The 72,089-nt window shown below is 34.9% G+C and overlaps 5 protein-coding genes across 5 annotated transcripts in view; 3 read left to right on the plus strand and 2 right to left on the minus strand.

The window, feature by feature from the left end:
• Positions 1–2,607: 2,607 nt before the first annotated feature.
• Positions 2,608–23,361, minus strand: LOC133323057 (transcription factor GAGA-like). Its single transcript, XM_061532015.1, has 5 exons — positions 23,050–23,361; positions 5,292–5,525; positions 5,000–5,222; positions 4,610–4,927; positions 2,608–3,278 (listed from the first exon to the last, which is right to left on the minus strand). The coding sequence occupies exons 1-5, from the start codon at positions 23,242–23,244 to the stop codon at positions 2,608–2,610; spliced, it is 1,641 nt and encodes a 546-aa protein (XP_061387999.1). The 5' UTR covers positions 23,245–23,361.
• A 13,368-nt stretch (positions 23,362–36,729) lies between these two features.
• Positions 36,730–39,912, minus strand: LOC133323055 (ubiquitin-like-conjugating enzyme ATG3). The gene is made up of 5 exons (XM_061532012.1): positions 39,837–39,912; positions 39,520–39,655; positions 39,270–39,460; positions 37,086–37,409; positions 36,730–37,011 (listed from the first exon to the last, which is right to left on the minus strand). The coding sequence occupies exons 1-5, from the start codon at positions 39,906–39,908 to the stop codon at positions 36,730–36,732; spliced, it is 1,005 nt and encodes a 334-aa protein (XP_061387996.1). The 5' UTR covers positions 39,909–39,912.
• A 3,001-nt stretch (positions 39,913–42,913) lies between these two features.
• On the plus strand, positions 42,914–53,877 carry LOC133323054 (kelch-like protein diablo). Its single transcript, XM_061532011.1, has 7 exons — positions 42,914–42,967; positions 48,496–49,269; positions 49,342–49,911; positions 49,987–50,108; positions 51,665–51,854; positions 51,919–52,106; positions 53,828–53,877. Exons 2-7 carry the CDS (start codon positions 48,550–48,552, stop codon positions 53,850–53,852), a joined length of 1,815 nt encoding a protein of 604 aa, XP_061387995.1. The 5' UTR covers positions 42,914–42,967; positions 48,496–48,549; the 3' UTR covers positions 53,853–53,877.
• A 12,207-nt stretch (positions 53,878–66,084) lies between these two features.
• LOC133323051 (major facilitator superfamily domain-containing protein 8) lies at positions 66,085–68,482 on the plus strand. Its single transcript, XM_061532010.1, has 6 exons — positions 66,085–66,267; positions 66,346–66,852; positions 67,244–67,395; positions 67,461–67,924; positions 67,989–68,374; positions 68,465–68,482. Exons 1-6 carry the CDS (start codon positions 66,085–66,087, stop codon positions 68,480–68,482), a joined length of 1,710 nt encoding a protein of 569 aa, XP_061387994.1.
• A 2,399-nt stretch (positions 68,483–70,881) lies between these two features.
• Positions 70,882–72,089, plus strand: part of LOC133323056 (polycomb protein Su(z)12) — a 7,465-nt gene continuing 6,257 nt past the window's right edge. Inside the window, exons 1-2 of the mRNA XM_061532013.1 lie at positions 70,882–71,143; positions 71,224–71,555. Of these exons, the coding sequence (XP_061387997.1) occupies positions 70,882–71,143; positions 71,224–71,555 (594 nt within the window). The remainder of the gene's footprint in view (positions 71,144–71,223; positions 71,556–72,089) is intronic.

Below are 72,089 nucleotides of genomic sequence, written 5' to 3' on the forward strand. Positions count from 1 at the left end.
TTTTCAAATTTATATTCTTAATTTTTTTAACATAAAATATTACGGTTGAGATTATAGGTATACGATTTTTTTCACAATAATAAAAAATAAAAAAAAAAAAAGTTGTAGAAAAAATGGGGTTTCACATTCAAGCATTTGTTCGTTCCGCATAATTCCACGGTATTCATAGATATTAGTTACGCAATATGTTCGGCAATATTACTAATAACATCATGAGAAAGAATTTTGTAGAACAAATTAAACCTCTAGCTCTTCAGTAAAAGGGAGTTTTGGGTCACTCATTGTCATGCAGCAATTTGTTCAAAAAATGCCTGAAGAAAAATTGATTTTTGAAAAATGATCAAAATCACCATGAAAATGAGCATATAGTGGAATGAAATTTTCTACAAAATTGTTCGCCACAAAATTCTGCCATGAGTCACTGAACATTTCAAAAACCTAACGTGGACCTAAATGCAAGAATAAGCTTGAAACGAAATGTAAAGTAGAACTGAAGGTATGGTTTTGCAATGTTTTTTTCTAAAAATGGCTTCAAACCCCTTAAAAATGGGGATTTAGGGGGCTAAGATGTTCCGCAAATTTGTTTCTCATAAAATTTCAGTACCAGTCTCTGAATATACCAAAACTCTCAATAGATGCTAACACCAATAAAGAAACCCGAATTATGGGGTGATTTTTTTCAAAAGGTTTAAAACATTGGGAAAACTTCATCATTGCGGTATGAAATATTCTACAAAATTGTTCGCCACAAAATTCTACTATGGGTCACTGAACATTTCAAAACCCTAACGTGGACCTAAATGCAAGAACGAACTTGAAACAAAATGTTAAGTAGAAATGAAGGTACATTTTTGTTACGTTTTTCAAAACGGGCTTCAAAACCCAAAAAATTGGGATTTAGGGGACTAAGATGTTCCGCAAATTTGTTCCTCATAAAATTTCAGTATCAGTCTCTGAATATACCAAAACCCTTAATAGAAGCTAACATCCTGAAAATGGGCAAAACAAAACGACAATTATAAAAAATGGGGACCTAAATTCAAGAATAAGATTGAAACAAAATGTAAAGTAGAACTGAAGGTATGGTTTTGCTATGTTTTTTCTAAAAATGGCTTCAAACCCCCAAAAATTGGGGATTTAGGGGGCTAAGATGTTCCGCAAATTTTTTCCTCATAAAATTTCTGTACCAGTCTCTGAATATACCAAAACTCTCAATAGAAGTTTACACCCAGAAAATGTGTAAAACAATGGTGACAAATATAAATAATGGGATTATTTTTGAAATAGGGCTAAATCATCGAGAAAACTTTATTTTGGCGGGATGAAATATTCTACAAAATTGTTCGCCACTAAATTTTACTTGGGGTCCCTGAACATTTCAAAACTCTAGCGTGGACCTAAAAGCAAGAACAAGCTTGAAAGAAAATGTTCCGTTAAATTGAAACTATGAGTTTGCTATGTTCTTCAAAAATTGCTGTTAACACCTTGAAAACGGAGTTTTATAGGGTGAAAATATTTTGTAAAATTGTTCCTCATAATATTCTACTAGGGGTGTATGAATATACCAAAACTCAAATCTGGACATAAGTATCGGAAAATGGGGTAAAGTAAATATGTAATGGAACAGAAAGTATGTTTTTGAAACGGTTTTCCAAAAATGCTCCTAGCACCTTGAAAACGGGGTTATCCGAGGTCAGTGTGTTCTGCAAAATGGTTCCTCATAAAATTCTACTAGGGGTCTGGGAATATATTAAAACTCAAATCCGAACTTGAGTACCAGAAAATGGAGGAAAGTAAATATGTAATGGAACAGAAAATATGTTTTTGAAAGGCTTTTTCAAAATTGGTCCTAACACCTTGAAAACGAGGTTTTTGGAGGTCAATGTGTTCTACAAAATTGTTCCTAATAAAATTCTACTAGGGGTCTGGGAATATATCAAATCTCAAAACTTGTCCTAAGTAACGGAAATTGCTCAAAACTAGCATCCATCTTTTGTAAAGTAGAAAAAAAAAAACTATAAAAAAAATGTTACCACAAGGTAGTACTTCTTTATAGAGAATTTTTCTACTATAGAAAAGATAATTTTTTCAAAGAAGGATTCTGAATTCGAAACCCCATTTGTTCTACAACTTTGTATTGTTTTCAAATTTAAAATAACCTATTTGTTTTATGCAATAATATTACAAAATAAAATTAGATAAATTTTAAATTACTTTTTTTCTATAAAATAATTTTATATACGTATATACAAAAATAATATAAAAAATAATAATAATAAATTTTAAAAAGAAAAATTAAAAAAAGAATTGTTTTTGTTGCCTCTCTACTAGAGTTGGCATTGTTAAAAGAATAGAAAAAGAAAAAGCAAACAAATTGCACTTTGAAAAGAAAAAATGCAATGGAAGATAAGATGTTAGATAAATAGATGAAGAAGAACAAGAGAGTGAGAATCAAAACAAATGATGTTATCAAGGAATGCATGATCATGATAAATGCTGAGCGGGGGAGTAGTTTAGTTTTGAGTTAGGCCAACAAATTAAAATTGAGGGAAGTGTGGATGGATGCGGGAGTGAGGTTGTGTGTGTGTGTGGGTGTGATAATTATGATTATTGCTGTTGATGTTGTTGCTGCTGCTGTTGTTGTTGTTGCTGCTGTTGCTGTTGTTGCTGCTGCTGATAAACTTCCTCGCTTACTATATGTATGACATTTTGCATTTGACCCTGATGATGATTCGCATTGGCCACCTGTTGAGCTGTTGCCGTACCCACAATACAACCACCAGCGGTTGTGGTAATTGTTGTTGCCCCACCATTATTACCAGCACCTGGCTCTTGTTTAAGTACGGGCAGTTGGGTTATTGTATTGCCCACAATAATCGGAGTACCGCCACTAGTTACCGCCGTTGATGTTGTATTCATGGGCATGGCATTACTCACAGCGGTGACCAAGGCATTAACACCGTTCGTATTGTTGCCGCCCATCGTTGTTGTTGTCGTCGTATTATCTAGCATAACACTGGCACCATCACCGGTGGTCATTGTCGTTGAACCTAACATTGTCGATGAATTGTTGCCGCCATCATCCCCGTCGGTTGTATCGAGATCGGCACCGGTGCCACTACCACCACCTGATAACTTACTTTTCTTTTCCTTTTTCACACCGGGTTTGGCAAAATGTCTGAGTTCCAAGTGACGACGTAGATTACGCGATTGACGTATGACGGCATAACAGATGGGACAGGTGGCCGGTTGTTCGGATTGTGATCGGGAACGGGGTTCTGCAAATGGGAAGATTAGAAACAAATTTGGATTAGAAAAAATGAATTTCAGTAAAGAAATAAATTATCTAAAATGTTATCTGAGTGTTAGATAATTCATAGATAACCAAATTTTATCTAAACGTCGTAAATATAGTATTTACGTTATCGAAATGATGTAGATAACCATTTAGTGTTATCTAAATCTAAAATAAATTATCTAAAATGTTATCTAAGTGTTAGATAATTCATCTAAAAGTTCCAAATAGCCCAGGTAAATAGTATAGATAACCAATTTGTTTTATCTATGTGTCGTAAATATAGTATTTACGTTATCTAAACCAATTAGTGTTATCTAAATGATGACATAACCAATTGGTGGTATCTACATTATGTAGATAACCTATTATTGTTATCTAAATGGTGTAGATAACCTATTTATGGTCTAAATAACGTAATTAGTTTATCTAAACAACAAAGATAATATATCTACGTTATCTAAACATGGTAGCTACACGTTATCTAAATAGCCTACATAATCTTCAAACGTTATCTAACCTGCAAAGATAACCTCTGCTATTTATCTAACTAACATAGATAATATCTAAAGAATGAAAATAACATATAGACATTATCTGATAAACTTAGATAACCTTGAGAAATTATCTATGTCACACAGATTATCTTTAAACGTTATATCGACATCAAAGAGATAACCTTTGTTAATTATCTAAGTAACGAAGATGACATATAAGGTACTAAGATGATTGATTTATGTTATCTAATGCATGTAAATAATTTTTAGAATTTATCTATGTAACATAGATAATCTGTAAACGTTATATAAATGGCATAGATAACCTCTCCCGTTTATCTAAGTAACATAGATAATATATGGAGAATGAAAATCACTAATATACATTATCTAATCAACTTAGATAACCTTTAAAAATTATCTATATCACACAGATTATCTTTAAACGTTATCTAGACACCAAAGATAACCTTTGTTAATTATCTGAGTTACAAAAATTACATCTATTGAACTAAGATGACATTTAAATGTTATCTAAACAATGCAGATAACCATTAAATGTCATCTAAGTGGTATAGATAACCCTCTACTTTATCTAAATTACAAATCGGCGTTATCTAACCGACCTAGATAAAATAATTTCGTTATCTAAACGACATACATGAAATCTGTACGTTATCTAACCATCATAGATAATTTATCTACATTATCTAAGAGTATCTACACTATCCAAACATGGCAGATAATTTATCTAACATTTGTTTTTTTAATTTTTTTCCACTTTTAAAGCTACTAAAAAAAATTCCGCTTCACTTACTCTCGCCACTCAAATTCTTGGTTCGTTTGCCAGTTTTGCCAGGTGTTGAAATACTTATTTCACTTGTGTTCGGATCCATAACAATTGTCTCAACCTTGGTAACTTCACTCTTGATAATCGGTGTTGAGGTGATCATTGAGCCATCGTTGCCATTTTCGATTTGTTGCTGCTGCTGTTGTTGTTGCTGTTGGACCTGTTGTTGCTGCTGCTGTTGTTGTTGTTGCTGTGTTGTCTGGACCGTGGTTGTGGTATGCGATGTCGTGGGTGTACTGATGATCGTGTCCATACCTTCAACTTTGGTAATTTTCGGGGCCGTGGCTAAAATTGGAAAAAATTAGAAATTAAAAAAAGAGGTTCACTAGATGAGAGGTTCGGCGAGTTCAGACTTACGTGACATTTTCTTAGTTCTGGGTTTACGTTTGCGTGCCGGCAAATATTGTTGTATAACATCCTTGGTCGCATCTGTGGTCACAATCGTTTGCTGTTGTCCGCCTTGTTGGGTTTGTGTCGTCGTCTGCAGAATTTGTCCAGCCTGATGAATGTCGTCAACAACTTGAGCGTGTACCGTTTGTTGGGGAGCCGTGGCAATGGTGGCAATCAATTGTTCTTGTTCCTAAAAAAAGAAATTACAAATTTCACTTGTTTTCCCTTGAATAATCATGTTTTGTGTTCCAAAACTTACATGGTGATGTTGGGGTATCATATGCTGCAACTGTATCGAATGCGTATAGTCATCTTTGGTCACGGTTTGTGGCGCCAGTCCTTGTATATTTAAACATTGTGCTGCCTGCAACAGTGATGGTAATTGGGCATGATCGACACTAACCTCACCACGATAGACAAATTCCAACAATGCCTCCAAATCATTGGCGTTGACACCGGCCAACATAACAACGGGATGTTTGCAGGGGGTGTTCTGCAAGAAAAGAAATAAAAATAAGAAAGAATTAAATTTTTTTGAATTGAAAATTAAAAGATTTTAAATAATAGTTTTTAAAAAATCCACGCCTATTGTAGAATTTCATAAATGTTTTTTTTTTAAATCCACACCAATTGTACAACTCCAAAAATAATTAAAAAAAAATCCGCGACTACTGTAGGACCCATTTTTTTCTACAAAAAGAGGTATTCATCCCTAGAAGACGAGTCCTTCTCAATTGAAAGAATAAAATATCCCTCTAAAAAAAGAGGAAGAAAATGAGATCGTCTCCTTCTCTAGAAGAAGAGGTCTTCTTCCTCTTTTCTAGAAGAAGATATCTTCTTTTCTAGAAGAAGAGATCTTCTTCCTCTTCTCTAGAAGAAGAGATCTTCTTCCTCTTCTCTAGAAGAAGAGATCTTCTTCCTTTTCCCTAGAAGAAGAGATCTTCTTCCTCTTCTCTAGAAGAAGAGGTCATGCTCTTCTCTAGAAGATAATGACTTTTCTAGAAAAATGTGTCATTTTCTTTGGATGAATAGGTTTCCTTCTACTCTGGAAGAAAAAGTCTTCCTCTACTCTACGTAGAAGAAGAGGTGTTCTTCTAACCTGGAAGAAGAGGTCTTCTATCTGATAAGAATCGGGAAATCTCTTGAGAAGACGGGTTCTTGAGAAAAAATAGGAATTTTTCTTCTAAAGACTTCTTTTAGATAGAAGAAAGATTTACTTCTATTTGTGCGATTATCCCGAGGAGATTTTTATTTTGATGAACTATTAATTTTCCCATATAGTCTAGTGGCAAGGATATCCCATCTATGGCCTATCGATTTCTATTGAAAATTTTGTGCGAGGCCATCTGTGGGCCATAGCTTTTCTAGATTTTCTGTAAAAAATTTTTGTGTGGCCCATCTATGGACCATAGATTTTCTATAGAAAATTTGGTGCGAGGCCCATCTATGGACCATAGGTTTTTTTTTAAATTATCCATCTTTTCCTAAAATAATTAAATTTATTTGAATTTTTCCCATATGTTCTAGTGACGAGGATATCTTTGCAAGTTCTTGGTCCTTGATATACGATATTTTTCATTAATTTAAATTATTTTCCTCTATTGAAGTATAGCTGGGAGGTTCAAGAAGATATTTTCCGTTTAAGCTCTAGTGACGTGGATTATCATACAGGTTTTTCTGCGATATTTTTCTTAGTTCTGTTTTGTGTTTTCTCAATAAGAAAATAAAATAAGACCAGAAGGTCCACGCGTTTTTTTTTTTTTTTTTTTTAAGTCGAATATATTTCCCATATGTTCTAGAGACAAGGATATCTTGCAAGTCGATGTTCTGATTGTTCTGTTCTGATATAATCTAAAAATAATAATATGTAATTCAACTTATTTTAAGACATAAAAATCTACTGGCCTTTGAAGCTCAAGGGAGCCTCTTTCGATCAACTTTTCTACGTATCTTTAAATTTATTTTCGTGTTGCCCATATGTTCTAGTTATGAGGATACCTTTCTAATTAGCTATCATAGGATCACGTGAGTATTTCGATCCAAATTTAATTTCAGCTTTCCCATATGTTCTAGTAACAAGAATATCTTGCAGGTCCAGTGGAGTTTCAGTTTCAATACATAAAAAAATACATATATCTTCCGTGAAGGTCTTTTTATGAATGAGAACATTGTTTTCCCGCCAAAAACCGATTGTAAACAAATCAAAGTACCCAAACACAAACGCTCATACTCCCACCGAGAGATATGCTGCGGCCGATGTTATCATTCGTGTCATATGGGTACCGGCATTTTTGTCCCATATTTTGTATAATTGTTTTTATTTTTTATTTTTTGTCTACTTAGCGCTACTCAGAGTCAGATTATTGTTACAGAGTAACTCTTTTGTCTGTGTCTAGTTTTTTTGGGGTGCGAGCAAAGAGTCAGATATATCTCAGCTGTATGTGAGTAGATTTTTTCTTGGTTGACAATGATTTACAAAAATAGCTGTTATTCCCAATAGCAATTAAAAATAATACAGAAAGAAATAAACACAAACGAGAGCAATGGGTCACACAACAAAAAAGAGATCAGGTCCACAAAAACGCGCACACATACAGCCCGCAGCAACAGCTCAGAGACCTTAGTCAAATGTAACCAGTAGTCAATATACTCCACACACATAGAGCAGCATATAGGAGGAGGCCCATAAATGCAATATAACAACACCTGCAGAGAAATTAATCCCCCTGGCCGCCTCTCATCATCATCAGATGCTTGCTCACAAGAATTTGTTGTTTTGGGTACTCAGCCGCCGCCAACTACTCCATACTATAAATCTGAGATAATTATTTTTTGTGTGTTTTCGGAGGGGAGATTTAGAGAATAATGCTCTGACTTTTCTGGGGGGTTTTACAAAAAAAAATCGGAATGAGAATTTAAATCAACCAACCTAACAATATTTCAAAAGGAGAAAGATGAGATTTAGAGGATAAAAAAAGGTGAATGGGGAGAGAGAGGGAGATATGTATATGGGAGTAGAGAAAGAGTTCTTAAAGAAAAGGGAGACTCTGTTTGGCTTGTTTTATTTCATCTAGAAAACCTGCCGATAGAATCGGAATTTTGTTTTAATGGGAGAGAAGAAGGCGAGAAGTAAAACTCCCAGCAACCATCCGCAACAAAACAATAAAGGCAATGACCACCACCAAGAGTAGCATACACATCGAACTAGAGAAAACAAGCTCTGAAGTAAAAAAGAAGAAGAGGATATGTTGAGAAGAGGTAATGAAAACCCCCTCCTCCTCGCCGGGCACTCACAAAAAAAGAGTCAAAGAAGAGTCCACAGTCCGCAATCCAAATTGAAAACCTCGTCACTCTTTCAGTCATTCCACACGTAGTTTATTTTATTTTTTCTTTCTGTTAGGGGTTAATAAACTCTGAGCGGAAGTGTGTAAAAACCACACAAAGTTTCTCCTCGTGAAATTTTAACGAGTTTCAGTTGAATCGAGTGTGTACGAGTGAGGTTATTTGTTAGCTGTGCGTCGCATTGGGTCCTCAATACTAATGAGAATTGGGAATGTGGTAGCGGGGCGGTTCGTTGCATTGTTCGGCGTTTGGCGCCTCTTTCTTAGTTGTTTATCAAAACATGAATTTCTCAAAACAACAAAAAAAATCCAAATGTTTGTTAGAGTAAATGAATAAAGGGCTCGATGCGGGATAGTTTAAAAAAGTTGGGAAAAAGGAACTGAATTGAAACTGGGAACTAAAGGAGAAAGAGAAAAAAAAATTCCATGGAGGATTTCATATAGTTCTATGGAAGCAGAATTCTGCGTATATATAAGAAGACACCTGCCTATATCATCAATTTATTTGAATTTCCCATATGTTCTAGTGACGAGGATATCTTTAAAACCTTTGGAATATTATCCTAGCATACTATCCCTGCTCTTCGTTAGTCCTGCAGTTCAAGAAAATTTTTAGCTGCAAACTTCTGCAGATCTCCTGTCAATATAAAATTTGTTATTAGCTTTGTAATATTTTAATGTACACATTTCCCAAATGTTCTGGTGGCGAGGATATCTTCAAATCATTTGGCTCGATATGGATACGATTTCATCTAGCTGGAGGCATAAGGATCCATGATATTTTTAATTAGTTTTTTCTCCAAGAAGACATCTTCAATGTAACTAGAAAAGTTCAATAGAAGAAATATTTTTTAAGGACGGTAGTCTATTCTACAGCATGAATCATTAATAGAATGAGGAATCTTCCAAAGAAGTCGGAATCTCCAATAATAGCAGAAGTTTTTAATTGAATAAATGTTCGAGAGAACCATAAAACTTTATTAGAAGAAATATTTTTCTAAGAAAAAAGCCTCTTGATTTTTTGAAAGAATCCTCTCTTTCCGAGGCCAACGACTTCTTCTTTAAGGGCAATATCTGGGTATTTTAGAATCAGAAATCTTTAATGGTAGTGTAAAACTCCAATAGAAAGCAAGATTCTCGATATAAGTATAGAAGAAATTTAAAAATTTTAAGGAGAAATATTTTTTATTAGCGATATTTTAATTTAATTCAATTTTTAGTGTAGAAATTTCCCATATGTTCTAGTGACGAGGATATCATATCTTACATGTCATTGGCCGGATCTGGTCTAGGTAGAATGTTAGCTGCATCTGCAAATATTTTTTTTATGTCATTCAATTATTTTTCTCTATGAAAATCTGGCTCAGGAGTTCAAAAGGTTATATTTACTTCGATATATAAGGCAAATGGGTCTCAAAAATCTACACGTTCTTCTTTAAAATTGGAAATTATTCGAAGATTTCATTCTCATATGTTCTAGTGCCGAGGATATTATATCTTGCAAATCATTGGCCTGGTCTAGCTCGAAGAATATTATCTGCATCTACAATATTGTTTTTATTATTTCATTCAATTTCTATGGAAATCTGGTTCAGGTATTCAAAAGGATAATTTTGCTTAGATCGGGTTTCAATTATATAGGAATATAGGAATATATGTAAAAAAAAATAGGTTAGCAAATGGGTCCCAAAAAATCTACACGTTCTTCTTTTTTATTGGAATTTATTTAAAGATTTCATTGCCATATGATCTAGTGACGAGGATATCTTTCAGATGTTCTCCTAACAAAAAAACACTAACCACAAATTATTACACCTCCTCTCGTTTTTGGTTCAACAACTTTTGTTTGCTTTGTAATTGGGGGAGGTGGGAGGAGGAGAAACAAATATATACACTTTCAAAACTGCAATTACATAAATAAATGTAAAACCGGTAGAGTTTTGTACGACACTCTTTCTTCTCTCCCAAATCAGCCAACCAGCCAAACAAACAATTCATCGACTGAGCAGCAGTGAAAGCAACAGCAGACATCAATTGAAGTGAGAGTTGATTGTTGTTTAATGGTAACTAACTACACTACTCCGTGGCATGCCACGACGAGTAATGGTACTCACACAATTAATATTTATCTCTCATTATTTTATGTTTATTTGGAAATTGTACTGGACTGGGAGCGAGCGATGGCAGGTTGCCACACAAAAAAAATGTGAAAGTTTTTATTAACTTGTAGAGTAGTCACATATTTATTGAGGCATAATAACGGCGAACATTTTTATAGGTATATGGCCAAAGTGAGAGTAGTAATATGCTCAACATCTTAGATAGGACAGACAGACTTCAAAACAAACACATTCTGAACATTCTACACTTTTGGTTGAAGCAAACAAAATAATGAAAAATCTCGTTACCACGACGAAGATGTCAACAAATCCTTCTCAGAGTATAGGGGGTGTTGATGGTGTCGTCCGTAATGATGACTCTTTGTTTTCCTGCAAACTAATAATAGAGCTACTAAGGTGACTGAGATACGACCAAAGTTTTGTGAGTACCACCAGAGAAAATACATCTTAACCTCACGTGTCTCAGGGACTCATTTTGGATTTCCAACAAAATGAGTTTAACAACAAACAGCCCATTTAAATTTCATGCACATTATTTCTTGACATTCTATAAAAAGAGTAGGTAATTCTCACTCTGCCCCCTCTCAAATCGAATGTACTACCAACGCCAACCAATATTATTGTCATCATCTCCTTCTCATAACAATCTATCTAAAAATTATTCTCTGTTTACAATTTTATTCTTCTTTTTTTTTTTTTGAGATTTCGAGAGTGTGATTGTGTTGGCCGGTCTTTAAAACGTCTCTGTTTACATTGAAATTTATTTGATTTTATGGTGTCAACAAAAGAGAAGTGCAATAAAATACGGATGTGCCAATGGGGACAAGCAAATGCATTTCCCTCCAATTTTAAATTTAATAAAATTTTGAATTTCAATACCCTAGAGGAAGCATATTTAGAGGACCTCGGGGAATGTTAGAATCAGAAATCATTGGAACCTAGAATCCTCAATATAACTTTAATAGAAGAAACATTTTCCAAGAAGGAAGCCTATTTTATAGATTAAAACCCTTTCATTTTTTGAAGCAAGGTCACTTTTTCTATGTTCGTAAACCTTTTCTTTTAAATGGGATATCTGAATATGGTGTAGAGTTCAGATTGAAGAGTTGTATTTTTCTTTAACTCCATATGCTGTCAGATATATGCCTGGGTTCTACTGAATCAAACTATTATTAAAATAATTTTTTCCATATTTTCTGTTGTAAAGAGGATATTTCTTGAAAGTCCTTGACCGGATTTGGCGGCCATTCTGTAGAGTTCAGATTGAAGAGTTGTAATTATATTTAATTCCATATGTTGTCAGATATATGCATCGGTTCTATTGAACCGAACCAGTATTAAAAATATTAACATTTCCCATATGTTCTAGTGACGAGGACGTTTCTTGCAAGTCTTTGATAGGATTTTGCGCCCATGGTGTTGAGTTCAGATTGAGGATTTATATTTATCTTAAATTCCATATCCTGTCAGAAATATGCATGGGTTCTTCTGACAATGATGAGATATCATTAATGATTATGGCCCGAATTTTTAAATAAATTTCCCATGTGTTCTAGGGACAAGAAAATATCTTCAAGGGCTGCAGCTACGAAATTTTTTAAATTAAATATTTAAAATTGCTGCAAAATATTGAATATGGTGCAAGATTTTTTTGGGAAGTCTTTTTTAAAACATGGATTTACATCGACAAAATTTTGAAAAAAAATCTATTTTCACCCTTCAAGTTCCTGGAGTGGACAATTACATTGGAATAAAAACGGCTAGAACTTGGGGGGGATTTTTATAGGCTGTTTCAAAACGCCGAACTATAATGAAAATGTCCTGCGCATTCCAAAATTGGAGAACGTAACCGCTTGATTTTTCAAATAAAATTCCCATATTTTCTAGTGCCGAGAATATCTTAAAGGGCTATATCTTAAATACATTTCTTAAATATATTCTTAAACTAATTCGGAAGTTCAAAAGGATAGTTAGTTCTATACTCCTGTATATCTTCAATTGATTGGACATTTGTCGTTAGTGGTGACACTTTTTATTTTACTTGATTTTTTTTTTTTTTTTGGTTTGAATTCCCATATGTTCTAGTGACGAGGATATATAGCAAGGCTTAGGGCTGATTTGAATATGATTTTATCTAACTGGGAGTATATGACTGCATATCTATACTATTTTTATTTCAAATGTCTTTCTCTACGGAAATCTAGCTCTGCAGTTCAAGAAGACTTTTTTATATTCCAATTTCGTTAAAGTCAACAGCCTTAGCTTTGTTTAAATTCACACTTTTTTGCAATGTTATATTTCATTTCATTTCATTTCATTTATTTCATACAATGTAATATAAAAAAGCCAGCATGGCCAATAACTTATATTAACTTATATATAAAAAAAAAATAAAAACCCAAACAAAGAATAAACTAAATAAATTAAAAATACATAACAGCAAAAAACAAAATTCTACATAATGAAATTTAATGCAAACCGCTAACATAACAGATTCCAAACAAGAACCCCAATCCACTGCACTCTACTTAACTGTTGCTAAGAAAAGTGGAGGGGAAAGGAAGCTTAAGGAACCATACATATAAATATACTATATATTCCTCTCGAGCCCAAGAGCAATATCAGAACCACAGACATTAAATTCCATATGTATAAATCTATAACATAAATGCTAACGAACTTAAATAAAAATGGCTCCCCAGCCAAAAATTAAAAAAAAAAAAGACAAAGTACCATTATGCAACCTGTAATCAGCGATTTCTTCAAAGCCAGCTTCATCAAATACGAGACAAATGCCCAAACAATTCCCTCCTATACGCAAAAGTGGAAGAGGTAAACTTACGAAGGCTCAAAGGGAGCTGATTCCACGATCTTACGACTCTAACTACAAATGATCTTTCACAAATTGCAGACGAAAACCTCGGATACAACAACTGAGGGTTCCGAGAGGATCTACACATCACAAACCTACTACACAGTGGTAAATCAACATTTCTCATAATTCTATAATAACACAAAAGGATACGATATTCAACATAAGTATAAAAGGATAGGCCAAGAAATTTAACAACAAATTGGGAAACATGATGACTACGACCCAAACCATATACATAACGAACAATGGAGTTAACAACCTTTTGGAGCCGATGCAAATGACCAGAATTAGAGCCCGAAATAACCTCCAAACAATAGTTAACCTGAGACATCAACAACGACATAGCTACCTTCACCCTAACACCAAGAGGCAAATATGCTTGGACACTATAAAGCCTCCTAAGCTGGAATCGCACACGGGACAACAGAAGATCAATGTGGGTCGAAAAACTAAGTTTGGCATCAATAATTACACCCAGGCACTTCATTTCACCAACAATATTAATAGTAAAGGAACTAACGCAAATATTAGGCATAGAACCGTCATAACAACAATTGAACAAAACAGCTTCAGTCTTATCCCAGTTTATATCAAGACCATTGGAAGAGATCCACATAGAGAGAGACTGCAACGTTGTGTTAGCAAGATTCTCCAACCTGGCGAGATCAGCACTCCTAAAGAATACATGTATGTCATCCGCATACAAGAAGAGACTACAATCACTAGCAGTAACAGAATCCATGATGTCATTAATGAACATAATAAAAAGTAATGGGCCCAGTACAGAACCCTGCGGGACTCCACACCGGATTAGACCAACATCAGATTGGACACCCTTGTGCACAACAAACTGGGATCTACACTCCAGATACGACGAAATTAGTCTACAGGCCGAAACGGAAAATCCAAATTTGACTCTAAGCTTGCGAATAAGCAGCGCGTGGTCAATTGAATCAAAGGCCTTAGACAAATCAAGACCAACAAGAAGACCAACATCAGAACCATCAAAAACATCACGAATAACATCAGTAAGGGATAATAAGTGTACCGTAGTACTGCAGCCACGCTGAAAACCATACTGAGAACTACTCAGGCAAAATTAGAAAATAAAATTTCCCATATGATCTAGTGACAAGGATATTAAGCCAAAAATGTATATTTCAATTCTGTAAATTTCCAAACAGAAATGCCTATAAATACAAAATGTCAGTTTAATGCGAATATAGAAAAGACCTATGCTTGAAGAAATTCCTACACTTTCATGTAGGAAAAAAATTCATATACAAAGAGATTTTTTTAATAAGCTTATAATGCTGATGATGGTAGCGGCGGTGAGGCACAAACAACACTGGCGAAATTGATTTTTGTTGCGCTTGGCCACATACCATATCTATTCATGAGAAACATATACACATCGGAGCTTAATAACGTGGGATGACTACAATTTTTTTTTATTCAGACCTCAATGTTTTATGAGTGTGTGTGTGTGTGGGAGTTTCGAAATGTACACGAGCAGACTCAGAGATCTACGCATTTTATATATATTTGCCAAGTTTCTTTCTTATATATATCTCGCATGCTCAGATATAGTCAAGCGCATACGATTTCCCCTCGATATTTCATTGCTTTCTCCTTCAAATATTTGAGCAAGAAAGAGACATTTATATAGTCCACAAATTTTGTATTTTCTCTGCTGACAGCCGACTTGGATCTGGCTGCAGAGTATAACGTCATCATCGTCACACACTCAAAAAAAAAAAAGAGCTATATATACAAAATCTGCTCATGATGTATGTGTGGACGTCAATACTTTCAAATGGCCTTCGCTGTTATATAGTTATGTCTCACTCTTTTTTGTCGCGTAACGTTATCTCTCACTCTATCTCTTTTTTTTCGTTTGTGTATTGAGATGAGGACAAGCGCATTAGGTTGCGTGTGTGTATGTGTGCGGGTTTCTGAAGAAATAAAAAGTTCTCATTCTATCACATGAGTTGTTAAGGTTAAAAGTTACAGCATAACGCTTCTCTTCCTCCCCATCACTCCTCCCCCCTCCATCCACCGACTCTCCTTTATTTGCAAAAATATGGAGGGAAGACTTTTCAAGTATTTTTGTCTATGTTTCTTTTGGAATCGAATCGAAATTTAGCTGAGCTCTGTCGTTTTTAAACAATTGAGTTGCAAACAGTGGATTTTAAAATTTATACTGGCAAGGTATTTTGAATGGAAATTTATGGAACCATAGGTCTTATTAAAAAATATACATACCCATCGATCGTACAAAAAAATTTTATATCCTGTCAGATATATGTATGGGTTCTATTGAACCCAAAAATAAAAATTTCCCATATGTTCTAGTGACGAGGATATTTCTTGCAAGTCTTTCACCGGATTTTGCGGCCATGGTGTAGGACTTCTCTTTGAGGAGTTGTTCTTTTCCTTAAATTACATATGCTGTCAGATTTATGATTGACGGCAATTTGGTATTTTGGGTTCATATCCGGGAAACACAAATTTCACTACAAAAAATTATCAATATTGGCGGCCCAAGATTCCAGATGACCACCATATAAAGGAGTACCTCCAAATTTTCCATATTTTGAGGATGTTGGGCGGGAATTGTCTATGATTTGGCATTTTGTTTTCTCATTGGCTACCAAATTTCCCTACCAAAAATTATCAATATCGGTGCACGTTTGGTATAGTTCCCATATAACGATACCCCAAAATTTGCCGAATTTCGATGCGCTAGGGTACGTTTTTCATCTGAATTGGCAGTAATTTGTTATTTTGGGTCTTCTTTGGCTACCAAATCTTCCTACCAAAAATGATCAAAATCACGTTTTTCTATAGCTCCTATATAACGATACCCCAAATTTTAGAACGATACGCCAATTTTTGGCGGATTTCGAGTACTTTGACAACCTTTTCGTCTGGATTGGCTATAATTTGGTATTTTGAGGTCTCATTGGGTGTCAAATCTTCCCACATAAAAATGACCAATATCGGACCACATATTGATATACCTCCCACATAACGTTATCCCCAAAATTTAAATATTCCACCAAAAGTGATCAATATCGGTGCACGTTTTGATATAGCTCCCACATAACGTTATCCCCAAAATTTAAATACTTTAGGGGGCTTGGCCATGTTTTTTAACCGAATTTACTGTAATTTGGTATTTTGGGTTCTCGTTAGGTAGAAAATCTTCGTACCAAAAATTATCAATATCGTTGCACTTTTAAGGGTAGCTCTCACACAACAGGACCTCCAAATTTGCGGTTTTTTTAAATTTTGAGCGCGATTTGGCTCCCAATTTGATTTTTCGGCTCCTCATGGGCTATCAAATCTTCCCAGCAAAAATTATCAAGATCCATCAATAATTTTTTTATTTCTTCTTCAATGCTTTCCCATATGATCTAGTGGCAAGGACCTTTAGCTATATTGCGTATATTCCGAAGTTTAAAATGTAAAGTTCGGTATTTCACATTTCGAAAATTAAAATGTAATTTTCGATATTTTTAATACACTGAAATTCTGAAATTCTTAAAATTTCTATTTTATTTAATTAGTCTGATTTTCCCATATGATCTAGTGACAAGGACATTTCTAGCTATATTACGTTATTCTCAAACGAATAGGATGTACATATATGTTGAACACATTTCGATGTTTAAAATGTAATATCCGGCATTTTTAATTTTATTTATATTTATATCGATTTTTTTATATTTTAATATTTTTTGTATTATTTTAAATTTTTTAAATATTTTTTCTTGCAATTCTTTCCCATATGATCTAGTGACCAGGACATCTGCAGCTGAAATAATGCACTGGAAAAATTAAATTTGTATTTAAATAGTTGAGTAAATAACAACGATATGTTTTACAACACTTCCAAAAAATTTGGCGGGAAAAAATCTGATTTGAAACCCAAAACAACAACAACAATAGAAAATTATAAACACAAGACCAATTAGAGAACCTGACGCCGCCACTCATTGCTGTTGTAGTTGTTTCGAGAAATCAAAACACAACAAACCCAATATCTCAAATATCTCCATAACTGTTCTTACTCCCAATTTTGAAATTCAGAAAAAAGAAAGAAATTTTTGAATCTCTCATATATCTGCTTGCTCCCGAGTGTGGTGGATGTGGTTCAAACGGAATTAAATCTTCAAACAAGAGCCTGAGCATGAATAAACACAACGAATAACAAAAATTAAATGGGAAAAACAAAAATTCTCAGAGAAGAAAAAAAGCGTGGCCGGCCAGGAGAAGAATAACACATTTCTATGAATGGACCCACTGTGTTGTATATAGTTTACGATGTGGAATGAGCACATAGAGACGCCAACGTCAACAGCAATAACAACCAACCCCACCATTCTTCTATTGACGTGAACACAAAACCGATGAGTTGGCAACAAAATCTATATACAGAGCACAGAGCTCGTGGCTCGTCGTCGCTATCCCGTACAGAGTACAGCCAGCCAAAACAAAATTTTACAATTGCCACACAACAGAGTATATGGTTAGGTTAGAGCTCTCTGAGTGTGAGTGTGTCAATAATACGACGGCAACATCTCTTGAGAGAGTGTGTGTGTGTTCGAAGTGAAAGACGACGTCGTTTTATTTTTTTAAGGAGGTTGGTTGTTTTGGAAAATTTCATCAGAGCATGAGCAATAAAAATATATTCTGTTTTGACCTAAGCAGAGCAGAGTTTGTATGGCGTAAATGCATATCTATATGTAACTGAGTGTGTGTGTCTGATTCACTGAAATTAGGTTGAAAAAGAGCAGAGAGGTAGGTAGAGGTAGCCATCTCCTCTTTCTCTCTCGCTCTGGCATACACTGTAGTTGTTTTTTTCTTTTCTTGTTGGTCATGAGATCATGTACACAACACTCTCTCTGTCTTTCTCGCTCACACTCTCAGAGAAGATTACTGTACTCTACTGTACTGTGAGTGGTGAAGGGAGGCATGACATGACATGGCATGCAGTAGAAAAGCTGGTCGTTCAGGGTACAAAATACAAATAAAAAAATATTATTATACACAAATAAATGCTGGTGGTGCTACTGCAACAATAACAACACAATTTTTTTTATAAAAAAAATATAAATTCTAGTATAGAGAAAAAAATTAAAAATTTAAAAATGGAATGTTGAACGAAGAAGAAGAAAAACACAATTTTAGGAATTGGAATTTTAATTTCTAAAATGAAAAAAAATATAGGAATTGAAAATTTTAATTTCTAAAATGAAAAAAATATATATATAAAAGATAGTGCTATGGTCGGATTTTACATGTCAACTACTCAAACATTGTTCTCCCAATTTAAGGAACTCTACTCTGCTACCACACAGCGGAGAAGGGAGATTGTTTTCCGAAAATATGTTTCGGAGTTAGTGGAAATTTTATATTTTGGGTTCTCATTTGTTATAAAATTAGCAACGCTGGTTAACATTTTGCTATAGCTCCGATTCCCCAAAAATTTTCGATATTTTTAAAATCTTGGGGCGGAAATGGCTGTAATTTGCTATTTTGAGATCTCATTGAGTAGTAAATGCGCCTACCAAAAATCATCAATATCGATCTTAATCTTAATCGAATTGGCTGTAGTTTTGTATTTTGGGTTCTCATGTAGTAGACAACCTCCCTACCAAAAATTATCAATATCGATTGGCATTTAGGTATAGGTCCCCTATAATGGTACCCCCAAAATTTGCGATACATTGGTTATTTTGAGGACATTTCTTAAGCAAATTGGCTGTAATTTGTTGTATTAGGTTCTCATGGAGTAGAAAACCTCCCTACCAAAAATTGTCAATATCGATTGGCATTTAGGTATAGTTCCCATATAAAGGTAACCCCAAAATTTGCGATACATTGGTTATTTTAAGGACATTTATTAGAGGAATTGGCTGTAATTTGTTAGTTTGGATTCTCATTGTGTACATAATCTCCATACCAAAACTTATCAATATCGGTGCTGGTTTTGATATAGCTCCCATATAACGATACCCCAAAATTTGCGATATTTCGAGGAGCTTGGAAACCTTTTTCATCCGATTTGACTGTAATTTGGTATTTTTAGGTCTCATTGGCAGTCAAATCTCCCCACCAAAAATTATCAATATCGGTGCACGTTTTAGTATAGCTCCCATATAACAATACCCCATAATTTTCGATATTCCGAGGAGCATGGACCCCTTTTTCATCTGAATTGGCTGTAATTTGGTATTTTGGGTTGTCATTGAGTACCAAATCTTCCTACCAAAAATTATCAATATCGGTCCACATTTTGGTATACCTTCCACATAACGTTATCTCCAAATTTTAGATATTTTAGGGGGCTTGGCCATTGTTTTTCAACCGAATTGACTGTAATTTGGTATTTTGGGTTCTCGTTGGTTAACAAATCTTCCCACCAAAAATGATCAATATCGTTGCACTTTTAGGGGTAGTCCCCCCACACAACAGGACCACCAAATTTGTGGATTTTTTGAGAATGTTGGGTGCGATGTGGTTCTCTATTTGACTTTTCAGCTCCTCATGGCCTATGTAGATTTCAAGTAACTTTTTCTTTATGTTCAAGGTTTTAGAGCACATAATGAATGAATTTGCTGCTCCTGGAAATCCGCATCGGTTTTAGAGGTATTTTAAATATCCATCTCATTCGAACCGGTCGAAGTTAATGTTTTTTATTGTTATTACATTCAGTGGTGGTGGCCGCTCGGAAGTCCGTAATCCACTACTACTCAATATTGTTTTTGCCGATTTTTTTTAGAGCTGAGGAGTATGTTTGCTAGTCTCCGAAAATAAGTTTCAGAATCGTTAGATGGATGGATGAATGGATGCTCATCATATGCAGCATGGTTCTCGAGGTTCTCACTGGCATTATTATTGTTACACTCATTGTGTCTGTCTCCCTGCTGCCTGGTCAAACGACAAGGGAGACGAGAACAATAAATTCTACTACCATGCTGGCTGGCTTGGTTAACTGAGGTCAGTATTTTTTGCATTCATTTAATTTTTCAAACAGAAGAGTACCGCGCTGAACGAGGCTACCCCTCACCAGCCAGCCAGCATATCTAGCTCAGAGCTCAGAGTCCAAAAAAATATAACAGAACGAACGGCCTCTTCCTCCACATGTATGTAGTATGTGAGAAGTATGCTGCCTCTGACTGACTGACTGCCGCTCAAGAGTAGCACAAAGTGTGTGCCCATGTAAGTTGTTGTTGTTGTTGTTTTCATGGGGAGACATTTCCTCATTTGCCTCAATTGACAATTGGAAATCTTTGCAAGAAATCTCTAAAAATCTTCTTTGGTAGAGGCGAAGAAGAGGAAGAAAAATTAACCAGAGCAGAGTTTAATACCTTCGGTTGGTTGTTGTTGTTGCTGTTTCCGAACAAAACCAAACAGGTATTGTTGTGTTTTGCGTGAGACGACACACAATGTATTTTCATCAGTAGAAACGGCGGGCTCTGTGGCTAGGCCTATAGAGCGCCGGGCGGTAATGGCAGAGGCCGTTGTTCGGCACTAAGAGGTAACAACGCCACAAATACTCTGGGATACTACTACTCTACTAAAAAGATAATTTCTCTATGAAGTGAGAACCCCCTCCCCTCTCGCCTTTCCTCTCATCTTTCCCACTCTCGGTAAAAATCTCAATTGAAAAAAATCTTTACAACTTTGCTGGTTCGATGTGTGGGAGAAGAAGAAGAGCTTGACATTGTTTTGGCTCCAAAAAAAAAAAAAAAAATGGACAGCAACAACAACAATTCTCCAATGGATAATCAATTATTAATGAGAAAAATAGTTAAAATATTTTTTTTAAAATAAATGTGACATTTTTTTTTTGCCTTCGCCGGTAGTATTCGGAAAACTTGTGTTCTCTGTTTAGGGGTTTTGTTTGTTGCTGCTGCTGCTTCTTCTCGGATGTCATTGTCAATTTTTCCTACTCAGAGCGTAACAACAACAAGAAACCATCAGAAATTCCAACAAACTATGGGCCAAATGAATTTTTAGTTTAGTGGGAGATTGTGAGATAACCTCTTTTGCTCTTCCTCTTCTTGGTCGGTCGGTCACCTCTGCTCTGCCGCCTAGTAAAAAAATATCTCCCAAACCTCTTCTATAGGGAAACAAAAATTCTTAGCTCTCTGTTTACAAACAAATCAAGAAAAAGCGCGCCTTTTTGTTGTTGTTGTTATTGCGGAATTTCTAATTGGATTTTTTGTTTCAATTCGGACCTAAGAAGGTTTTTTTATTTAGAAAAATATGCAGGGTAATTTGCTATTTTGGGTTCTCATGGAGTAGATAATCTCCCTAACAAAAATTATAAATATCGATGCGCAAATCTCCCTACAAAGGTGCCCCAAAATTTGCAGAACATAGGCGATTTTGAGGACATTTACTAATCGAATTGATTGTAATTTGGTATTTTGGCTTTTCACGGAGTAGATAATATCCCTAGCCAAAATTATTAATATCCCTAGCCAAATAATCATAATTAGATAACAAACCTCCCTACCAAAAATTATCAATACCGATCCGCATGTAGGTAAAGCCCCCATATAACGCTAAACCCAATTTTCGATATTTTGAAAATTTTTTTAATAGATTTGGCTGTAGTTTGGTAATATCGGTCCACTTTTAAGGGTAACCCCCACATAAAGTTTACTCGAAATTTGCCGTATATTGAGAATGTTGGGCGCGAATTGGCTGAAAATTGGTATAATAAGTTCTCCCCGAGTACCAAATCTGACTACCAAAAATTATCAATATCGATCCACTTTTTGGTATAGCTCCCACACAACAGTATCCCAAGATTTCAATATTTTAAGGAGCTTGGGTATGTTTTTCATCCGAATTGTTTATAATTTGCTATTTTGAATTTTCATTGAGTAACAAATCTGCCTACCAAAAATAATCACGTTTTGGTATAGCTCCCACCTAATAGCATCTCAAAATGTCGGTATTTCATCCGAATTGACTGAAATTTGCTAGTTTGAATTCTCATTGTGTACAAAATCTCCCCACCAAAAATTATCAAGATCGGTCCACGTTTTGATATAGCTCCCATATAGAGGTATGAACAAAATATCGATATTTCGAGGAGCTTGAACACATTATTCAACCGAATTGACAGCTAAAAGGATTTTCAAGTTCTCATAGACTCTCAAAAACTTTCCTACCAAAAATTAACAAGATAGGTCCATTATTTCGGTAAGCTCTCATATATCGGCACTGATCCATAGTCGATATTTTGAGGATTTCAAGCAACTTCTTCAATCGTTAAGCATCATTTTAGGTATGTTGCAGGTCCTAGAGACCACACTGAGTTTTCTCCCGGAAGTCCCGATTCATTTTTAGGTATTTTTGAATATCTAACTCATCGTTGAAGAGTAGAGGGGGGTTCGATCCGCCCTAGTTATACTTAAGGTAAATTTCTGGAAAACGATAAACGATTGGGGCCACTTAAACTCGACTTAACCCGAAAAGTATATATATATATATATATATATATGGATATCCCTTTTACACTTCTTGCTATATAATATTCGGATTATGTTAATTGGAAAAGGTGGTTTTTTCAATTTCTAAAACGACAACAAATGTGTACATGTACATATGTATATAAAAAAGATATTTAATTCTAATTTCATTTTCAAAACTTACCTTCAACAAATCCAATAGAAATGGCGATGCGGCACATAGCACTATTTTATGCGCTGGAAAACTGCGTCCACCTGCTGCCAGGGTGCAATCGACCAAATCGCCGTGGCAACGCAACAGCTGTATGGCCGATACCAATGAGGTGCCATAGTCACCCCATGTTAGGGAATATAATGAATTCATTGGCAATGCCATCATGGAGTCCACCGATTCACCAACAGCACAAACGTCCTCCAAGGGCTGTTGCTGTTGCTGAATTGGGTGGTAATAGTGGGTAATGGTGGCGGTGAATTTATATTACCCAAATACACAAAAATTCTAATGATGCTGGTTTGGTTGGTTGGGTGGGTTGGCGCACGGGGTGGTGGTGGGCGCTGTGGATGGCGCGCGTATCCTTATCCCTTTTAAACAATAAATTGTTTTCAATTTCCTTTTGTTATTGTTAAAATCCTTCTGTTCTTCTAGTTTCTATTGTTGTTTTTGTTTTTTCTTTAATAAATTAAACATTTCACTTGGGGTTCGTCGTCGCGTTTCCCCCTACACTTTGAAGTTTTGTTTATTTGTTGTTGTTTCTTTTGGTCTTTTTCACTTGTTTTTTCTTTTCTTTTTTCTTCTATATCTTATTTTTTTGTTTTATTTAATAAACCATTTTTTTAAATATTTATTTTATTACAATTTATTTCTTTCTTTTCTTCAAACACTGCAAATCCGTCGTTGCCTCACAACGAGACCTGAACATGAATGTCCGTGATTTTCTCTGCTACTGAAACTGTAAATAATCATTAATATTTTTCATGATAAGAAGAAGAAGCAGCACAGTGACAGTGGCCGCCGCCGCAGCAGCAGCACAACACACAAAACAAGAGGGGAAATTTAGCCAACTGTATTGTCGTGCTCTTGCTTTCTCTCTCGCTCTCACACGCTCAGTGCCGCCTAATGATGTGGGAGCCACAAGAAATCATGCATGCATTTGCCGTTTGCCTGCTATACACACACACACACTCTCGCACACATGATCATGATAATAATAACAATGAAAGAGCGAGAGAGAGACAAACAGAGAGTGTGCGAGCATAGCCTTGTTTACAGCCCTGTAGGAAATGTCTACAGTAAATCAGTATTGACTTACTATTGGCATTGTCACCAATACTGTTGACCGACTATACCCAACACAATGCATTTTACTATTGACATTTAACATGTGCTTGTCATTGGAAATGAACTAGTGACTTGGTCAGTAGTAAGTCAGTAGTTTTTAGATATAGACACAGCGTCGCATATGTGGACACGGTCAGTAGTAAGTCAATAGTTTGTATATATAGACTAAAGGTCACATATGTCACTTGTAAATTTTTTATAATTTCTTTTGCTCAAAAATTTTTTCACCAATTAATTAATTAATTTAATTATTACCATTAATAACTTTAAACTCGCGTTTTTAACAAAATATCTGTCTATTGCCGCCAACTTTTTTTTCTTTAATTATAAATATATTAAAGAAAAAAAGAAGAAGCATAACCATGCTCAGTTGGTTGTTAACATAACAAATGCTTCTTCTTATTACATGATATGTAGACAAGTTGTAGAAAATATGGAGACATGTCGCCACAATAGTAGACAAAGGCGATACAACACCCCACATTTCCTTCAGGGAGAGTATTGATGCCGCCACTGCTTGTCTGTGTATGCTACATGTGTGTGTGGCTCTGTTGTGTTAATGGTGTTTTGTTGTTGGTTGGTGGGGAGTAAGTGTGGGGAGGTTGGGGAGCCGTATATTTACACTTGTGGCTAACAGAAAAAAAAACAATACATTAAAGCAAACAACAACAAAACTGTTCAAGTTTTTTTTGCTGGTTGGCTGTTTGGATTGTTGTTTCTAGAAGCAGTATTGCGCGCACAGTGGAATAAAAAATCAACAACAACAAAAAAGACGACGACTGGTAGTAAAGGCGCGCTTGCTGTCGTTTTTTTAGATAATGAATAAAATTAACAAACCAAAAAATATTATATAGATGTTAAAACTTGAAGGGGGGACATTTTTTTATATATTTCTTGGAAACACACACACAGTGGGGTATTCAAAGCTTGGCATTTAATTTCTTTTATTTCTATAGTTCTTCCAACTGGAATCCTCCATTCTTTAAATTAAATTCTTTTTGGGGAGACTTTTTCCCGCTTTTTTTCTCTGCTGCTTCTTCGGCTACTGGTAATCAGATTTTATTATGCACTTCTCCAAAAGCAAAGAAATTAGGTTCAAAAATTTGTTTCTTTTTTTCGATTATTATTCTCATGAGCACCACACAAAAATCTACTATCTTTTTCAGAACCAACAAATCTCCAACACACATACACACACACTCTACTCTTCTGCACTCATTGAAATGCTTCAGTGTTTCTATTTTTTCTTTCTGAGGATGATGATGATTACCATCAACAGTAGGAGACACCAAAAAACACAGAATATTTATCTCATCACTCTGTGGGAGCAAAATATTGCCTGCTCGATTTGGTATTTTCGTAAACTTTGCGCTCACAACTTCTCGCCAACGATGAACAATTTCTACTAAAAATTGAGTTTTTCAAAAAATCCCTGAAAAGTCGTCAGAGGCGAGCACAAACACACACACACACAGACAGACCTATTGGTTAATGGCAGAGAAGCGATAGCAGAGCATACAGCGGCACAACACAACGAAGGGGAAAAACAAAAGCAACAACAGAGCAGAGCACACAGGCCACATACGAGAGACGTGTACACGAAGGCAAAGAAGAAGAAGCAGCATAACAACAGTGCCAAAACGGTTGAGAGACGTGTACACGACTTGGAGAAGAAGCAGAAGAAGACGTAAAATAACAACAAGAGTACACAAAATACATAAAGAGCATTCCTTGCTTGCTTGTTTTCCTCCACCACCATGCGTCTCTTGCATAAGTTTGCCTTATTTATATGGGGGGTTTGCATGAGTACACGAAATGAGTGTGCGGTTGTGTGTTTTTGTATGAGAACGGTGTTTTGTTGTTGAACTGGCCTGTCTGGCTGTGTGCGAGCTTGATTTTCCCATAAGAAGGCAAAGTGAAACAGTAATGACAATGTGGTGATTTTTTTCTAGGGGGTTTTGGGGAAAGAAAAAAGTACGTTTTTTTTCCAAATAGCGCACATTAATGAATATCAGTGATGTCAACTTGGCGATTATTAGTTCTCTAGTTAATTTATTTTTTTTTTTTGGAAAAAATAACTTAACCTTTTTTTGAATGAAAAAATAATTTTTGTTGGAAAAAAAAAAGAAAATTAAGCATATTTTGTTTTCATTCATTGCAGTGATTTTTTGTTTAGATTTTAAAAATCAAATCTATAAAAACAAATCAACTTTTTTTAATTACAAAAATTCTTCGATTTTAAATTTCATGTCGAAAGTAGTTAATGCTCTGGAAGAAATCACCGATTTTTGGCAAATAATTTGTGCAACCTGACGAGGCGCGTATTTTTTAGAAATTATTGTATGAATTTTTTTATTTTTTATATATATAATGAGATTATTTGAGCTTGAGGTCTTTTTTTAAATTAGTTTATTTATTCAAAGATTTCCCAATATTTCGCAATTATAAAATTGCATCTTCAAGGGGTGATCTCTTTAAGAAAACATACATTTAATATTATTACACAGCATTTGGTGTAGACACAAAATCGTTATTACATATTTTCAAAAAAGAGATTTTTAATATTTTTTGCGCTTTTATTTTTTTTTTGTGATTTTTTCCACGATTTTGCTTTTTTTGCGCGATTTTTTAATTTTTGGCGTTTTCTACATTTTATTTTAAAATATATTATTTTTTGCGTTTTTTATTGTTTTGGCGATTTTTATTTTTCACGATTTTAGTTTATTTCCAATTTTAGTTTTTATTTTGTCGTTTTTCCCTATCAATTTGAGATTTTTATTTTTGGCGATTTTCGACGCCCGGTATAACGAATGCCCAGTTTAATGAATTCGGTATATAACGAATGAGCAAAATAGTCGACTTTTTACACTAAATTAATTAATATATATTTTTGTTAGAAATCCATTAAAAAGTGGATTAACATTTTTGTTTTCGCGATATAACGAATTTTTCGCTATGACGAATGGACCTGACAATATATCATTTGTTATACCGGTCGTTGACTGTATTTTTCTAATATTTTTGCTTTTTTATATATTTTGGCGATTTTTATTTTTTGCGTTTTTTTATTGTTTTGGCGATTTTAAATTCTGCCGATTTTTATTTTTTTCATATTATTTTGGAAATTTTTTTTTGTGATCTTTATTATTCACAATTTTTCCTTTTTCGAATTTTTATTTTTTAGCGATTTTTATTTTTTGTGTTTTTAATTTTTAGCGATTTTAATTATTATTTTATTTTTCAATTCTTTTGCTTTTTTATTTTTTTGGTGATTTTTTAAGTTCCTTTATTATTTTGGCGATTTTAAATATTTTAGCGTTTTTTCCCACCAATAACATTGACATCATTGTATACAAAGTATTCACACTCTGCTTTGCGGGATTGCCTTTATTATTAGTTCGTTTTTGTGTTGTTATTGTTTTCCTTTGATATTAACAAATGGGAGTAAGATGTTCTCGCACACACACGATACTCACATATCAACGAACGAACACACGCACTCACACATACACACACACCCTCTCACATGAGTAAGCAAACCAACGTCATTTATGGCCGAGGCAGACAACACAACTCAGCAAAACCAGGCAGTCAGTCAGCCCCGACAAAAAAGAGGTACAGTCATTCATTGTGTGAGCAGCTCGTTGTTATTGCTGTTGTTGCTGTTTTCCCTTCTTTTCGTTGGGTAAATGAGTTCGTGAGCATTTATTTTAGTATGTATGATGATGATGGCCTCGTGTTACGAAAAGAGAATACAACGACAGAGACGATGGTGGTGGTGGGGGAATAGAAATGAATGTGAATTGTGTTTGCGTTGTTGTTGGTGAAATTAACATGAATGTTGGAAGAAGAACACAAAAACACAATTTACTGATGAGAAGAGGATGATAGCAAGCCACGTTGTTTTTTTCTTGTTGTTTTTGGCTTACAATAATAACAACGAGAAAATGGAAATATTTTAAAAGGGAAAAATTCGACCATATTAGAGGCAAGGAGAGGGAGAATATAGAGAAATTCTAGAAAATTATTTAAGGTTTGAACTCTCGTTGAACATTTAACGAGAGTTCAAAAGCTGGAAATAAATACCCATATTCCGAATTTTGTTTACCTTTTACAAATTGGAGTCCCCACCATCTCGATGTCCTCTCTGTTATGATTTTTTCGTTGTTGTTGTTCTGTAACAATCTCTTCTCCTTCCCTAAAATATATGTGACAACAGAGAGGAGGTGTTCGTTCTATTTGTGAAGGAGGGAGAAAAATTGCAATTTGGAGAAACTGAATTGTCAAAAATACAAAAAAAAAATCCAATTTGTAGTTTGAATTGTTGTGAGATTATGTTATCATCTTTGTAATGAGAGATGACTGCATGCATGCATGTACCGTTAATGCTACTTTTTGATTTGTTATTTGTTTTCTTTTTTGTGGGGAGAGGAGAGTGTGAGAGGTTATATTTGTGATTTGATTTGTTTTTAGAGAAAAATAAAAGACAATTCAACAAAACTTCCAAATGAATAGCCAATTTAAAGTGCTTGTTGGATATTGTTAGCCGGCGGCAGCGGTCATACACAGCTCCACAGACGCACATAATTATTGGCACATTTGCAACATGTAGTCGCAATTGAAACATCGAGCAAATATGGCAAAATTAATAAATGGATAATTGGAGTTAATAGAAATAAAGGAAAAAATGCTGAAATAAATTTGAGGATTCTTTGGATACTTATATACCACACAAATTTTGCAGATGGCGGAGGAGAAAAAATTCTTAAGGAGTTTGGGAAGAAAAAAATTCGTTCTAACGAATTTACGGATATTTTACAAAATATATAAAACTTTCAATACCGAAAAAATAACAAAAAATCGGATGTCTTCGTCACTAGACCATATGGGATAAAAATATGTTTATTATTCAAAGGTTTATCCATTTCGTGATTTCAAAAGAGCACGTAAATAAAGCACATAAAATATTTGTATACCCTTCACCACACTGTGGTACAGGGTATTATGTCTTTGGGCATATCCTTGTAACAGGCAAAAGGAATCAAGACAGACCCATGGTTCCTTTTTAGAAAATATACATAGAATCACTTTTGGAGTCGATTCATGCATGTCCGTCTGTCCATGTATTTTTGTGAACAAAGTACAAGTCGCATTTGTGATTCGATTTGGATGAAATTTGGTGCATGTCACCTATTTGGCCCAAGGACGAACCCTATTAAAATTGGAGAAAATCGGTTCAGACTTAGATATAGCTCTCATATATAGCTTCGTCCGATTTTAGGTAAATGGTGCACTAAACTCCCAATAGCTCCCATATATATGCCTGTTCTATATTCACGAAATAGCTCCCATATATACTTTAGTCCGATTTTATGCAAATGGTGTAAATGGAGGAGCCTATATCTGTTCGCTTTACATGACATATTGCATAGGGTATTGGATTGAAGACGTTTCTAGTTTAAACATAGCTTCCAAATATATTTTCATCCGATTTCATCAAAATGATGTACCAAATAACTAAAGTTTGTCCGCTTAGGAAGAATAAGTGCACAGCGTACCAAGTCGAGATAAATTTTGGATAGCGCATAGTGCTGCAGCATACCAAATGGTGGATGCCACGGTTGCTCAACGACGTCCATTTATATATAGATCTTATACATATGTTGCTCGATGATTGACATTATATTTTTCATAGATTTCAGATTGTATCTGTATTGGTTGTTTAATTTAGTTAATTTAGTCCAAATATCTACAACTTCACGCAGTAAAATTCGTTAAATTCCATTTCCATGGTCCTCCAAAGATGATATGTCTATTCTATCTAAAGGATATTGTACATATGAGCATCTCTTGTATGTACCCAAAGGGTATTATAATGTCGGCCCAGTCCGACTTTTGAACTTTCCTTACTGGTTTTTCTATCATTTCGACTGGATCGAATTTTGTATACTCAGCATCATGAAGCAAACCATGTATTTTTTTGAGAATAAGTCGATTCAACTTCCTTATTATCTAGAAGTTCGTTCTAAAAAAGGTTGTCTTTGTCACTAAACCATATGGGAAAAATTATTTTTATTTTTCAAAGGAAGACAACTTTTCAAAACATGTCAAACTCACACTTTCTATAAACTTCGTAAGGTTTATCCATTTCGTAAATTTAAGAAATAAAAATAGAACATTACACGGATCCCCCTTAATTTAAAAATAATCGGATATCTTTGTCACTAGACTATATGGGAAAAAATTATTTTATTTTTCAAAGGAAAACCAATTTTCTAAACAAGTCAAACTCAGACTTTCTACATACTTTGTCAGGTTCTTCAAGGAGAGGATAAAATTATTACGGAATTTAGGAAAAATAAAATAAAATATATAGCATTTTACCAGGATTGAGTTTTGTATACCAAGTCGATCCAACTTCCTTATTAACTAGAAGTTCGTTTTAAATAATAAAAATTGATGTCTTCGTCACTAGACCATATGGGAAAAATTATTGTATTTATATGAAGGATAACTTTAAACTTCGTCAGGTTTATTCATTTCATGGTTTCAAGGAGAAGAAAATTATTACGGAATTTAGGAAGAAAATAAATAAAAATGGAGAATTTCACCGGACTTGAATTTGTTATACCCAGCGTCATGAAGACTAAGTCGTTCCTTACTTACTTACATAGCTGGCTTGTGACAGAACTTTCGTTCCATAAGCCGAGCTTAGAAAAGGTTTCCAGGCGCGTCGATGTTGCCTTCGACTTGATCTTTCCAACGTATTCTTGGCCTTCCCTTTCTGCGTGAACCCTCAGCTGGTTCGCTTTTATATGCCTTCTGCATCCATTCTCACCACATGACCTAGCCAACGTAGTCGCTGCAGCTCAATACCCTTGCGTAAGTACCCTTGCTTCAGATCCATATAACAGAAAGGGGTAGTATCAGCGTCTTGTAGAGTGTGAGTTTGGTCTGGCGGGAGGTGGTCTTGCTTTTGAGTTTTTTGGTCAGACCATAGTAGCATCGGTTGGCCATCACTATCCTTCTTCGAATTTCAAAACTGATGTCATTCGTTTTATTTATGGCGGTACCGAGGTATATATAATCTTTGACTACCTCGAAGCTGTAGTTCTCAAGTTCCACAGTTGGTTCGAGTCTACTGGACGTCTTGCGCGTTGATAGCATCAGCTTGGTCTTCTCGCCGTTTACTGCCAGACCCACTTTGGCAGACTCCTTCTCAATTTGTTCAAAGGTGGTTGTTACCGCTTTCAATGTTCGACCAATCATGTCGATGTCATCGACGTAAGCGAGTAACATGTGTTGTTTGGTGTACAGAGTGCCATTTCTGGCATTTACGCATGTTCCAGTAGAGGCCTGGAAGGATGGTGGGAAGCCTCTCATCGGGAACATGAAAATCTGACCAATTGACAAGTCTTCTCAGGAATCTTAGGGATCTGCTCCAAACGACATCTCGGCGGATGGTACCAAATGACCAGAGAGTAGCCGTAATTGACAAAGCTAACCCTGATGGTAGGATCAGTGAAAGTCATTGGTCACTACTCGACCATCATCTTAAGATCATTATCTTAACGCGCGTGGGATGATTGCCAATAGCAATGAAGAGGATGAGATTGACGGAGAAATCGCAACCAGCCGTAGATGTCTGGAGGGATAGTGGGAAGGCTGTCATCGGGAAGACGAAAATCGGACCTATTGACAAGCCTGCTTAAGAATCTGCTCCAATGGCGGCTTTAGTAGCTTAAACAGAAGCGAAGACAAAAGTGGGACCTAGTGGAAAGCAACCTTTAAAAACTGCTGCTAAAGAATCGACATATCGACGGATTGTTCCACAGGACCAGAGAGTAACCGTCATTGACAAAGCTGACCCTGATGGTAGGATCAGTGAAAGTCATTGGTCACTACTCGACCCCAATATCAAATTCAAATAAGTTCGGTTGAAAGAACGTGCCAAAAACCCGAACGCGAATCCTAAACCCCTGGTTAAGTTTCAAGTAACAAATAGCATCGGCTGTTTGGTGGATATAATGGAGCAATTCTCTGAAATTCTTCTGCGGAATCAATTCCATAAAAATACTTATAATGGGTAAGCTATAACATCTAATCACTCCTCCCAATTTTTGTTACCTTTTCAGGTATTCAGCATGAACACAATGGACCAAGGGTAGCCGAGTAAAATCAACTGTTAAAAACCTGGTGCGTGGACATTCTTTAACCTAACCTATACATAATTAAAAACCAATATCAGATGTCCTCGTCACTAGAGCATATGGGAAAACCTGATTTTTTTACATTTATGTTGTTAATAATTTTTGTTGCTACGAACTTTTGTCACTCAATGATGACCTAAATTACCCCCTACTGAGCATCTGTTATATTTAAACAATCGGATTCTTCAAACAAAACACATATCCATGATTATATGTCCGGCACTTTTGAAGGATTTTCAAGGTCCTGGACAAATTTTCCAACTGAAATTTGCCATCTCGGTTTCTTAGGGGAGAAAAGATCAACTGAAAAGATAGTTTCTAAAATAGGTCCCCTTGTTTTGACAAGGCCCCCCTATAACAGTTCCGACACATTTAATGGTTTTCGAAAGCTTTAAACACATCGGCTGTATTTCTTGGGACCTAGACAAAAACATTTCCAGAACAAGAAAAACATCAATTATTATAGTCTGCTGGTTCGGCAACACATGCTTCTAGTTGTGCGGATCTGTGGCTTTCCGCATTACTATTAAATGAACATTACGAACTCTATCCTCCTCCTTCCTTTTTCTCCGTTTTCTTTTTTTGTTGTTCTCATCTCAATAGAAAACTCTTTGTCAGTTACCCTCTACCTCTCTCTCTCGCTACCTCTCTGCCAAAACAGTTCGGCTTGGTCGTATCTCATTATGAGGAAGAGAATGTTTGTAGATGACCCCTGCAGTTGTTTTTTGTTGTTGTTCGTTCTCGACGTTTGATAAGGGAAAAGAACTGTAAATTTACCTAAGCACACATTGGTGTGTGTGTGAGAATCCCGCTTGGCCTGCCGCCACCGAAGAGTTTTGACATTTTAGAAATTTTTAAGATATTGAGCGGACAACAATGGTGGTGGTCGTATTTTTTCCTCCCATTTTTTTTTTAGAAGAGATTGAGATGCAATTTCCATTTGAAAACCTCTACTCTAAATAACATTGAAATGAGAATTTGTTTTCTGCTGTTGTCATCGTGAGCTGGCAGGCAAACCTTTTCAGTCACCTCCTAAAGCAGCATTGTCACGAGCGTATTTTTTTTGGGAGCATTTGGGAGAACTACTACTATTTTCACATGTGTGTCCAGAGTTTGTGTTTGTTATGAGTCTGGCACTGGCGGCCAATGCAGTGCAGAACTTTGCGGTATTTCGTAATAAGCGGACACGGACGCACGTCGGAACACACACACATTTGGATTTGAATTTAAATTTTGGAGATAGACGTAAATTTTTTGGCGCAATTATTTGTTGATGTTACGACAAGAAGTTTACAGGGGTCAAGTATTAAAAAGCACTATCACTATAAAAAACTGGAAAAATATTCAACAGCATTTTTTTTTTTTTGATCGAACGAAAATGATTTTCCAAAAATAATTCTGAAAAAATTTGCAGAGGTGTCCTGATTGCAGTAGTAAAATGAATTATAAATATCAATACGATGCACAGAGTCCTCGTCACTAGACCATATGGGAAATTTATAGTTAGGACAAACATGGAATGTGGATCATTGATCCTCATTTTGGTGTAGGTCCCATACGAGGGTACCCCTAATTTTTCGATATTTTTCGAAGCAAGTTTTTCAACCAAATTGGCTATAATTTGATATTCTGGATTATCTTTGGGTGTTAAATCTTCTAAACAAAAATAATTACTATCGGTCCATATTTTGGTATAGGCCCCATTCTGAGGATTTTGAGCACGTTTTCAACCGAATTGTGTCTAGTTCGATATTTTGCGCTAGCCTAAGGTGACCAATCTCCTTACCAAAAATTATCAATATCGGTCCACGTTTTGGTATAAGCTCGAATTTTCGATATTTTAAGGATTTCACACCTGTTTGTCAACCGAATTGGCTGTAATTTCATATTCTGGATTCTCTTTAGGTGTTAATTCTTCCTACCAAAAATTATCAACTTCGGCTCATTTTTTGGTATAGTCTCTATATAACTGTACCCTCAAATTTCGGCATTCTGTGGATTTTGTTCACGATTTTCAAAGGAATTGTCTCTAGTTTGATATTTTGCGTTCGCACAAGGTGTCAAATCTTTCTACCAAAAATTATCCATATCAGGCCACGTTTTGTTATAGCTCCCATATAAGGGTACCCTCAAATTTTCGATATTTTGAGGATATTGGGCACGTTTTTCAGCCGAATAAGTTGTAATTTGTTATATTGGGTTCTCATTGGGTGACAAATCTCCTTACCAAAAATTAACAATACCGGTCCACGTTCTGATTTAGCATCCATATAAAGTCACCCTAAATATTCCATTTTTTTTGGGATTTGAGACATGTTTTTCAACCGATTATTCTGCAATTTGATATTTTACGATCACATTAGATGGCAAATGTTCATTCCAAAAATTATGAATATTGGTCCACGGTTTGGTATAGCTTCCATATAAAGTTACCCTCATTTTTAGATATTTTCAGGATTTTGGGCACGTTTTTCAACCAAATAAGTTGTATTTTGTTATATTGGGTTCTCATTGGATGACAAAACTCCCTACCAAAAATGATGAATTTTGGTCCACGTTACGGTATAGGCCCCATGTAAAGTTACCCTCAAATTTCGATATTTTGAGGATATTGGGCACTTTTTTAAGCCGAATAAGTTGTAATTTGTTATTTTGGGTTCTCATTGGGTGACAAACCTCCCTTCAAAATTAGCAATACCGGTCCACGTTCTGCTATTGCTTCCATATAAAGGCACCCTCAATATTCGATATTTGAAGGACTTTGGGCACATTTTTCAACTTAATTGTTTCAAATTTGATATTTTACGTTCGCATTAAGTGAAAAATCTTGCTACCAAAAATTATCCATATCGGTCCACGTTTTGGTCAAGGCCCCATATAAAGTTACCTTCAGTTTTCGATATTTTGAGGATTTTGGGCACGTATTTGAACCGAATAGACCATAAACCAATATTTTGGGTTCTCATTAGGTGAAACATGTCTCTACTAAAAATTAGCAATATCGGTCCACGATTTGTTATATACCCCATGTAATGTTAACCTAAAATTTCGTTTTTTGAGGATTTTGAGCACGTTTTTTAACCGAATTAGCTATATTTCGAAATTTCGTTCGCATTAAGTAACAAATCTTCATACCAAAAATTATGAATATTGGTCCACGTTTTGGTATAAGCCCAATTTAAGGATACCCTCAATATTCGATATTTTAGGGATTTTGGGCACATTTTCCAACCGAATTGTTTCAAATTTGATATTTTGGTTTCGCATTGGGTAATAAATCTTCCTACCAAAAATTAGCCTTATCGGTCCACGTTTTAGTCATGGTCCCATATAAAATTACCCTCAAATTTCGATATTTTGAGGATATTGGGCACGTTTTTAAACCGAATACGTTGTAATTTGTTATATTGGGTTCTCATTGGGTAACAAATCTTCCTACCAAAAACTATCAATATTGGTTCACCTTTCGGTATAGGCCCCATATAAAGTTACCCTTAATTTTCGATACTTTGAGTATTTTGGGGATGTTTTTCAACCGAATTAGCTATAATTCGATGTTTTGAGTTCGCATTAAGTAACAAATCTTCCTACCAAAAATTATGAATATTGGTCCACATTTTGTTATAGGTCCCATATAACATTACCTCCAATATTCGGTAATTTGGGCACGATATTTATCCGAATTGGCTATAATTTGATATTTTGTCTTTTCAGTAGCTAACAAATCTCCCTAACAAAAATGATCAATATCGGTCCACGTTTTGGTATAGCTTCCATATAAAGTTACCACATTTTTCGATATTTTGAGGATTTTTGGGACGTTTTTCAAGCGAATCAGCTATAATTCGATATTTTGAGTTCGCAAAAATTATAAATATCAGCCAAGGTTTCGGGTATAGCCTCCATATAAAGGTCAACTCCCATTTACACCCCAAACAAAAGCCACCAGATCAGATTATTATCTAGAAATAGTTTATTTCTTAAAGCATAAATACATTACATACACACATCAATATAATGAAGCTCATAATTACAAATAAATTATGAATTAGAAAATTTTATGTATATTTAAAAAAATGATAAAATAAAAATAATTTACGTTACAACAAAAATAAAAAAATCTATACAAAGCTTTTGTTTTTTTTTACAAAAAATAAAATCTATTATTTATATGGCAAAATGTATGCTTGGTAAAAAAAAAAAATTAAATTTAAAGCCACAACTAGCTAATATCATGATGAAGAAGGATTTTTAAGGATGAGAATGGTTGGGTGGTAGTTGGGTTGTGGTTGCTTGATTGGTTCACTTCCCCTCCTTAAGACAAATTGAAATTTTGTGTAAAATCATATTCAATGGTTGGTATAACCGTTTGTACAAATTTCAAGAAAATTATCAAATATAAATGCACACCCAATTCGCCGCCACCCTCCTCAACGGTTTGGATGATTTTCTTCATGATATCGGCATGACGACAAGGATGCACCGAGGCCATATTTGGCCCCGGCAAATGTGGATGGGATTCCATGGTGACAGTCTTTTTGGCATGATCCTGTGAGACATCTTCGTACATTTGTTCAACGGTTAGGGGTTTACGATTCTAAAGAGAGAGAGAGAGAAAATTTAATCAAACGCCATAATTTTTTTTTTTTTTTTTTAAATATCTCCCCTTACCTCATCATAGCCCACCACCCATAGACGTGGTGTCTGATAATATTTATCATAGGTTATGTGCAGATCATAGGTACGGGTATGCAGCACCGAATCTTGCGTGTCAATCGAGGCCGCAGCGCCAGCCTCACTGCTATTGGCGGCTTCAGGTTTTTCAGCTTTGCGTACAGTGGCCACTGCGGGATCTACTAGATCCAGCATGCCGCTTTCCTCAAACTCATCCATATCTAAAGCTTCGTCATCATCGTCGTCGTCAGCCTCTGCCCCATTGCCATCAATATCGTCCATATTGCCGGGTTGTTCATTGTCGGGGGTTTGCATTTCGTCCTAGAAGAAAAATCGATTTTTTTTTTTTCAATATAGAAAAGTTAAATAAAATCCCTAGAATATCGATAACTTTATATGGGACCTAGACCAAAACGTGGACCTATATGGATAATTTTTGGTAGCGAGATTTGACACCTTATGCGAACGCAAAATAGCAAATTTGAAACAATTCGGTTGGAAAATATGCCCAAAATCCCTAAAATATCGAATATTTAGGGTGACCTAGTATGGGACTTATACCAAAACGTGGACCGATATTGATAATTTTTGGTAAGGAGATTTGTCACCCAATGAGAACCCAAAATAACAAACTGCAACTTATTCGATTGAAAAACGTGTCCAAAATCCTCAAAATACCGAAATTTTAGGGTAACTTTATATGGGACCTACACCAAAACGTGGATCAATATGGATAATTTTTGGTAGGAAGATTTATCACCCCATGCGAACACAAAATATCAAATTTGAAACAATTCGGTTGAAAAACGTGCCCAAAATCCACAGAATATAGAATTTTCAGGTTAAAATTATATGGGACCTATAGCAAAACATGGACCGATATTCATCATTTTTCGTAGGAAATTTTGTCACCCAATTAGAACTCAAAATATTAAAAAAAACTGGTTTGATATTCGCAAAATATCGAAAATTTCGGGGTACCCTTATATGGGAGCTATATCAAAACGTGGACCGGATGTTGATAATTTTTGGTAGCAGGATTTGTTAGCCAATGAGAATTCAAAATATGAAACTAGAGACAATTCGGTAAAAAAATGTACCAAAAATTCTCAGAATACAGAAATTTGAGGGTAATGTTATGTTGATTTTTAGATGAATATTTCGGAACGGATCGGTCTAAATATAAATTTCCCATATGTTCTAGTGACGAGGACTCTCTGTACCGTATTGATATTTATAATTCATTCTACTACTGCAATCAGGATACTTCTGCAAATTTTTTGAGAAATATTTTTGGAAAGTATTTTTTTTTTCGAACCGAATATTTGCTGCTATAGAAAAAATAGATTTTTTCTATAAAAAATCAATTGTTTTTTATAGAAAATCAAAAATTTTTCTATGATAGAGCACCTCTTCATAGGGCTTCTATCGTATAGATGACCTCTTCAGAGGCCTCCTATGGAATAGAGGACCTCTGCGGCGGCCTTCTATGGTATCGAAGACAGATTCGGTGGTCTTCTATTGGATATGGGAACTCTTTGGAAGTCTTCTATTCAATAGACAACCTTTTCGGAAGCCTCCTATGTTAAAAAAACCTCTTCGAAGGCCTTCTATGGTATAGATCGCGGCCTTCAAAGACCTCTTCAGAGGCCTTCAATGGAATATAAGACCTATTCGGAGGCTTTCTATTTAATAGAGGACCTCTTTGGAGCCCTTCTATGGTATAGAAGACCCCTTTGGAAGTCTTCTATTCAATAGACAACCTTTTCGGAAGCCTTCTATGTTAAAGAAAACATCTTCGAAGGCCTTGTATGGTATAGAAGAGCTCTTCGCGGCCTTCTATGGTATAGAAGACCTCTTCAGAGGCCTTCAATGGAATATAAGACCTATTCGGAGGCTTTCTATTTAATAGAGGACCTCTTTGGAGCCCTTCTATGGTATAGAAGACCCCTTTGGAGGGTTCTATGGGATATAAGACCTATTCGGAGGCCTTCTATTGGATAGATAATCTCTTCGGAGGCCTTTTATGGCATAGATGACCTCTTCAGAGGAATTCTATGGAATAAAGAACCTTTTCGTAGGCCTATTCGGAGACCTTCTACGGTCTTCTAAGGGATAGAGAATTTCTTCTGATTGATAAACCACCTCTCTTAGGAAGCCTTTCAAAGGTTCCGTTCATACCCTATCATCCAGTGTCAATTCACAGATTTTTTCATCTAATTCCGCTTTGGTGCCATCTTCATTCATTTGATGCGTTTCCACCCAGCCACCATCACCTCCCTCTTCCTCAACAACCGTTTCTTCGCCAACATATTCCATTTGTTTGCAACGGCGATAGCAGGGTACATTGCGGGTAATCAAGAATTGTTTATCTGCAAACAAAAACAACAATACAACAACAAAATCCAAAAAAAAGTTGTTGGGGACCAACCTTTAGGTAAATATGATTTTGTTTTATTCTCATCACCGGCCGCCCATTGCCATGTTGGACAATGATGGACCAAATGATCACCGGCTGCTACAAATTCTTCGGGTGTTAAGACTCCGGTTTCACGGAATTTCGATTCCTAGTTAAGGAGGAAGAAAAGAAAAACATTGGAGTTAAAAAAACAAAGTTGCTTATGACTCATCGCTGCTGGGTGGGTTGATTGGAGTGTCCTCTGGCCAAGTTAGTAATTGTGGCCAATCAAGCCAGCCAACCACCCCCTCCCCGATGCATTTTCTTTTTGGTCTACAATTTTTTGTTACCTTTAAAACTGGTGTCAGATATTCGGCAACATTGAGAGCGGTCCCCTTAACGGTATTTAAAACACTTTGCATGTTTTCTATTTAATTAATTAATATATTTATAATATTTTCTATTAAATGGAAAGAATTAGTGGATTGTCTGCGAAGAAAATATATAGAATATATATGTATGTATGTCCGTAAAGCTTCTTTGTTTTAATTAATTGCTTGTTTGCTTGCTCGCTCTTCTTCTAACACTTCTAATACTTTCTTTTTGCTTTCTATTAGGGTTAACCAGGGCGATTTGTGACTAATCGATTTATTTCGATAACTGTTTGGTGATAACAGCCAAATGCACAATAAACGGACTAGGGATCCCTAGAACACTCACAGAAAATGACGTTTTGTGTTAAACAAATAAATAACTACGTTTCAATCGACAATTGTAATAAGAAAAAAGGAGGGAGAGAGAGAACGAAAAATGTCAACATCAAGTAACCATTAATTCTCTCTTTCTGTTAATTTATTTATTTCTGTTCTCCATTAGCCTTTCATTCCCCAAAGAAAACAGCTGACGACAGCCGCACAGTTGACTGCGGGGTGAAATGACGCCGTTACTTGTCACAGTTGTTTATTTCTCTTCTCCCTTTTCAACAGAGAAAACAGCTGTTTTGGCAACACTGCCCATTGTTGTCTGTTGGGGTGTGCTTGGAAATAACGCCGTTACTTGTCACAGTTGCTGTGCGGCTCGGTTGTCAAGCTCACGAACAAATTAATGTGTACGGAAAACGAGAGAAAAAATAAATATTAAAAAATATAAAATAAAATACAAAAATAATTTCTAATTAAAACACGGCAAAATATTAAAGTGTATCGAAAATTCTAGTGCATTATAATCCAAAATTCATTTAATTATATCAGTGTGTGTGCGTAACAAAGGAAAGCAATAAAAATTGCATTTTCTAAATCTGCTGCTGCCTCTGTTCCTGCAGTCGTTGGTTATTGGTTTTGTTGTGGAATTGGTGGTTTTTCAGTGGCCCAGAAAGACGCAAAGGTAAGGCGAAAAAGAAGAAAAAAACGAAACATATGTGACGCCGTTAAAAATGGGAAACACTTGGCGGCATATGGGTTGCAAAAAAGATAGGGATGTCAATTTTAAGAAAAAAAAATCTGGGATTTTGTTTAAAGAAGTTTAAAAAATTCGGAAATGAGAAAGAACAATAAAAATGAGCGAAACACATGTGACGCTGGGCTGAGACAAACATATTGGGGGAGGGAAGAAAATACAAAAAAATTAAAACTGGCAGAATGTGACCTTAGAGGACCTCCTCGGAGGCCTTCCATGGTATAGAAGACCTCTTCGTAGGCCTTCTATGGTATAGAAGTCCTCTTCGTAGGCATTTTATGGTATAGATGACCTCTTCAGAGGCCTTCTATGGTACAGATGCCCTCTAGAATTTCATATATTATATTTCTATTTCTAAATTATAGTCAAATCGCTTGAAAAATATGTCAAAGTTTTTGGAAATCGGCTGTAGCGTTTTATGAGAACCCATAATTTACAATTACAGCTTATTTGGTGGGGAAAACTTGACGAAATTGCCACGAATTGGAGGAGCTGTAATATGTGGGCTCTATCTTAAAGTAGATCCATATTAATGATTTTTGCTAGGGAGATTTGTTTACCGATGAGATTACACAAATATGAAATTATAGCTACATTGTTTTAAAAAATGTGCTCAAAATTGCCGAATTCCGCAAATCGGAAGATATCGTTATATGGTATTGATATTGATAATTTTTGGTAGGGAGATTTTTCAACCATCGAAATTCCAAAATATGAAATTATAGCCAATTTTATTTGGAAAACCTACAGAAAATCCTCGAAATTCCGCAAATCGGAAGATATCGTTATACGGGAGGTGTACCTAAATGTAGGCCGATATTGATAATTTTTGGTAGGGAGATTTTTCAATTAACGCGATTACAAAATATGAAATTATAGCCAAATTGATTTGGAAATGTACCGAAAGTCCTCCGAATACCACAAATCGGAAGATATCGTTATGTGGAAGGTCTACCTAAATGTGGGCCGATATTCATAATTTTTGGTATGGAGATTTTTCAACTAACGAGACTCCAAAATATGAAGTTATAGCCAAACGTTTGGAAAAAATATTCAAAAGTCACAAAATATTGAAAATCGGTAGGTGAAAAATTATTTTTATTTTTGGGTGGTAACATTTACTACCCAATGAGAACCTATAATAACAAATTACAGTCAATTTTGTTCGAAAGAGTCTGAAAATTTTTTCGAAATACCAAAAATTTTTATATAATTTTTATTTTTATATATTTTGATTTTATTATTATAATTTAAATTTCTTTAGTTTTTAATTTCATATTTTTCTGAATATATTTTTTATATATTTTTATTTTTTATATTTTTATTATTTTTTTTATAATTTTTATTTCATATATTTTTGTTTATAAATATCCTATTTTTTATATTTTTTATTTTGATACGTTTTTTAAATTATTTTTTTTAAATACAAGTTAAATTTTTTGAATATTCTTAATTTTATTTTTAATTTTTTATATATCTTTTAATTCTTTAAATATTATTAATTTATTATTATTATTTTATATATTTTTATAGCCTTTATCGATGATAATTTTCTTCACACATTGTGCTATCAATCATCAGGGAATTGTTCTTTCTCATCTCATCAAACCATCATTCAAGGTATCTATAGTTCGTTAATCGAAACACAACGATTAGTACCAAAATCGTCGTACATAGCCCTAATTCTTATTACCTATTCCTTCATTCCATCTCAGTTCCATGTAGATATTTACATTTTTCTCCCTTTTTTACATATTCTGTGTGTGTCGAGCCCTATGAATTTAATAATTTTCCAATTAATTGTGCTGGAAATTGTGAAAATTATTTTCCAAAAAGAGCAACGAGTTCTTATTTGCCATCGTTGTTGTTGTGGTCGCGTTCGGTCGGTCGGTTAAATATCTCTGTGTGCTGCAAGTGTTTTTGTGAATTCGCTGCCAGTATTCCAGCAAATAGAACGGGATTTTGGTGGCTTTGTGGCTTGTGGTGTTGTGAATTTGATTTTTCAGTGGCCCAGAAAGACGCAAAGGTATCTTAAAAAAGAAAAACAGAACTAAACATATATTCATTCTGCTTAATAAATATAGAATAGGAAAATCATCATTACATGATATCGCGCGAGTGTGTGTGCAGGCCAACTAACCACTTTGTTGTCAGTCTATCTTCGGAATTGTTTTTTTTTTTTGGTTTCGAAATGTGTAATGAAGGGTCGATATTACTACATTCCATTCAATTGGTGGCCAGGTGCCTGTCTATTCAGTGGGTCTTTCGGAATCAATTATATGATGGCCTCTATTTGGAGGATGCATTATAGTTTCCTCTTCCGTTTTATTTATTTATTGTCTTGTCTTTGCATGATTCCCTTATCACCCCACAATACCTTTTATTTGTTTATTTTTTTCCGTTTTTTAGTTATTGTTGTTATAGGTGGTTGTGTTTATGTCTTAAGTTGTTGTTGCTGCTGCCTGTGCTGCCAATTAGGTCAGGGAAGGGCAAATAATGAATGTGGGCATGGGATGGATATAATACTGTATATATGTACGTATGTGCTGTGATTATATCAAGGTTAATAACTTCATTTGTCCCGCAACAAAAACATGTGTTCTTTTTTATTTTGTTTCGAGAAAGGGTCCTTACCACTCCTTACTGAAATAATTTCATATAGGGTGTGTTCCTGTAAACAAATTATAGTTGGAAATGGATAAAACCCCCTTGCAATTCTGAAAAAGAAGGGTTCGATTATATGAGGCCTATAGCTAAAGTTCGAACGAAAAGTTGATAATTTTTGGTAGGGAGTTGTACTACCCAATGAGAAGTCAAAATATCAAATTACAGTCAATTCGAATGGAAAACGGCGTTCAAAATTCAGAAAATTTTCGGATACCTTTACATAGGGGCAACACCTAAATGAGGACCGATTTTTATAATTTTTGGCAGGGAGCTGTGCTAATCGATGAGAAGACAACGTATTCAAAAAGAAGAAAATCTGGAAATTTGGTTTACCTTTACAAGGAGGTTATACCTAAATGTGGACCAATATTGATCATTTTTGGTAGGGAGGTGTACTCTTCTGTGAGAACCCAACTTGTGAAATTACAGTCAATTCCAATGGAAAATGTGTTCAAAATCCTCAAAGTATCGAAAATTTGGAGGACGTTTTATATGGGAGCTTACGTGTAGCTATACCTAAATGTGGACCAATATTGATCATTTTTGGTAGGGAGGTGTACTATTCTGTGAGAACCCAACCTATGAAATTACAGTCAATCCAATGGAAAATGTGTTCAAAATCCTCAAAGTATCGAAAATTTGGAGGACGTTTTATATGGGATCTACACGTAAATGTGGACCAATATTGATCATTTTTGGTAGGGAGATGTACTACCCATGAGAAAACAAAATATGAAATTACAGACAATTCGAGTGGAAAATGTCTTCAAAATCCTTAAAATTTCGGATACATTTACATAGGGACTACACCTAAATGAAAACCAATATTTATAATTTTTGGTAGGTAGATGTACTAACCGATAAGAAGCCAAAATATTTAATTACAGCCAAATTGGTTGGAAACTTTCGCAAAATCATCAAAATATCGAAATTTTGGAGCATATTTTATATGGTATAGTGGACCGATATTGATAATTTTTGGTAGGATTTTTCACCTAATGCGAATCCAAAATATCAAATTTGAAACCATTCGGTTGAAAAATGTGCATACAATCCCTAAAATATCGAGTATTGAGGGTACTCTTATATGGAAGCTATACCAAAACGTGAATCGATACTGATAATTTTTGGTAGGGAGTTTCGTCACCCAATGAGAACCCAATATAACAAATTACAACATATTCGTTTCAAAAACGTGCCCAATATCCACAAAATATCGAAATTTGAGGGTAGCTTTATATGGAGCCTAGACCAAAACGTGAACCGATATTTTTATATACTACCAGATGAGAAGAAAAAATAACAAATTATAGCTAATTCGATTGGGAAATCAATTTGAATTTCTCAAAATTTGGAAAATGGAGGCTATACCCAAATGTTGACCAATATCCATAATTATTGTTAGGGAGATTCACTACTCGATATGTACACAACATATGAAATTACAGCCAATTTGGTTGGAAAACTGCCCAATATCCACAAAATATCGAAATTTGAGGGTAGCTTTATACACGATATTTTTATATACTACCAGATAATCCTCTGAATATCGAAAATTTGGAGGATATTTTATATGGGAGCTATACCTAAATAGGGACCAATATTGATCATTTTTGGTAGGGAGATTTACTACCCGATGAACACAAAATATATCAAATTTGAGCTAATTCGAATGGAAAATGTTTTCACCACACCTAAAAAATTATGGATTTTGCATAATTTGTTTATTAGCAATGCAATGAAATTATTAATTATTTTGTGGAATCAATATTGAGATAATTGGAGAGCTTTTTTGTGGGGTTTTGACACCTGAAAAATTCAAGACATATTTTTTTTTGTTCACAACTTATTATCTCTCGTTTGGAACATTTTTTAAGGTGTGGTGAATTTCTCAAAAAACTCACCACACCTGAAAATATATATGTATATTTTGCATATTTTCTTTATTAGCAATGCAATGAAATTAAACATTATTTTGTGGAATCAGTAACGAAAATTAAAATAATTTTGTGCGGTTTTGTAATGTGGAAAATGCAATTAATTTTTTTCTTGTTGTATAGATTTTTTTCAGCATTTTGTAACATTTTGAATTTCTCAAAAAAATCACCACACCTGAAAAATCATGGATTTTGCATAATTTCTTTATTAGCAATGTAATGAAATTAATAATTATTTTGTGAAATCAATAATGAGATAATTGGTGAGATTTTTATGGGTATTTGCCAGCTAGGAGAACCAAGACATATTTTTTTGTTCTATATTTCGTTTGCAACATTTTTTGAGGTGTGGTGAATTTCTCAAAAAACTCACCACACCTGAAAAAATATGGATTTTGCAAATTTTCATTGCTAATGTGTGTTATTGACAAAAAATTTCAATATACAAACATCTTTAAAGGCTTCATTAGCAAATAAAATTACAGAATCGAACGAAAAAATCGAAAAATCCCGAAATAAATTGAATTTGAATATTTGAATAAAATTGCAACATATTAACAATTTTCGTAAGATTTGTGCAACATGTAACGAAATTTTTCAATATGTTTTTTTTTTTTTAATCCGTTCTGATCTTCCTCTATGCCTTCATTCTACCATAGACAATTTGTTGTTACTTTTGTTGGCCAACAATCAAATTTGTGTTGTTGTTGTTTTATATTTTTAGATTGAAGAAAATTGGGTTTTTTTTGTTGCTGGCCACACAAAAACATTTTAAAACGTTACAATTTTCTCTGCTAGACTGACTGATGATGATTGTATGTGGAAGATCAACAACCGCCACCCTTATGGATCGAACACACAAATAGCTTCGATGCACGTGATTATGTTGATGTTTTTTTTTTTCAATCTTAAAATAAACTGAAGAGGCAAAGAAGGAAAAAAAGAGACGGAGTGGTGGGGAGCATAAAATAAAAAAAAAATAATAATAATAAACCTCCTTTGTAAGGTCCCTATAAAGACTATAAAGGCCGAACTGATCTCTATAAAGACTTGAGGTGTCTATACGGACCATCGAACCTTCCGATCTTCAGTATTTTAAAAATTTTGGACACATTTTCCAAACCGTAATTTGATATTTTGAGTTATCATTGAATGGGGAAGCCCTATACCAAAAATGATCAATATCGTCCACCTTTAGTTATAGCCCCCATATAAAAATAACCTCAAAATTTAGAAATATTGAGGATTTTGATCACATTTTCCAATCAAATTTGAATGAAATTTCATATGTTGGATTCTCATTGGGAAGTACATCTCCTTAGCAAAAATTTTCAATATTCGTCCACTCTCAGATATAGCCCCCATGTAAAGGTACCCCACCGAATTATGATATTTTAAGGTTTTTGATGAAGTTTTCCGATCGAGTTGGCAGTAATTCGGTATATTCCATTCTTCTTGTGCCAAAAATCTCCCTACCAAATTTATTCGATATCGGAACATTTTTAGTTATAGCTCCCATATAACGTTAAACCCAATTTTCGATATTTTCGACATGATTCTCAATCGAATGAACTGTAATTTCATATTTTGGATTCGCATTGAGTTACAAAGCTCCATATCAAAAATTATAAAAATTGATCCATTTTTAGGTATGGTCTCCATAGAAAGCTACCATCCGATTTTCATTATTTATGGATTTTTTTTACCAAGTTTTCCAATCAAATTGTCTGTAATTTTTTATTTTAGGTTCTCATTGAGTAGCGAAGCTCCATACAAAAAATTATCAATATTGGTCCACTTTTAGGTATAGCTCCCATATTACCTTAACCTCAATTTTCGATATTTTGAACGGATTTTGCAACCAAATTGACTGTAATTTCATATTTTGGTTACTCATTGAGTCGCGAGGTTCCACATCAAAATGTATACATTTCGATCCACTTTTAAGGATGGCCTCCATAGAAACTATCTTCCGATTTTCAGTATTTTGAGGATCTTGAACACATTTTTCAAGCAAATTGGTTGTAATTTCATATTTTGCGCCCGCATTGAGTTGCCAAGCTCCCTACCAAAAATTATAAAATTGGGTCAACTTTTAGGTATAGCTCCCATATTACCTTAACCTCAATTATCGATATTTTCGACATGATTTTCAAACGAATTGGTTGTAATTTCATATTTTGGGTTCGCATTGTGTTACAAAGCTCAATACCAAAAATTATAAAAATTGATCCAGTTTTAGTTATGTCCTCCATAGAAAGTACCCTCCGATTTTCGTTATTTTGAGCATCTTGAACACATTTTTCAACCGAATTGGTTGTAATTTCATATTTTGGGTTCGCGTTGTGTAACAAAGTTCCATACCAAAAATTATAAAAATTCATCCACTTTTAATTATAGTCCCAACATATCAAACCCTCCGATTATAGGTATTTTGAGGATTTTATATTCATTTTCTAACCAAATTGGTTGTAATTTTATATTTTGGGTTCGCATTGTGTAACAAAGCCCCATATCAGAAATTATAAAAATTGGTAAACTTTTAGATATAGTCCCCATTTATTGCACCCTCCGATTTTCGCTTTGAGGATTTAAAAGTAGTTTTCCAACCAAAAAGGTTGTAATTTCATGTTTTGGGTTTTTGTTGGGTACCGAAGCTTCATACCAAAAATTATAAAAATTGATCCAGTTTTAGTTCCATAGAAAGTACCCTCCGATTTTCGTTATTTTAACGATCTTGAACACATTTCCCCCCAAAAATGTCGGTAATTTCCTAGTTTGGGTTCTTATTGAGTAGCGGAGCTCCTTACAAAAAATTATCGAAATCGGTCCAATTTTACATATAGCACCCATATAGCGGTACCCTTCGATTTTCATACTTTTAGAGTGTTTTGAGAATTATTTTTTAACTTATTTTAATCACTTCCATTTTTTTTTGTTCTATTTCCAGATAGACGCGGTGTGGGGTTGGGCATCTGCCCCGCTGCGCTTAGCAGCGAATCGTATGGGTGACCCGTTGTTGCCGGGTGCTAATGGCGGTGCGGGCGCTACAGCCGGTGCTGGTGGCGTTGATCGTCCACAATCACCGGCTCGTATGGCCCACACCTCCGACAAACACCCCAAGGTTACCCTATCCGAATTGAATATGCTGCGGCGGCATCGTGAACTTTGCGATGTTGTCCTCAATGTTGGTGGCCGGAAAATATTTGCCCATCGTGTTATATTGTCGGCATGTTCACCATATTTTCGTGCCATGTTCACCGGCGAATTAGAGGAATCTCGACAAACTGAAGTCACAATACGTGATATCGACGAAAATGCCATGGAACTACTGATCGATTTCTGTTATACCGCCCATATTGTTGTCGAAGAATCGAATGTTCAGACATTGCTGCCGGCAGCTTGTTTGCTACAGCTAGTCGAAATTCAGGATATATGCTGTGAATTTTTGAAACGACAATTGGATCCGACAAATTGTTTGGGTATACGAGCCTTTGCCGATACACATTCGTGTCGTGAACTGTTGCGCATTGCCGATAAATTCACACAGCATAATTTTCAAGAGGTCATGGAGAGTGAAGAATTCCTATTGTTGCCCGTGGGGCAATTGGTCGATATTATATGCAGCGATGAATTGAATGTGCGATCGGAGGAGCAGGTATTTAATGCCGTTATGTCATGGCTTAAATATAATATTGCCGATCGGAGACAACATTTAGCTCAGGTGGGTATCCGATATTAAAAATCTAAACTTCTGAATTTTATTAAGCGCATCTTTTTCTGCTTCTGTTGGTAGGTCCTACAACATGTCCGTCTTCCATTATTGTCACCGAAATTTCTGGTCGGTACCGTTGGCTCTGACCTGCTGGTCCGCTCCGACGAGGCTTGCCGTGATTTAGTCGACGAGGCCAAAAATTATCTCCTGCTTCCACAAGAACGTCCCCTAATGCAGGGACCACGTACCCGTCCCCGTAAACCCACCCGCCGTGGCGAAGTTCTCTTTGCCGTTGGCGGTTGGTGTTCTGGCGATGCCATAGCCTCGGTGGAACGTTTTGATCCTCAAACAAATGACTGGAAAATGGTGGCACCCATGAGTAAGAGACGTTGTGGTGTTGGTGTTGCCGTACTCAATGATTTGCTCTATGCCGTCGGTGGCCATGATGGGCAAAGTTATTTGAATAGCATTGAACGGTATGATCCACAAACGAATCAATGGTCATGTGATGTGGCACCGACCACATCGTGTCGCACCAGTGTTGGTGTGGCCGTACTCGATGGTTTCCTATATGCTGTCGGTGGACAAGATGGTGTACAGTGTTTGAATCATGTTGAACGTTATGATCCCAAAGAGAATAAATGGTCGAAGGTAATGCGGGGGAGGATGGGTTTCAAATTGTTAGATTTTTTTAATTTTTTATTTTTGTTTTTTTTTTCTATTCAGGTGGCTCCCATGACTACACGCCGTTTGGGCGTTGCTGTTGCCGTTTTAGGTGGTTATTTATATGCCATTGGTGGTTCGGATGGCCAGTGTCCTTTGAATACCGTTGAACGTTATGATCCAAGGTAAAGACAAAAAAACTGTATTTTTAAGTTCGATTTATTTGTATTCAAAATAATTATATGGCTTCTTTGGAAAATGTGTGTAGGATATTTTGATACGGCATATTTGTTTGTTCATATTTTCATGATACCCACTGAAGTTAGATGTTTCCTTTGGTCAATCACCTATAGTGAAATTTTGTGGAGAATATTTTTTCCATTGACATCAATCCTCTAAAGTGTAGTGCAATGGGCCAAATCGGGCCATTTCGAAAAGATGTGTAAGTGCCAAAGGAGCTGCGATGAAGCAAATTTTGAAACTATTTTTTTTTCGCATTATCTATGCGTATTAGGGACTTGTTTTGGTCAGTGACCTCTAGTGAAATTTTGTGGAGAATATTTTTTTCATTGACATCAATCGCCTAAAATATAGTGCAGTGGGTCAAAATGGCACATTTGGAAAATATGTGTAAATGACAAGGGTGCAGAGATGTAGCAAATTTTGAAAATGTTATTTTCGTAATATCGGGTGATGATAGAAAGTTCTTTTGGTCAGTGACTAATAGTGTAATTTTGTGGAGCATATATGCCTCTTTGACCTCCGTCCCCTAAAATGCAGGACTGGGGGTCAAAGTGACCCTTTTGGAAAATGCTATAAATGACAAGGGTGCAGTGATGTAGCAAACTTTGTTTTTGATATTATCTCGTTTTCGACTGAAGTCAGAAGTTTCTTTTGGTCAGTGACCTATAGTGAACTTTTATGGAGAACATTTTTTCCATTGGCATCAATCCCCTAAAATGCAGTATTGAGGATCAAAGTGAACCATTTGGAATATATGTATAAATGACAAGGTTACTGTGATGTAGCAAATTTTGTTTATGATATTTTCTCGATTCCGACTGAAGTCAGAAGTTTCTTTTGGTCAGTGACCTATAGGGAAATTTTATGGAGAATATATGCCTCTTTGACATCCTTCACCTAAAATGCAGGACAGGGGGTCAAAGTGATCCTTTTGGAAAATGCTATAAATGACAAGGGTGCAGTGATGTAGCAAATTTTTTTTTCATATTATCTCGATTCCGACTGAAGTCAGAAGTTTCTTTTGGTCAGTGTCCTATAGTGAAATTTTGTGGAGAATATTTTTTTTCATTGGCATCAATCTCGTAAAATGCAGGATTGAGGGTCATATGTCCCATTTGGAAAATATAAGTAAATACCAAAGGAACCTTAACGTAGAAAATTTTGTTATAGATATTTTAGCGATATCGGCTGTTGATAGAAAATTCTTCTGTTCAATGACCTTTTGTGAAATTTTGTGGAGAATATTTTTTCCATTGACATCTATGCTCTAAAATTTAGTACAGTGGGTCAAAAGTGGGTCATTTCGAAAATATGTGAATATACCAAAGGATACTGTGATGAAGTAGATTTATTTGGTTTTCGTGATTTTTCGTGATATAGACTGAAGTTAGAAGTTATGACCCGAGATGAAGAAAAAAATTTTGAGATTATATTCTATTTGTATTTAAATATTTATACTAAAAATTGTTTTTTTTTTTTTCTTTTTTTTTTGTTGCAGACAAAACAAATGGGTTGCTGTCAGTCCCATGTCAACACGTCGCAAACATTTAGGCTGTGCCGTTTTCAATAATTACATTTATGCCGTTGGTGGCCGTGATGATTGCATGGAATTGTCATCGGCCGAACGTTATAATCCCCACACGAATACATGGAGTCCAATTGTGGCAATGACATCGCGACGCAGTGGTGTAAGTACAGCATCTCAAAAAATTACTTTAATTTTTTTGAATAATTTTTACCTCATATTTTCAGGTCGGCTTAGCCGTCGTCAATGGTCAACTATATGCTGTTGGCGGTTTTGATGGTTCCGCCTATTTGAAAACCATTGAAGTTTACGATACAGAGACAAATCAATGGCGCCTATGTGGCTGCATGAATTATCGCCGTTTGGGCGGTGGTGTTGGTGTCATGAGAGCACCACAAACTGAAAATTATATGTGGTAGGTGAAAAAATAGTAAAAACAAAAATCTACGAATATAGATGGATAGCCCATGAGGAAAAATAGATGCCAAAGGAACCAGTGATATAGCAAATTTAATTTGTTTTGATATTTTTGCTGTATCGAGTGAATTTAGAAGTTTCTTCTGGTCAGTGACTCAAGATGAAATTTTATGGAGAATGTTTTTCCCATTTACAACAATCCTCTAAAATGTCGAAGAGTGGTTCAAAATGGCCCATTTCGAAAAGATATCTAGGTATCAAAAAATATTGCAAAAAGCTAATTTCTTTATTGATATTTTCGCGATATCGATTGAAGTTAAAGTTTTCTTCTGGTCAGTAATCTATAGTGAAATTTTATGGAGAACATTTATTTCATTGGCATTGCCCCCCTAAAATGTAGTGCAGTGGGTCTAAGCTACTCATTTCAAAAAAAAAATTGTAAATACAATATACCAGTAATATAGCAAATTTTGAAATTGATATTTTCGTAATACCGACAGAAGTTAGAAGTTTCTTCTGGTCAGTGACTCATAGTGAAATTTTGTGGAGAATATTTTTTCCATGGATATCTTTCTCCTAAAATGTGGTGCAGAGGGTCAAAATGACCCATTTCGAAAATATCTGTAAATACCAAATGTTACAGCGATGAAGCAAATTTGTTTATTGAGATTTTATCGATTCCGACTGATGTTAGAAGTTTCTCCTGGTCAGCGACTTATAGTGTAATTTTATGGAGAACATTTTATTCATTGACATCACTCCCCTAAAACGTAGTGTAGTTTAAAATGGCGAATTTGGAAAATGTGTCTAAATACCCCATGAACAGTGATGTAGCAAATTTGTTTATTGATATTTTTGCTATATCGACTGAAGTTAGAATTTTCTCTTAATCAGTGACCCATAGTGAAATGTTGTGGAGAATATTTTTTCCATTAACACCACTCTCCAAAAATATAGTACCGTGGGTCAAAATATCCTATTTGGAAAATATGTTTAAATACCAAAAGAACAGGGATATGGCAAATTTTTAAATTGATATTTCCTCGATTCCGACTTATGTTAGAAGTTTCTTCTGGTCAGTGACTTGAAGTGAAATTTTATGAAGAATATATCCCTCTTTGACATTCTTCCCCTATAATGCAGGCCTGAGGGTCAAATTGACCCCTTTGGAAAATATGTGTAAAATGACTATGTTACAGTGATGTAGCAAATTTTGTTGTTGATATTTTCTCGATTCCGACTGATGTTAGAAGTTTCTTCTGGTCAGTGACTCACAGTGAAATTTTATGGGGAATATTTTATACATTGACATCACATTCCTAAAATATAGTGCAGAGGGTCAAAATGGCCCATTTCGAAAATATGTGTAGATTCTTTATGTTATAGCGATGAAGCAAATTTGTTTATTAAGATTTTATCGATTCCGACTGATGTTAGAAGTTTCTTCTGGTCAGTGACTTATAGTGAAATTTTGTGGATAATATTTTTTCCATTGACACCACTCCCCTCAATTGACACCACAGTGGGTCAAAATAGCCCATTTGGAAAATATGTTTAAATACCAAAAGAACAGGGATGTAGCAAATTTTAAAGTTGATATTTTCGCGATATCGACTGAAGTTAGAAGTTTCTTGTGGTCAGTGGCCAATAGTGAAATTTTATGGAGAATGTTTTTACGCTGATTTAATTATTTTTTTAATTTTCTGCCTTTACTTTCAGGATACGCAAAGACTCTGTTGTATGATTGGGAATGGATAGTAGTAGTACGAGCGATTCAAAAAATATTTATATTACCAATTTATATAAATAAATGGTAAGCAAATCACTACAACAACAACAAAAAACAACAACAGCATTATTCAAATAAGCCAGAAAACAAACATGAAAAAAAACTATTTTGAAAGCTAGACAAGCAGAAGAAAACTCAAAGAAGTTAAAGAATTTATTAAAAATAATTTGTAAAAAAGAAGAAGAATCATAAAACCAATATTATTTCAAATTGTATTGTGGAAACAAATTGTTAGTTGAAAGAAATTAATTAATTGATATTTGTATTGAAAAAAAAAAAATTATATATATATAAAAAAAAACACTCACCCACATTTCTCTTTACGTGCACAGTGAGCGGCAGCTAAAAACGAAAGAACAACACAAAGAAAACAAAAATAAAAGACCATAACTAACTCTCCCCCTTCTTCCCTAACTCCCACCCTCCCACTCTCAATAATGCAATTTGCAAATAAACGATTTTGCATGTCCCGTAAATTTGCCTTTGAATAGTCAAATTTACGGGACATGCTCAATATGGAGAATTATGCAAATTATTTTATTCCACTAAATGTTCATAAAACTAACAATTTTATATAATAATAATCGAGATTAAATTCTATGAAAAAAATATATATTGAACAACAACAAACAAATTTTTTATGTATCTGAACTGCCTTTTCCTTATGAATCTAAACAAGAAACGAAAATAAATAAAAATATTATTATTATCAAAACTAAACTAAAAACAAAAAATAATATTAAATTAATATATAACTAAAAAAACAAAAATCAAATAATATACATTTTTTCAGTTTACTGCTAAATTTAAGTTGTCATTCTCATTAATTTAAATAAGAAAACAAAAAACAAAAATTATTTATTTTTAAGACTATTTCATTATTATTAATATCATTAGTATTTTGCCTTTTTCGGTTTTATTTTTCTTAGTGTTGAATATAGGCACTTTAAATCATAGATGAAAAAAAAAACACATACACATTACACCTAATATAAATAATAACTCATTTGTAAGTTCCAACGTTATACTATGTGAGGGATAATAATTAGTTCTTTTAAATTAATTTAGTTTATTCTAGAAATTCCCAAAATTGCAATAAATGTGTATTTTCTATTAATTTACATATGGATAATTTTTTTTATTAAATTATGATTTTTTTTATCTACAGATTTTTTTTTTTTGCTTCGTGGGGTCCCCTTTTTTGTGATAACGGCTGACGTTGGATATTTCTTTTGGTCAGTGACCCATAGTGACATTTTATGGAGAATATTTTTCTCACTGACATCATGCCTCTAAAACGTAGTGCAGGGGGTCAAAATGACGAATTTGGAAAATGTGTATAAATACCCGAAGAATAGTAATGAAGCAAATTCTAACTTCAATCGATATAGCAAAAATATCAATAAACAATATTTTTGCTATATCGATTGAAGTTAGAATTTTCTTTTGGTCACTGACCCATAGTGAAATTTTATGAAGAACCTTTTTCTCATTGACAACACTCCCATAAAACGTAGTGGAGGAGGTCAAAATGGCGAATTTAGAAAATATGGCTAAATACCCGAAGAATTGATATTTTTGCTATATCGATTGATGTTAGAAGTTCCTTCTGGTCAGTGACCTATAGTGAAATTTTATGGAGAATATTTTTCTCATTGACATTACCCCCCTAAAATGTAATACATGGGGTCGAAATCACCCATTTTAAAAATATGTGTTAGTGACAAAAGGTGTAGTGATTTAGTAAATTTGTTTATTGATATTTTTGATATATTGACTGTAGTTAGAAATTTCTTCTGGACAGTGACCCATAGTGAAATGTTATGGGGAATATTTTTCTCATTGACATCATACCCCTAAAACGTAGTGGAGGGGGTTAAAATGGCTAATTTCGAAAATATGTATAAATAGCCAAAGAAAAGTGATGTACTAAATTTTGTTAATGAAATTTTCGCTATATCGACTGAAGTTAGAATTTTCTTTTGGTCAGTGACCCATATTGAAATTTTATGGAGAACATTTTTTTCATTGACATCGATCTCCTAAAATGTAGTGGAGGGGGTTAAAATGACGAATTTGAAAAATATGTTTTAACTCCAGAAGAATAATGATGTAGGAAATTTGTTAATTGCTTTTTTACCTATATCGACTGAAGCTAGAAATTTCTCCTGGTCAGTGACCCATAGTGAATTTTGACGGAGAACATTTTATTCATTGGCATCGATCTCCTAAAATGTAGTGGAGTTGGTCAAAATGGCTTAAACCGAAATTGTGTGTGTAAAATCCAAAAATCATATATCGACTGATGATCGAAGTTTCTTCTGATCAGTGACTTATGGTGAAATTTTATTGGGGACATTTTTTCATTGACATCGATCTCCTAAAATGTAGTACTGTGGGTCAAATTGACTTATTTCGAAATTGTGTGTGTAAAATCCAAAGGGACAATGATGTAGCAAATTTGTTTATTGGTTTTTTAGCCACTAAACGTTGTTTTAGATGCTGACATTAAATTCCACATAGGGTCGGCCTGCAAATCAAATCTGTAGATATTAAAAATGTTTAGAAAATTTTACCATGAACACAAAATTTTTGTTTCTAAATACAAATAAATCAAATCCATTTATATATTTAACTGTGATATATTGGCCAAAGAATAGTTTTTTTTCTATTTAGCTTTATATTTAAATTTATTTATTTATATAAAGTTAACAACAACAATGGCATCATATACACGTAAAAAATTAAAAAAATAAGGGATTTGATTTGTTTGCTATTTTTTTTCGAAACAAAACAATAACAAAAAATAAATAAAATGTTAACAATTTTTTTGAAGTATTATTATTTTATTTTGTTGTTTATTTTTTCTTTTTATATTTGTTGTATATTATCTCGGACTATTTTCATGATTGTAATTTAAATTTATATAAAACACATATTTCAATAAACTTAAATTCAAAATGTTTCCCAATTTTGTTTTATTTAAAATATTATACAAAAATCTGTTAAACAATTATCCCCACACTCTTACACCCACACCTAGACACGTATAAATAAGCTTTGCAAAAAAAAATAATTTTACAAAAAAAAAAAAAAATAAAAATAAAAACAGATTAAAATAAAAATTATTAAAAATACTTTATCTAAAAGAAGAAAAAAAATTAATGACAGAACCCCACTTTAAATAATTAAATGTAATATGTGAATAAAAAATATTTAATAAAAACAAAAAATAATCTTTAGTTTTTAATGGCAAATTATTAATATGAAATAATGTATTATCTAAGTGAATTAAAAAATAAAAAACAAAAACACAATCTTTAAGCAACAAAAACAAATTAAAATAAATTAACAAACTAAAATCTAAAAAAGAAATAAGCAAAAAAATATTATTATTAAAAATAAATAAAACAACAAACTGAAATTAGTTATTAATAAAAAACACTGGAAAAATATATATTGTAAAAAAATAAAAAAAAAACCATTTTTTGTAGTTTAATTTATAAAACAAAAAAAGTATTTACATTAATTTTTAAACATGTTTTCGAAATTAGCCGATTTGGGGGGTAATATCAATGGAGAAAATATTCTCCACAAAATTTCACAATAAGTCACCGACCAAAAGAAATTTCTAACATGAGACAATATCGCAAAAATATGGATAATTAAATTTACTTCACTAATTTTTCTTTGGTATTTTCATACACTTTTCGATATGGCCCCTTTTGCCCCACGCCTACATTTTAGGCATGTAATACCAAAGAGTAAAATAATCATATCAAATTTCACTATAACTCACTTAACAGCGGAAAGTTCTATTGCCATCCGATATCGTGAACAAATCGTCAACAAATATAGCTTCATCACAGCTTCTTTTGGCACTTACACATCTTTTTGAAATGAGTCAATTTGACCCACACGAATACATTTTAGGGAAGTGATGCCAATGAGAAATATATTCTACATAAAATTTCATTATAAGTTACCGAACAAAAGAAGTCTCCAATTCGCATCGATATGCGAAAAAATGATTTTCAAAATTTACTTCATCACAGCTACTTTGGCACTTACACATCTTTTCGAAATGACCCAATTTGACCCATTGGACTACATTTATGAGGAGTGATGCCAATGAAAAAAATATTCTCCATAAAAAAGAAGTCTCCAACGCGCATCGATATGGCGAAAAATTCAATTTCTAAAATTTGCTCCGTTATTGCTACTTTGGTATTTTAACACTTTTCGAAATGGCCAGATTTTCACCCTTTGGACTACATTTTAGGGGAGTGATGTTAATTAAAAAAATATTCTGCATAAAATTTCACTATTAGCCACCCACCAAAAAAAGTTTCTAATCCGCATCGATATCGCGAAAAAAATAATTTTAAAATTTGAATCTTTAGTGATACTTTGTTATTTTAACACTTTTTGAAATGGCCCGATTTTGACGCACTGGACTACATTTTTGGGGAATGATGTCAATGAAAAAAATATTCTCCATAAAATTTCACTATTAGTCACCGACCAAAAGAGGTCTCCAATCCGCATCGATATGACGAAAAATTCAATTTCTAAAATTTGCTCCGTTATTGCTACTTTGGTATTTTAACACTTTTCGAAATGGCCCGATTTTGACCCATTGGACTACATTTTGGGGGAGTGATGTCAATTAATAAAATATTCTCCATAAAATTTCACTATTATTCACCCACCAAAAGAAGTCTCCAATCCGCATCGATATCGCGAAAAATTTAATTTTAAAATTTGCAACGTCAGTGATACTTTGTTATTTTAACACATTTCGAAATGGGCCGATTTCACCCACTGTACAACATTTTAGGGGGATGATGTCAATGAAAAAAATATTCTCCATAAAATTTCACTATTAGTCACCGATCGGCAAAAATTTCTAACTCCAGGCGAATTCGAGAAAATTGGGGTAACATAATTTTGGGCACTATTTTCATCTTTCCTTGGGCATTTTTACTTATTTTCGAAATGACCCGATTTGATCCGTAGTCCTAGATTTTAGGGAAGTGCTACCAAAGAATAATATATTCTCCATAAAATTTCACTATTAGTCACCGACCAAAAGATACCTCTAACTTCTAACGATATTGAGAAAATAACAATAACAAAGAGAGATATATTCCTTCAAAATTGGCAATTTTTTATTTGTTTCCCCTCACATAAAATTGTCAAATAAAAATATCCTGGACAAATATTTTTTAAAAAAAATTCCACACTTGAAATTATTTGAAAAAATAGTTGAAAATTATTATTCCCAAAAAATATATATATATCCATATTACATATGGTGTAAACCTGCTATTAATTTAAACATGTGAATTTCTGGCGATCTCCTCCCTCTCTCTCTCGCGGAGAATATCATATTTAAAATTTATTATGAATACTCACACACACACATTCTCTCTCACATCACCTCACACAGATATTGCCACCCATAACAAAAAAAAAACAAATTCTATAAAAAAGCCAAAGAAAACAACAGTTTGTTGACGATCGCGTGTAAGAGAGGTCGTTGTTCGAGAGATATCTGACAAAAAAAAAGAAAATCACGCACGAATCGGAAAAAAAGTAGGAATTATTTGTTATTGTTGTTTTTGTTTGTTTTTCTCCTTCAAGGAAAACAATAAGAAGAAGACGATTATTCTTTCATGATCGAACAGAATATTTTTTTTTTCGTAAAACAAAAAAAAAATCAAAGTGTGGCAGGTTTTTTTTATTATTCAAAGTGAGAGGCAGAGAGACAAATTAAATCAAAAAAAGAAATACATAAACCAAAACAAAAACAAGAAAAAAAAACCAAATGATGTCAAAGTGATGTGGTGAAGTTGTTTGTTTCGTTTTGGAGGGAGCAGCAAGCATAAAACGTCATGCCCCACTGCTGCATTGCATTGTCATACAGGAAAACAAGAAAGTGTGTACGTGTGAGTGTGTGATTGTGTGACAGTGGCCATTGTTGTTGTTGTTATCTTTTATGCATCAAAGGTTAATAGTTTTGCATGGGGGAAATGTGAGAGAAAATGGGGTAAACAAATATCTTTGTTATAAAAGAAAAAAACACAACAACAACATGAAGTAAATTAAAATAAAAATAACAACAACATATGTATTTATTTTAATTGAAAAACAAATAACAATTGAAGTGATGTGTTGTTTTCATAAAAAAAAAAAAAAAAAAAAAAAAAAAACAAAAACGTAACACATGGGCTGATAAGTATCGATCCGCAAACAAGTAGTAGTGGGATTAAAATTTTCAGTTATTTTTGGAAACAAAGGATCCTAATGAAGGCACAAAAATTAAAAAAATACAAGGGGAATTAAAAAAAAGGATTTTTATCAAACAGAGTGAACAAACGTTTTAACTTTTCGAAATGTCCCGATTCGACCCACTGGACTACATTTTAGGGAAGTGATACCAAAGAGTAAAATAATCTATATCAAATTTCATTATAACCGATCTAACAGAGGAAATTTCTAACGTCAGCCGATATCGCAAAAAAATCGATAACAAAATTAGCTTTATCACAGCTGAAACTTACATATCCTTTCGATATAAAATATTTTGACCAACTGAACTACATTTTAGGCATGTGATACCAAAGAGAAATATGTTCTACACAAAATTTCATTATTAGTCACCGACCAAAATATGCCTCTAATCCGCATCGATATCGCGAAAAAGATATTTTCAAAATTCGCTTCATCTCATCTCCTTCGGCACTTACACATCTTTTCGAAATGGCCCGATTTGGCGCACTGGACTAAAATTTAGGGCAGGGATGTCAATGAAAAAAAATTCTCCATAAAATTTCACTATTCACTTCACCGAAAAAAAGTAAAAAAGAAAGTGGCTCTTAACTTTAGTCGAAATCGCAGAAAATATTAAAATTTCACTATAAGGAAATCTTTACGATATCGAAAAATTTTAGTTCAAAGTTGGATATTTTCATTTATTTTCGAAATTACCCGATTTGACCTACTCAGCTATATTTTACCAGAGAGAAATATACTCTACAAAAAATTTCATTATAAGTCACTGACCTAAAGAAGTCTCTAATAAGCATCGATATCGCGAAAAAATTAGTTTCAAAATTTCCTCCATCACAGCTCCTTTGGTACTTAAACATATTTTCGAAATAGACCATTTTGACCCACTGCAGTACATTTTAGGACACGGATGTCAATGAAACAAATATTGTACATAAAATTTCACTATTAGTCACCGAACTAAAGAAGTCTCCAATTCGCATCGATATCGCGAAAATTTTAATTTCAAAAATTTCTACGTCATTGATACTTTCGTATTTTAACACTTTTCGAAATGGCCCGATTTGACCCACTGGACTACATTTTAGGACAGGGATGTCATTGAAAAAAAATATTCTCCATAAAATTTCACTGTTAGTCACCGACCAAAAGAAGTCTGTAACTCGCATCGATATCGCGAAAAATTAGTTTCAACATTTGCTAAATCACAGCTCATTTGGCACTTACACATCTTTTCGAAATGGCCCATTTTGACCTACTGCCCTACATTTTGGGAGAGTGATGACAATGAAAAAAATATTTTCCATAAAATTTCACTATTAGTCATTGAACTAAAGAAGTCTCCTATACGCATCTATATCGCGAAAAAGATATTTTCAAAATTTGATTCACCTCAACTCCTTTGGCACTTATACATCTTTTCGAAATGTCCCGATTTGACCCACTGGACTACATTTTAGAAGAGTGATGTCAACTTAAAAAATATTCTCCATAAAATTTCACTATTAGTCATCGAACAGTAGAAATTTCTAACTTTAGTCGAAATCGGAAAAATATTAAGTAGGAAATCCCTACATCATTGTTCGTTGGATATTTTCACTTATTGTCGAAATGATTCGATTTTGACCCACTGCCCTACATTTTGGAGGATGATGCCAATGAAAAAAATATTCTCCATAAAATTTCACTATTAGTCACCGACCAATAGAAATTTCTAACTTCGGTCGAAATCGGAAAAATATTTAAAAATTTGCTACGTCATTGCTACTTTGGTATTTTCACACTTTTCGAAATGAACCGATTTTGACCCACTGGACTACATTTTAGAAGAGTCATGTTAACTTAAAAAATATTCTCCATAAAATTTCACTATTAGTCACCGAACTAAAGAAGTTTCCTATTCGCATCGATATCGCGAAAAATCGAATTTAAAAATTTGCTACGTCATTGCTACTTTGGTATTTTCACACTTTTCGAAATGGCCCGATTTTGACCCACTGGACTACATTTTTGGCGAGTGATGTCAAAAATATTCTCCATAAAATTTCGTTATTAGTCACCGACCAGGAGAAATTTCTAACTTAAGTCGAAATCGAGAAAATGTCGGTAACAAAATTTGGCACTTTTTTTATCATTCCTCGGGCATTTTCACGTAGCTGCGAAATGACCCGATTTGACCCATAGTACTACATTTTAGAGAAGTAATACAACAGAGAAATATATTCTCCATAAAATTTCATTATAAGTCATCGACCAAAGGAAGTTACTAATTTGCATCGGTATAGCGAAAACATTAGTTAAAAAAAACTATCTTCAATGTTTATTCACATTTCAACTCGTCTAATATTTATTTTTATTCTCCTGACTATTTTTATTGTTTATGTTTTTTGTTGTTGTTGCTATTATTTAATCTGTCACTAACTTAAATTCTATTTTTTTTTCGTATATGACTTGTAGTTTCTGATACTAAGTGCCTTTGTTATCTCCGCCATAGCATGGGACCAGGTGTAATAATAACCATATTCAGTATATCTTATCGGGGGTATTCAATTAGGCAAAAAAAATCCGAGGTGTGTTGCGATGTGTTGTCTTATAAGAAAAATATTCAACAGCCAGGAGCGTCGTGAGGAGTTCCCTTTTACGAATAGTCTTCATTTTACTTCGTCACAACCTTAAAGTGTTACCCAATTAATAGATATGCTTCTTTGGTTGGATTTTGAAGCTTCTACACGTCGCTCTTTTGTTTACAGTAGCTGGCGGCCTCTGGAGCGTCATAAATTCCTCAACTGTGCGTGAGGAGGAATTCCCTTGAAGCCATATTCCGATAGTTTATTTCGAACTTCGTCACTACTTTAAGGTGCTACCTAATTCGTGGATAATCCTCTTCAGTTATGGGACAGGGATATCGTGTCAACATATCGTAGGCAATAACAGGAGATTGTCGTTTGATAAGGTATGCCTTATAGGTTTTTCGGATATTTCGTTTGTTGAAATCGGCAGCGGGTTTTCCTTTGTGAGTTTGAAACTTCTTCATCTGCACGCTAGGTAGTTAGTTCTCTAAAGCGATTACTGGGAAATTCTCTAAACTTCTTGGAAATAAAATCCATAATTTTTTTGGAACATCTCAATATAAATCTCCCATATGGTCTAGTGACAAGGGTAACTAGAACTCACGTTTCGCTGTGGATTTCTCATTTTGATTTTCATAGGTTCTTCCCCGTGCTCCACAGCATCAATGACGTCCTAACTCGATTCCTTTCTGCTAAGGAACTGGCAGATAGTTATCTGAAGCTATGGCTGGAGAATTCTCTGAACTATTTAAAGCTAAAATCCATAATTTTTTTCCCCAAAAAATTCAATATAAATTTCCCATATGTTCTAGTGACAAGGATACCAAACTCACGAGCCGCAGAATCCTTCATAGATTCGAGATGGTCTTAATTGTTGCCCAAAATGAATGCCATTTCGCATCGACATTTCTTTGCTGGATTTTTTTTCTTCTTGGACCCCTTGGAGGAAGAAACCTTGGAGAAGGATCTTAAATCACTTTGAGACAAAGCCTCTAGCCTTTGTTCAGAAGACCTTGGCGGAATAATTGTGGCGGATTTTTTTTTCAAAGACCACCAATAAGTGGCACCGTAAAACCTTTCTGAAATGCTAAGCATAGGCTTCGAGATCTTCAATGCAAAGATTATCTTATTTTCTTTAAGAAAAATCTTCTAACCACCGTTCAGAAGACCTTAGAGGAATATATGAATGGGTTAATTTTTCAATAACTAATATATGGGACCTTAAGGCCTTTCGAAAGAAGAAGAAGCTTTCGTTGCAGCAGACAGTTGAAGTTTCGTTGGCGGCTTTTCGGCTTACCATGAACCCTGTTATTATTTCGGCTTTGGAATCTTCTATCTGGAGAATATTATCTATTTTTTCTTTGAGAAAATCGTCCAGCCTTTGTTCGAAAGACCTTGGAGGAGTAATTGAAGAAATTTATTTATTTATGGACCAATAATTAGGACCTTAAGACCTTTCCGAACTGCTACGATTAGGCTGCTGGATCTGCAATGAGAATATTATCAAGTTTCCTCTTTGAGAAAATCTTCCAGCCTTTGTTCGGAAGACCTTGGAGGAGTAGAATTTTAGAATTTTTTTAAGGACCAATAAGTGGGACCTTAAGGCCTTTCCGAACTGCTAAGAGTAGGTCATTTGATCATCAATAGGAATATTATCTAATTCAAATTGAGAAAATCTTCTAGCTCTCGCTCAGAATATTTCCTTGAGCAGGCCTTCTGTAATTTCTAAAACGATAACAAATGGATTTTGAAATATGGTTTCATTTCAATAAGATATAGAGAAATGTGTCAACATTGTTGTTGTTGTTTTTGTGGTCTATATTTAAATAAAACTTACAAATTTATTTCAAAATGATAAAGAATAGCTGTGTAGTATTCAAAACAAAATAACATAACCTTAATGTTGAGCTCAGCAGAACCTATTGGGAGAGGAAAGAGAGAGAGAGTGAGGAAATTAATCTGCCAACTATGAGTAATGCTGAGTCAGGAAGAGACTTTGGCAATGAAGACTCTTGGTAATAGTGGAATGTGGGTGACAGGCAATAGTCTTGACAATGAATCGGTTAAATGATGACCGCCACTGACAAAGATCGAAAAATAAATAAGGTACCCTTCGTTGTTATAAAAATATTAAAATACAATAGCAACGATGATATAAAATCTCTGGATCATAGGAAATGTAATGAGAGAGATCCGCAACGGAACATGTGAGTAAGTTATCCTCGTCACTAGACCATATGGGAAATTTATACTGAAATTTAATTTGAACAAAATCATAGAAGTTTTGAGAAGCCTTCGTTGCAGCAGAGAGTTCAAACTGAAAGAGCTATGGCTTACATTAATCCTTTAAATATTTCGGCTTTGGCGAAGAGGCGAAACTACAGATGGTTCCGAAGGACTTGAGATTTAATTGATTTATGACACGTGAAATAATAAACCTCCTGCAGGACGTGAGTTAGTTATCCTCGTCACTAGAACATATGGGAAATTTATATGGACATTTTTAGAAACAAATTATGGATTTTAGTTTTAGTCATCCCTTCAGACGAAGTGTGACATCAGCAGCGGGACGTGTGGTTGTTATCCTCGTCACTAGACCATATGGACTGCCATAGTCAGACACTGGCCCTCGACAATAATAGACAATAGATTAGTCCCAAAAGCGGAAAAAGTCAGATAAATTGTGACCAACCAATTAAGTCCCTCTCGAACCTAGGAGCAAATTCTATTGGACTTCTATCTCATTGAACGGCAATGATGTTGGTGATCCGGAGTTATAATTGAAATGTTCGTAAAAAAATTTGAATTTTATTTATAAATAGTTCACTAGAGTCCTGGCTGATGATAAATCGACAGTAGACAGGTAAAATTACGGTATCGGCAAAGAGTAAGGAAGCCTGGAAGCGAATTGCATGAGAGCTCAGTATAAACCTAATCAATCCTCAACTATTATACTGTAATTTCGGATAGTGACAGATGTTTCTTCCTAGGCAAATTCGTTGCTTTATGGCTCAAGTAAGGTCCTACTACACACAAGGTCCTACTACACACAAACACATCACTTATTATGTTCTTCATCCCTCCGAAACTTTATTCCATAGACTTATGGCTTCAAACAATTGAGCTCGATTTCTCCTGTCTATTCTCTTCTAACCACTCTTATTTTCTTTTGTTTTTCTCCCTCAGAATGTCAACATAACCTCCAGAATCTGTGATCTCTTTATCAAGCTGCCGGTCCTTTGGAAGGACTTCTGTATTTTTGTTTACTTAATGAGCCAGCTAGCTAGCAGGACTAGAATCATTGACTCCTCCCCTGCCACACAATGGAAAAACTGAAAAATTGTTTTCGCTCCACAAAAATTCCCGACAATGTCAACGATGGCCTTGAAACCTTGGAAGAATATCGCGCCCGTTGGCGTTCGGTGCGTGTCATCTATTTCACCATGTTCCTGATGTCACTGGCCTTTAGCATTGTTCTAACGGGTATATGGCCCTATTTAAATAAGGTAATATCATCAACTTCAGTCGGAACCTGGCCTTTTTTTAATGATAACCATTTTTTTTTTGATTTATATTTCGCTTAGCTAGATCCAGCCGCCGGTAAAGAATTCATGGGTTTCATTGTCGCCGCCAATCCACTGGGTCAAATGATATTCAGCCCCCTGTTCGGTTGGTGGAGCAATAAAATCCGCTCCATACGCTTACCAATGATATGCTCTCTGGTCCTCTTCACGGTGGCCAGTGCCATATATTCTTCGCTGGAACTTAGGCCCGATAATGTAAAATATTGGATGCTGGCATCACGATTCTTAATCGGTGTGAGTTCTTCAAATACGGCCGTGTGTCGTTCGTATTTGTCGGATGCGACCCGCCTCAGTGAACGTACCAATGCGGTGTCGATGATTTCTTTGGCTCAGGTTTTGGGTTTTATTATTGGTCCTGGCCTACAGGCTTTGGTGACACCGTTGGGTTCGGACGGCCTGCAGTTGTTCGGCGGCGGCGCAATCTTCAATATGTATACCGCATGCGGATGGATAAATGTTGTGATGAGTGTGGGGAATTTAATCATGTTTATGCCGGTCATATTTGAGGTGAGTATGGCGCAACTTTCATGAAAGTTTCATGGGAAAATTTCATCGGACATGAGAGATTCGTGCGAAATTTTCATCCGACATGAACATTTCAGGAGAAATTTTCATTTGACATGAAAGTTTCACGAGAAGCTTTCAGGCCTGAAAGTTTCCTGTGAAACTTTAATCAGACCTGAAAGTTTCCTGTGAAACTTTCATCAGATCTGAAAGTTTCCTGTGAAACTTTCATCAGACATGAAACTTCCATGTGAAACTTTCATCAGACATGAATGTTTCATGTGAAACCTTCATCAGACATGAAAGTTCCATGAGAAACATTCATCCGACATGAAAGTTTCATGTGAAACTTTTTTTTTTTTAAATGTTCATTATCATTGAATTTTATTTCTAGGAACGTCGAGTTGCTGCCCGTGAAATCATGATCATGCAGGGTAAAACATCGGAAAAGGAAACCTGGAAATCGATAAAACCCAATTATATATCGGCCTGGACCCTGATAGTGGCTTTTTTTGTATTGGTTTTCAATTTTGTGCTATTGGAGACGTGAGTTGTTGTTGCTTCGAATTTTTTTTGTTCTGAAATTTAATTTTTTTTGTACAAAATTCCAGCCTGGGCACCTCCCTTACCATGGATCAATTTGCCTGGTCCAATGAACAGGCCCTACACTATATGGGCATATTGATGTCGGTGGGCGCCATTGTGGCCCTCATCACCTTCCTCGCCATCAATCCGCTGTGTAAAATATTTCCCGAAAATCAGGTGCTTATATGGGGTGGTTTCTCCCTAATGGTATTGGGCCGGGTCCTCTATATCCCTTGGGGTGATGGACCGCCCAAAATCGCTGAAGTTTATAATGCCACAATGGATCTGCAGCCAGATGATGAGCTCTTCTTGGGTTGTCCCCGCAAACAGCAGTGGTGTGAGACTACACCGGCGCTCACGCTGTCGCAATTTATTATTGGTTATGCCTTTACCTCAATTGGTTATCCAATTGGGGTGACCCTGATTCAGACGATATTCTCCAAGGTGTTGGGTCCTCGTCCCCAGGGTGTGTGGATGGGTTTGATGACGGGTGAGAGAGACGATTTTGTGAAGTTCGGAAAAAATATATATTTAAAATTTTTGGTTTTTTTTAGGTTCGGGCTGCTTGTCCCGGGTGTTGGGTCCCGTATTTGTTGGCTCCATTTATACACGTTGGGGCACGTTCTGGACCTTTGGTTTAACCTCCATCATGATGTTGGTGTCAATGATTTGGTTATTGCTGTCCCGCAATTGTTTAATACCGCCCATCATCGTAGATGCCAGGGATCCGCTGGAATTGAAGGATCTGAAAAAATCGCATGATGTCGAACAAAATGGTGGTGAGCAGGTCCACAATGTTGCTGATGGTGGTGGGGGTCATGATGGTGCTGCTGCTCCGGTTTCCTTACCATACATTGATGATGTTGAGTTGGCGGATTCAGAAGTCCCTGGAGAAATTTCTCAGTTAATAAATGAGAAGAATACAAAACCAACAACAATTGTTGCTAGCGGCAGAACAACAACAACATAAGTGATACTTAACGGATTTTTAATTTCTAATTCTAATTTTTACATTTTTTTATTTTTTAAGAGAAAAAAAGTTTTTTAAATGCTTCCTCTTCTTCCAATGCAACAATTTTTTTTTTTGTTACTTAGCGATTTTATTTTATATATATAAATATATGTCTGTATGTATTTTACATTTTGTTAAATAAATATATTGTACTTAAGAATGTGATTCGAAACGGATTTGATCCAGATCGGGACAAATAAAAGATCTTGTTTGGATATCAGTGATTTTGTGTCTCTCCCAACTGAAAATCCCCAATTACGACGATGTGCCAAGATTTTTAATTGCTTCTGCCGCAGCTACTAATCCCGCACCCGAAGTCAGGCCACTAGCCTCCTCACAACATTTTTCAAATCGGACGTGGTATCAAACAACATATCGGTCGCGATTACTCCGAGATATCAGAACTTCCCCGTGGAGATTTACTGTTTAAAGCCAATAACCTCAAAGCTTACGAAAAGTTTTTGAAAGCAAAGTATATCGACGTAGTCCCCGTTATTATGAAACCACATCCAACAAATAAAATCCATACCGGAAGATGAAATTCTAAAAGATTTGGCGGAATTCAAAGTAAGTACCCCTTGTCCCAATAATAATATAGAAGCACAATGGCAGAGAATTGCCCGCTCCCTACAAACTGCAGTAAAAGCAAAACTTGGGTACCAAAGACCACCATCAAGAAATCCATGGTACGATCAGGAGTGTCTTAATCTTACTGATATGTAAAACGCAGCGTATAGGGCAAACCTGCGGACAGCAGCAACGCGTAATGCGATGGAGAATTGTCGGGAGAAAAGGAGAGAGGAGAAACGTATTTTCAGAAAAAAGAGGCAAGAGCAAAAGAGCGTGAGCAAACCGAGATGCGCAGGAGTCAGAATGAAGTCCGAAGACTGGTGGTCAGATGCTGGTAAGGAGCTTGCACCAGCTGATTACTACAATTTGGCTAGAAGAATGCATGTCCAAAGATTGGAACCTCAGCATCCTGTGTCCCCTGCACAAAAAAGGAGACAAGACGATATGTGTCAACTATAGAGGAATTAGCCTTCTGCCCGTCGCATATAAAGTGCTATCCAGCTCTTTACATTATTGGACCATACCAATGCGGCTTCATACCTGGCAAATCCACTGGGAAAAACACATCAACACATTCCATCTATTCGTCGACTATAAAGCCGTATTCGACTCTAGCTCTATCCGTTCAGAGGTGTATAAAGTCGTGTTTGCGTTTGGTATTCCTGCAAAATTAATACGACAATGCAGGATAACTTTAAGTGGCACAAGATCAGCAGTTAAAGTAGGAAAGGACCTATTGGAGCCCTTCAATATCGAACGAGGATTCAAACAAGGTGATAGTTTGTAGTGTTGTCTTTGTAACATCCTGCTGGAGAAGGTCATACGAGAGGCAAAAGTGAACAGAAATGGCACTCTGTACACCAAACAACACATGTTACTCGCCTACGCCGCCGATGACATCGACATAATGGGTCGAACACTGAGAGCGGTAGCAGCCACGTTTCAACAAATTGAAAAGAAGTCTGCCAAAGTGGTTCTGGCAGTAAACGGCGAGAAGGCCAAGCTGATGGTATCAACGCGCAAGACATCCAGTAGACTCGGACCAACTGTAGAACTTGAGAACTACAGCATCGAGATAGTCAACGATTTTATATATTTTGGTACCGCCATAAATAAAACGAATGACATCAGTTTCCATTTTTTTTAATTTGTTTCAGTTTTTTAACATAAATAGTTAATATTTTTATTCGCATTTTTAAATGATTTTGTTTCAATTAAAAAAAATTGTTTTTTTTTTTTTGTTTTTATTTAAATAAAACATTTATTTTAATAAAATAAATCATTAAAATTGTCTTTATAAAATCCTTTATTGTTTTCCAATGGTTATCGATTTAACAAAAATCGATAACCTTCCCTTAACATATGGCAACCATTAAGACGTAAGAACACACGGAGAGAGAGAGAGAGAGAGCGAGAATGTAATAATACAAAAGTCGATCTACATAACCCTATATCATTAGTCTGCTGTTGAGTCGAGTGTTTTTAATTCGCGCGCCTGTATTACAAAGCAATTTAACATTGAAAGAAATAAAAATAGTTTTATTTTTTTTAACAAATAATTAACTCTCAGGGAAGCTGAGAATAAAAAGAGAATCTCTTTTGAAATAAGCAGTTTGATACGTTTTAGTATTTTAACACATTGTGCAAGTAGTTTTTTACTTTCTGCTGTGTTTTAACCAAAGTCTGGCGTTAGTTTGCTGTGTGTTAGTGTGCGTGGGAAAGAGAGAGAAAGAGCAAGAGAACAGTGTTGTTGTGACTGAGTGAGTGACTGGCTAGCTGAGTGTGTGTTTGTGCTTGCCTGTTTGTTTGTTGGCCGTTGTTGGCGAAAAAAGAAGAGGAAAAAAACAACAGAAAAAATGAAAAAAATGCCACCGCAAAAGAAACAACGTGAAAAGGAAGCCGCCAGCAAAGACAAGGATGCCTTAAATGCCACAGCAAATCATAACAATAATAATTTGGCCACTCAGGCAAATAACAATCATAATCAGCAGAATATAATGATGAATGGAAATGGTGGTGGCGTAGTGGCTGAAGCTGCCGCCTTGGCCACCACAACAAACACAGACCAACACAACAAAATCAATGGCCATCAACAGGAGCAGGAACTCTTTTTACAGGCCTTTGAAAGTAAGTATTCGAGGGGTATTTATTTCAAAACATTGTGGTTCCACTAATATCACCACTATTCTCCTCCTTTCCCCAAACAGAACCCACTCAAATATATCGTTTTCTACGTAATCGTCATGGTACCAGTCCAATATTTCTTCAACGCACCCTTAGCTATATGAAGGAGCGTATGTCACGCAATCACAAAAAACGTAACAATTTCAAAATCAACAACATGTTGGATGCCGTAACGCAAAAGGGTCAAACTCTAACCAATAATTATTTGAATATCATTTATTTTGGTCTATTCGAAAAGGCTACAAATGTTGAACATAGCTGGCAGCCAGGTGATATTATAACAGTGGAATCGACCCTCTATAAAATAACCAAAAGTAAACGTAAGGATAGTACATCGGATTTTCAGGAAGTGTTGGTATGTATATACAAAAAAAGTATATAATTTTTATTTATTTTTATTTCAATATTGTTTTTTGTAGAATCAGAATCTCTACACCAAATAATTATCAAAATTGGTTCACTTTTAAGTATAGCCCCCATGTAAAAGTATCCGGCCATTTTTGGTATTTAATAGAATTTGACAACAAATGTTCAACCGATTGGCCTGGAAATTGATATTTTGAATACTCATGGGGTAGCAAAACTCCCCATTAAAAATTATCAAAATTCATCCATATTTGGTTGTTGCCCCCTTGTAATGGTACCCTTAAATTTTCCGAATTTTAAAGATTTTATATACAAATTGCAATCGATTTGGTTGTAATTTGGTATTTTGAATACTCATTGGGTAGCAAACCTAACTACCAAAAAATATCAAAATTGGACCATCTTTGGGTATAGCCCCCTTGTAATGGTACCCTTAAATTTTCGTTATTTTGAGGAATTTGACCACAAATCTCAATCGATTTGGTTGTAATTTGGTACTTTAGATTCTCATGGGGTAGGAAAA

Source organism: Musca vetustissima, unplaced genomic scaffold (genome assembly GCF_032173495.1).
Source record: "Musca vetustissima isolate MV318-11 ecotype Yass unplaced genomic scaffold, APGP_CSIRO_Mvet_v1 utg26469, whole genome shotgun sequence".
Classification (NCBI taxonomy): domain Eukaryota; kingdom Metazoa; phylum Arthropoda; class Insecta; order Diptera; family Muscidae; genus Musca; species Musca vetustissima.

Excerpts from the sequence above, each read along its gene's own strand:
- LOC133323057 (XM_061532015.1), bottom strand. The coding sequence starts at position 23,244 with ATGATGGCATTGCCAATGAATTCATTATATTCCCTAACATGGGGTGAC. Across the intron at positions 5,223-5,291 it reads TGATACCCCAACATCACCAT|GAACAAGAACAATTGATTGC; the intron begins GTAAGTTTTGGA and ends TTCTTTTTTTAG. Across the intron at positions 4,928-4,999 it reads CAGAACTAAGAAAATGTCAC|CCACGGCCCCGAAAATTACC; the intron begins GTAAGTCTGAAC and ends TTCCAATTTTAG.
- LOC133323055 (XM_061532012.1), bottom strand. The coding sequence starts at position 39,908 with ATGCAAAGTGTTTTAAATACCGTTAAGGGGACCGCTCTCAATGTTGCC. Across the intron at positions 39,656-39,836 it reads ATCTGACACCAGTTTTAAAG|GAATCGAAATTCCGTGAAAC; the intron begins GTAACAAAAAAT and ends CTCCTTAACTAG. Across the intron at positions 37,012-37,085 it reads GGGTGGTGGGCTATGATGAG|AATCGTAAACCCCTAACCGT; the intron begins GTAAGGGGAGAT and ends CTCTCTCTTTAG.
- LOC133323054 (XM_061532011.1), top strand. The coding sequence starts at position 48,550 with ATGGGTGACCCGTTGTTGCCGGGTGCTAATGGCGGTGCGGGCGCTACA. Across the intron at positions 49,270-49,341 it reads GGAGACAACATTTAGCTCAG|GTCCTACAACATGTCCGTCT; the intron begins GTGGGTATCCGA and ends TTCTGTTGGTAG. Across the intron at positions 49,912-49,986 it reads AAGAGAATAAATGGTCGAAG|GTGGCTCCCATGACTACACG; the intron begins GTAATGCGGGGG and ends TTTTCTATTCAG.
- LOC133323051 (XM_061532010.1), top strand. The coding sequence starts at position 66,085 with ATGGAAAAACTGAAAAATTGTTTTCGCTCCACAAAAATTCCCGACAAT. Across the intron at positions 66,853-67,243 it reads TTATGCCGGTCATATTTGAG|GAACGTCGAGTTGCTGCCCG; the intron begins GTGAGTATGGCG and ends TTTTATTTCTAG. Across the intron at positions 67,396-67,460 it reads AATTTTGTGCTATTGGAGAC|CCTGGGCACCTCCCTTACCA; the intron begins GTGAGTTGTTGT and ends ACAAAATTCCAG.